The sequence below is a fragment of the Podarcis melisellensis genome (genome assembly GCF_964234715.1).
Source record: "Podarcis melisellensis genome assembly, chromosome: 9".
Taxonomy (NCBI): Eukaryota; Metazoa; Chordata; class Lepidosauria; order Squamata; family Lacertidae; genus Podarcis; species Podarcis melisellensis.
In genome coordinates, this window is record NC_138541.1 from 2,687,086 (window position 1) to 2,757,889 (window position 70,804).

The following is a 70,804-nucleotide window of genomic DNA, read 5'->3' on the forward strand; positions in this document are numbered from 1 at the left end:
TTCGCCTAAATTTGTGCACATAGGTATAGGCATTGATGGGACTGGAAAAGATCCTTATGGATATCTCATCATACAAATACACACAACTAAGGTAACGAGACAACCCATATCAGTATTCGAAGATTTTGAGGAAGAAGTACAGCATTTAAATACCCTTCCCCTACCCCCTAAAGCCCATAATATGTTCCTAAGTTTAGCTGAGACTATAGCCAAGGAATTAACGGTGAAAAATTGTTTTGTATGTGGAGGAACAAATATGGGGGATCAGTGGCCATGGGTGGCTCATGAAGTAAACTATACGGAGGTATATAAAACACAAAACAATTACACTTATAAGCATTTGGGTAACGAGGTATGGCAAATCTCTAATCACCTAGTTGGGACAGAATGCTTCACCAGGAACACCAGCCGAATAAATGGAACGCATGTGGGGACACTCCCTTGTATAGGACAATGGGAGGACAAACAGTGGTGGAGTCAAGGGAATAATAATAAAACTTGGCCCTCTCCCCTCGGAAATATTACCAATATGAGCTTTCTCCTAGATCCGGAGAACAGAATGCTAGAATGGACAACCCCCGATGGGTTTTACTGGGCTTGTGAGAGCTATGCTTACAATAGGTTACCTTTAAATTGGGTCGGCTCATGTGTATTGGCAACCTTAAGGATATGTTTGGTTCATGGTTCCCTAAATTACCTGGTCTGCAGGCCATAGTGGCCCTAATTGGGTTAATTGCGGCAGGATGCGTACTACTTCCATGCGTTCTGCCAATCTTTGTTAGAACTATCAATAATTCTTTGTCCCTCCTAGCAGAACGGAAGGTATCCACATATTTTATGAAGATGCAATATGCCTCAGTACCCACATCCGATGAGGAAGCAGAAATAGCAGCCCAAGAATTATTATGTGAGTTCGAGACAAGATACAAAAAGAGGGGGGATTGTGAGAAGGAGTAAAAAGGTGTGCCTCGAACTCAGTCGTAAATTCCAGCGTTGGGCTGTTGTAAATTCCAGCGGTGGGGGAGCCAGGTCAACAAGATAAGGAAGTAGAAAGAGTCTCTAAATAAGGTTAGGTTTAGAGAGCGTAGAATGGATGATGTATTAGTACCATGTCTTTGATGATTAGACAGATTGTAAGCCAAGCTTCGAATGAAGGGCGGCAGCAATAGGGATAAATACACTTGCCCGTCCATTGTTCGGGGCTCTTCGTACCACCCTGGGACGGGGAGCCCGCCTTTGCAAACGCGTTATAATAAAAGGGAAGTAATAGACCTTATCTCGGTGTCTCCTTGTCTCATTGTAAGTCCACGTAAGTAACTTCTCACATATAATAATTTTTATTAAGGCTTTTACATTACAAAAAATGAAAAAAAGAAAAAAGAAAAAAAAGAAAAAATATCAAATAAAAATTATTAAAAACAATCATTCTTTCCATCACATTATTTTTCATTTACTTGCTTCTGGGACCTCCTCATACCACCCTTTGTTGTATTCCAAATCAAATTATTAATTTCTTTCCCTCTTTTTGCTACCCAAATCTTATTCTTAAATTATTACAATCTTCAATTTTTAGTTACAACCCATGCTCAAAGTGGCTTACAAAAAAGTCCACATAATTACAAACACAACAACATTAGTCATAAACAATAAAAAATACATTAACAGAACACAACCAAATCAAGCAATTTCCACAGAAAAAGTAATAAGGTCTAAAATGAAGACAGAAAAATTAAGTGCTGCCTGTCTCAGAGGACAATGGAGGAGTGTGCCTTGGGGGGTGAAGTCAAACCTTTGGAGCATTACAGCTGTGGCCATAGAGACCGATATAGGAGAGACATGTTTTGTTGCAGCTGGGGCAGAGGAAGGCCTCCGGTTGTGCTGCTGCAGATGTACCATGGTGTTTCTTCTCCCTGTGCTCCTCCCAGCAGTCATTTGTTCTCTGGTCACTGCACAGCTGACCATTGAGACACAATGATCTCTCCTACTGGTGGAGGCAAACCATGGTGCTCATATCTTTATGCCGATCAGGTTGAGCTTATAACTTGTAACTGCTACCTCTCGTGTTGTTTTTGCTGTGTTTGCAGCACCAAGGTGACCTCTTTGGGGCCCAAGCCTGGGCAGTTTGTCTGGAGGTCCTGGGCTGCCAAGATGACAAGGTCTCCCTCTTGGCCTCGCTGATGGGGTCCAAAGGAAAGCAGAGCAATTAATCTGGCTACAGCTCAGCTGCAGGAATTGCTGGAAGGAGGCGTTCAAAGCGCCGTCCAATTGCCGTAGAGACTCCACTCCAGGTTTGTGTTGGGTTTACTCCTTTGTCTTTTCTTCTCATGACGATGTCCTGCAAGGCACGTATTAATATTGATATTAATATCAATAATACCAACAGCTCCCTCCCCCAACAGAACCTGCTAAATGGTTCCCTAACCCAAGAGGTGCATTTGATAGAGCTTTAAAAGAATATGTGGCTCTCCAGCTGTTGCTGAATTGCAGCTTCCACCAACCCTGATTTTTGGCCATGATGGCTGGGGCTGATGGGATTGATAGCCCTCCAATATCTGGAAAGGCACAGCCCCCATCCGTGTCCCAAAGGAAGGAAACTGGCCTGATGAGGTAACTGTTAGGTAGATTTGTAGCTGGTTGACTGACCGAACCAAAAGAGTACTCATTAATGGCTCCTTGTCATCCTGGAAAAAAAGTGACAAATCCGCTCCACTTCCCCGTGGGGGGGGGGAGTTGTGGTGGACTGCATGACCACCCACTCCCCTCTGGGGGCAGGGGACCCCGGCCACGTCAGAGCCTGGCCAGCCAATCCACTGGCCAGGGGTGTGTGGCCGGGATCATTTAACCAGAGGTGTGACCTGGAGGGTTTCCTCTTTGGCTCGCTTCCTCAATCACCCGACCTCCCTCCCTATTTTGCAGGTTTTAGGCACTGGCCTTGCTATGGACCTCGGTTGGTCGCCGTTAAAGGGCCTGGTGGGAATTTTTCCACTTGGCAAATTGGCACTGGCCACTTGGTTTTCGCCTACCTCGTAGCAATCGTCACAACTTTGTTAGGGTTGTGGTTAGGCATTGTTTGACCTTGCGATGGGGGAGGGGAGCTGAAGGGTATTCCATTAAAGGAATCCGTGTGTGTGGATCTTGTCTGAAGCCTGGGGCAGGGCTAGGGCCATGACACGACCCCAACGGGAACACCAGGGGGAGCTCGAGTTGGCCTGCATCGATGGGGCTCCCCCTTCTGGTGGTTTACCCTTACTGGACTTCTGGACCCTTACTGGACTTCTGGACTACTGGAGTCAGATATAGTCAGGTCCATTCAATGCCTAAGCCAATACTACTCACATTCTGTAATAAATAAAGTTGTGGCCAAATTTGCCCAATAACATTAATCTAACATCCGTGTCCTTGTGTGTGTTATTTCTCAACGAGAGGGTGGCTTTGGGGTCTTGACACGCAAGTGGGGTTCCGCAGGGTTTTGTCCTGGGCCCGTTGTTCTTCAACATCTTTATAAATGAATTGCATGAAGGAGTTTAGGCGATGCTCATCAGATTAGCAGATGACACCAAACTGGGAGGGGCAGCTAGTGCCACAGAAGACAGAATCAGAATTCAAGATGACCTTAACATATTGGAGAACTGGATGCAAGCTAACAAAATAAATTTTAATAGGGACAGGTGTAAGGTTCTGCACTTAGGCAGGAAGAACCTTCTTCACAAATATAAGATGGTGGACACCTGGCTTGCTAGTAGTACACGTGAAAGGGATCTAGGTGTCTTAGTAGACTATAAGCTTATCGTAAGTCAACAGTGTGATGCTGCAGCAAAAAAGCTAGTGCTGTTCTAGGCAGCATCAACAGAAGTCTAGTATCCCAATCAAGAGAAGTAATTATTATTGAGGGGAAGTGCGTGGAACAGGTCTCGGTGTTTCGATTTCTGGGAATGGAGTTGAGAGACGACCTAACCTGGGGAGAAAACAGCAAAGACCTGATGAAAAGAGCACAGTAGAGGTTATATTTTCTGAGAATCCTCCGGAAAAACAATCTCTCAAAGGATCTGTTGATGGCATTTTACCATTGTACTGTGGAGAGTGTATTAACTTATGGTCTGTGTGTGGTTTAGGAGCTGCACAGCCAGGGAAAAAGCAGGGTTGTAAAGGGGGGTATAAAGACTGCGGAGAGAATAATTGGGTGCACTCTTCCCACCTTGGATCAAATCTATGCTTCCAGGTGCCATAAGAAAGCTGCAGAGATAGCGCAGGATAGTGCGCACCCCGGAAATGATCTCTTTCAGCTTCTGCCTTCTGGAAGAAAGTACAGGGTTATAAAGACTAGGACTAGCCGCCTGAGAAACAGTTTCTATCCAAATGCGATTTTGGTTTTAAACGCAGCGTAAGGTAGTCTCTATGGGAGTATATTGTATTTAAAAATGGGGCATCAGAGTATTTTTTTAGGGGGCTAACCAGGTTGGGATAGCTGGGATAGCAGGCTTGTTGGTTTTGAATGTCTTATTTGGATATTTTCGATTTCGTTGTTTTGTATGGGACAATGACAATAAAGATTATCATATCGTATCGTATCGTATCATATTGTATCGTAATAGTCCCACTCTATTTTGCCTTGGTCAGACCACACTTGGAATACTGTGTCCAGTTCTGGGTGCCACAATTTTAGAAGGACGTTGGCAAGCTGGAACATGTGCAGAGGAGGGCAACCAAAATGACAAAGGGTCTGGAAACCAAGCCTGGTGAGGAACAGTTGAAGAAGCTGGGTATGTTTAGGCTGGAAGAGACTGAGAAGAGAAACTTGCTGGTATCTACACCCACAATGGGTGAGGATCCTCTTGCCCTGCTTTGTTTGACACGGGATGCCAAGGTCTGCAGCCTCACCCCCCTCAGTGACATCACAATGCATTTTACCTTTCAGCTACAGGTGTGCTTGTGATTGTGTATGGTGGAAGAGGAGAGCAGGCAGCCAATCAGCAAGCAGCTGGACTCACACAGCTGCTGCTTGCACTATGTTGGGAAGATAGGGAAGTGAGAAAGGTAGGTGGAGAAAGGAGAAATAGGCCTCGCCAAAGACTTCTGAGTAAGCTTAGAAGTCATGGAATGAGAGGAGAGGCCCTCTTGTGGACCAGGAATTGGTTAAGTAGCATAAAGTAGAGAGGAGGAAGAAATGGCCAGCTCCCCGAATGGAGAAATGGAGAAAGTGGAGGCCCCAAAGGATCAGTGTTGGGATCTATGCTTTTAAATGATCTAGAGTAAGCAGTGAGGTGTATGAGGTATGCTGATGTCAACAAATTGTTCGGGGCCATTACAACAAAAAAAAATTGTGACGTGCTCCAAATTGTTGCTGTTGTTTAGTCGTTTAGTCGTGTCCGACTCTTCGTGACCCCATGGACTAAAGCATGCCAGCCACTCCTGTCTTCCACTGCCTCCCGCAGTTTGGTCAAACTCATGTTCGTAGCTTCCAGAACACTGTCCCACCATCTCATCCTCTGTCGTCCCTTTCTCCTTGTGCCCTCCATCTTTCCCAACATCTTTTCCAGGGAGTCTTCTCTTCTCATGAGGTGGCCAAAGTACTGGAGCCTCAGCTTCAGGATCTGTCCTTCCAGTGAGCACTCAGGGCTGATTTCCTTCAGAATGGAGAGGTTTCATCTTCTTGCAGTCCATGGGACTCTCAAGAGTCTCCTCCAGCACCATAATTCAATTCAATTCAATTCTTCGGTGATCAGCCTTCTTTATGGTCCAGCTCTCACTTCCATACATCACTACTGGGAAAACCATAGCTTTTACTATACGGACCTTTGTTGGCAAGGTGATGTCTCTACTTTTTAAGATGCTGTGCTCCAAATGGACCTCTCCCAATGGACTGAATGGATGGTAAAATGGCAAATGTAATTCAGTGAAAACAAGTTGATAGACACTGGGGTCAAAACCCCTTAGTTTCACATATGTGTTCATGGGATCTGAACGGGCAGTGGCTGACCGAGAATGAAACCTTGGGGTTGTAGTGGATAGATGGATAAAGATGTCAACTCAGTGTGCGGTAGCTGTGAAAAAGACAAATTCCATGCTAGGGATCGTTAGGAAAGGAACTGAAAACAAAACTGCCAGGACTCAGGAGGATCATAATGTCATTATACAAATATATGGTGTGAAAGGACTTAGAGTACTGGGCACAGTTCTGGCTGCCACACCTCAAAAAAGATGTTGTAGGGTTGGAAAAGGCTCAGAAAAGGCCATCCCAAAACGAGCAATGAGTGAAGGTTGCAGCATTTGGGACTTTCTAATTTAGAGGAAAGGTGATTGAGTTGTGACGTGATAGAAGTTCATAAAATTTTGCATGGCATGGAGAAAGTGGATAGAAAAAAGTTTTCCAACTCCCTTTCTCATAATGCTACAACTCATGGGCATTTTATTTTTAAAAAATTATGTACTGCCCTTCATTGAAAGATCTCAGAGTGGTTCATGGAATAAAATACAAGATAAAACACAATAAAGAATTAAAGCAAAACAACAACACAACAATCGCCCCTTCTCACAGATACATTTTTAAAAGGCTGCAGGATATTATTATTATTATTATTATTAGCATTTCTGATACATTACAATGCAAGGAAAAAAACCAAAAACCTGAAAATAATTACATATTATTATATGTATTATTACATATTCTATTACATTAAAAAAAATACAGTCATTGTCAGACTTCCCTTCCTCTCAATACATGGTTCCTTTTAACTTCCACTTCCTCTCACGTCTTCTTCGTTTCCCCAGTCTTTCTCTGCTCTTCCCGTTAACTCTAGTTCTAACTTACACTGCTGAAAATATTACCATCCTGCTAGGCTAATTGTCTGCTGATAATATTTTTTCATATAATCAGTAGATAGTGCCCAGAACTTGTGGGTATTCAGTGAAGCTAAATGTTTGAAGATTAAAAGGAAGTCCTTCTTCACACAGTGCATCATTAAACTATGGAACTCCCTGCCACAACAGGCAGTGATGCCCACCAATTTGGATGACTTTAAAAGAGGATCAGAGAAATTCATGGAAGAGAGGGCTATTGATGGCCAGGGACGTCACAAGGGAGGTGCAGGGGGTGCGGTCGGCCCCGGGTGTCATGCTGGGGTGTGTGTGTGACAAAATCCCCTGGGCGGATTGGCGTGGCGGTGCTCACACCCCCGGCAGGGGGATTTTCATGATCATCACAAAAATCTGCCCACTGATTGGAGAAATACACCTGGCGTATGGGGCTGGACGCTGGGGATGCACCCAGCCAGTGGGCAGCGTTTGTACCCCCCGGGGGGTGGCGCTCGCACCCCTGGTGTAACGATTCTCCTGGGGGTGCTAGGGCCACCCACTGACTGCACAAATACGCCCAGCGTGTGGTGCTGGCTGCCAGAGATGCACCTCCTGGAGGCCGCGTAAGTGCGCTGGGATGTAGAACTTTGCGGGTGCCTGGGCGCCCATAGTGCTGCATAGATGGTGCCTATGTGTTCGAGGCTTGATGGTGAGCTTGTCTCTTGATCTAGTCTCTTTCTGCTTGTCTCTCTAGCCATGGCCCCAAAGAAACCTGCAGCGCCGGAAAAGCCAGAGGAGCCACCAAAACCACCTCCCGGGAAGCTCAAATGGACATTCTATTCCACCTTTGGAACCATCTGTGTTATCAGCTTCTTCACTATGCTCATTCTCTGTAAGTCCAGCTCAAGCTGCTGTTGTGCAACCTCTGTTGAATAAGTTGCGCTGCCTGCTTTCTCTTGCCACGCACTAGAGTTGCCGCAGGAGGATTAAACAAACCAGCCTGTGTTTGGCATGCACAAAAACCGTGGACCAGTTTGCCTGAGGCATTGCTTCACTCTGTACGTGCCAACACCAGTTTACTTCCATCTTCGGAACTTGCACGTTTCCAAATGCCACACGGTGCCCCTTCTGCACTTGTAAGAAGCCACTCGTTTAGCGTGGTGGCACCTGAACTTTGGAACTCCTTGCCTATTAATATTAGGCATGTTCTTTGAGGGATGCAGGTGGCGCTGTGGGTTATACCACAGAGCCTAGGACTTGCTGATCAGAAGGTCGGCGGTTTGAATCCCCACGACGGAGTGAGCTCCCGTTGCTTGGTTCCTGCTCCTGCCAACCTAGCAGTTCAAAAGCACGTCACAGTGCAAGTAGATAAATAGGTACCACTCTGGCGGGAAGGTGAACGGCATTTCCATGCGCTGCTCTGGTTCGCCAGAAGTAGCTTAGTCATGCTGGCCACATGACCCGGAAGCTGTACACCGGCTCCCTCAGCCAATAAAGCGAGATGAGCGCCACAACCCCAGAGTCGTCCACAACTGAACCTAATGGTCAGGGGTCCCTTTACCATTACCATCTTCTTTGAGACACCTGGCAAAAACACAGTGGCATAGTGTGGGGTGGAGAGAGGTGACATGGCCCCAGGTGCAGAATTCTGAGGGGGGGAACCTGGCTCCCTCACCAAGGCTGTGTGACTGCTGCCTTCTGGAGCCATGGGGAGGTGAGCTGCACCTAGGCCAGGTCTTTGGGGCTGTGACAGTGACTCCTTCTCCTCATGGCTGGTGAATGGACACCTGTTCCTGGGTGGAACTTCCACTGGCCGGAGCCCAGACTTTTCCCAGCTTGTGCTAGTCTTTCCGTAGGTCCTCCATCTCAGCATGTGTCCTTGGGGAGGCAAGTACCTTGCAGTGGGAGAATAGTGATGAGGGAACCGTGTGTATATTGCTTTTGATCGTTGCTTTATTCATCAAACCTTTTATTGGCATCACATACAACATCCAAAACAAATCAGTACAGAATTCCCACTTCCCCAGTGGCACAAAATATTTGCTAAAAGAAAGAAGGCAGAACAGTCTATTGTCACATCTCTTGGTCTCCAGGGAGATCAGACGTCTGCAGTGTATTTCAACAACAAAAAACCAAATAGAGATATTTCTCCACTAACTTGGTGAGTTCCTGATCATTCCCCAGTAATAGAAAATGTATGACCTCTGACTCCGGTTTCCATTTGGGGATACAGAGTTGATCTAGAAATTGCCGGCAGAGATCAGCATATAGTTTACAACTGAAAACCATATTTGTAAGGGTTTCCACTAGGTGGTCTTCACCTGGGCAAGTTCTTTCTCCTTCCACCCTGCCTGAGAACCTTCCCCAAAGGAGGTTTGATGGATTTGAATTAAACCTGGCCAGCGAAAATGCCCTCCTTTCTTGAGGGTTAAGCAGAGGTTCAAGGTAATTGTGGTTAGTTTCATGTGCCCAAGAAAGTTGGAAATAAAGAGGGGAACATGTTTTCTCTGCTGCTACTGTTAGTTTTTGGCGTTCAATATCCCACAACCTAGTTTTTATTATAGCCTTGGCAGATGGTAGGGACATCGATCGCAAAAGTTCCACTGACAGCCCGAGTTGCTGCACCTTCTTGTTAAACTGTTGTAGCCCTGGGGAAAGAAAGGGGTCTGACAAAACTTAAAGAGGATCTTTATCTGATGTAAGGCAGATGTTTAACCAGCATAGAAGAAATCTCAACCAGGCGACAGTTTCTACCTTGTGTTGACCTCCCTCTAGACACAAGGCTGCAAAGGGTACACAGCGTGAGACAGTAAAAATCTGGAAGAGGAAAGCTGCCTGCACTTGTTCTACCAACTGGGTAAACACTGGCAGCCAGACTGGAATACCATAGAGCTTTATTGAGATTGCTTCATTATTATTTTTTATAAGCCACCCTGAGAATTTGGTCATGGGAATTTTGTCATAATAATGTACAGACATTATTAATAAGTAAGCAGATATTAGGCAGCTGGAAATCTAAGCACCCTCCCTTGTTTCAACAACTTTAGATATCAGGTTGATCACAGATTCCGAAAACCCGCTTCTATTACCGATGAAAAAACTGAGGATCAATATGGCAGACGGGCTCAGGAATCCGAAGATCACTCACACGTCTCGTAAGTGGAACAGAAAGACTGGTTCATTTCTCATTGGTTTAAAAACATCTGCCCATTTTTAAAATCTCAGAAGAAAGAAAAGAAAATGGAAGAGTCTTCTGAAGATGGAGAGGATGTAATCTTAAAGGCACAATCCTCCACATGTCCGCTGCTTAAAGGTTTCTGGAACCAAATTTTGTTGCTGTCATCCTTAAGGGGCAACATCTTGTACCCAGCGGCGTAGCGTGGGGGGTGCAGGGGGGCCGTCCGCACCGGGCGCAACATCTGGGGGTTAGGGGGCTCAAGTCCACGGGTTAGGGGGCGCAAATCCACGGGTTAGGGGGTGCAAATTACTTGCCTTGCCCCGGGTGCTGACAACCCACGCTACGCCACTGCTTGTACCCGATCCCATGTTAGCCCTGCTGTCAAAAGAAAACAATACCAAAGCAAGTGTCAAACATAAAGAGTTAGTCTTCTTTCTTATGACAGCAGTGAGACAAGTAGTTGCTTCCAGCTAAGGGGAAAAGCACCCTCTCCCACCACAGAAATTTGCAACCAGTATGTGTGAAATATAACGGTTATGGAATGCCAAACTCACCATCAAAGGGTGATAAAAGGAATAACATAGAAAGATAGCTTTGGCTCCCTATGGTCTCAATTTATATTGTTTAGCAACAATAATACAGTACTCTCCCATCTCAGTCACAGAAGCCACGAGGGAGAAATTATCCTAGTGCTTTAAATTGAAGTGCACGATGTGAATTTAATAGAATAGAATAGGATAGAATAGAATTTATTATTTATACCCTGCCCATCTGGCTGGGTTTCTCCAGTCACTCTGGGCGGCTTCCAACAAATTATTAAAATACAGTGGTCTAATAACAAGTAACAAGAAGCCGAAAGCACCAACCTGAAGATGACGAGTGAGACCTCGTCGAAACGTCGCCTAGACACCCCAACTTTTACACGGGAAGACACCCGAGGACACCAAAACCTGCATTCCTGTACCCGTGAAAATCTACGAAAGCATATATATTATATATATATATATATATATATATATATATATATATATATATATATATATATATATATTACAGTGGTCTGTTAAACATTAAAAGCTTCCCTAAAGAGGGCTGCCTTCAGATGTCTTCTAAAAGTCTGGTAGTTGTTCTTCTCTTTGACATCTGGTGGGAGGGTGTTCCACAGGGCGGGTGCCACTACTGAGAAGGCCCTCTGCCTTGTTCCCTGTAACCTCACAGTGAGAGAACTGCCAGAAGGCCCTCGGTGCTGGACCTCAGCATCTGGGCAGAACGATGGGGGTGGAGACGTTCCTTCAGGTATAATCCGTAATATAAAAGATTTCCCATGGTGACATGTGGGTCAAGGCTTAACACCTGCATTCATCCTGGAAGGCAGCACTTTATGCTTGGTAATTGTTTAAATATTGTTTATAAAACATTCTATAAAGTTTGTAATTTAAAGACGAAAAGAACAGCTTGCTTGCTCCCCTTATCTAATATTCATTCTGGCTTCTAGGATATTTTTCTTGCTGTTTTCTTGCTGTTGCAGACATTGCTTTCAGCACTTAATGGTTCAGGTAGGTAGCCGTGTTGGTCTGATGCAGTCGAAATAAATTAAAAAATTGTCCAATAGCACCTTAGGGACCAACTAAGTTTGTTCTGGGTGTAAGCTTTCATGTGCATGCACTGAAGTGTATCTGAAGAAGTGTGCATGCACACGAAAGCTTATACCTAGAACAAACTTAGTTGGTCTCTAAGGTGCTACTGGATTTTTTTTTAATTTTAGTGCTTAATGGTTTTAGTTTCATGAGGAGGGGGGAGGGTTGTGCATTGTTGTTGTTTTTCCGGGGAAAATATGGTGTTTTGTTTTATACCTGACTTGTTGACTTCCTTGGCCACCCTACATTGTGAGATAGGAAGGCAGGTTATTTAAATAAACTAGTAAATGCATCAGTGTATATAGGTTGGTGATAGCAAAAAAACCAAACTCCTAACTCTAAGAATGTTTTTAGCCATAGCTTTAGCAGAAGAAGTGGCAAAGTTGCCAGCAAAAATAGAACAATCGGAAAAGACCTTCCAAGCCCGGAAAGGAAAGTACAGTAAGTATCTAAATGTCTAAATACGAATGAATTGAAAAAGATGTTTAAGATAACTTTTATTAAGAACCCAGAGGCCTTGCTTTTGGGAATTATGGGACTAGTGTTACCTAAATAATATAAAAATGTATTTATGTATGTGACCACGGCCACTTGAATGATATGTGCCCAAAGATGGAGAGAAGAAAATATTCTCACTAAAGAGGAATGGAAACAGAAACTACTGGACTATGCAGAAATGGAAAAACATACTGGAAGAATAAGAAACCAAGATGATGAAGTTTTTTTTAAAATAAAGAATGGAAATAGTTTTTTTGAATATTTTACAAGATTATTGTAAACAGATCAAGACATTAGCAGGATTAATGTAAAAACGTGCAGTGATATAAAACATACATTGGATATATTGGGTAAATAATAAATAGGTTTAATTCGGAAATGCAGTAAAAATATCATAAACATAAGGAACCGCAGAAAGAGGGGGAGGGGTGTCAAAATAAGACACATGTAATAAGTTGCTTTTTAAGGGATTTTGCTTTTCTTTGTTGTAAAATGAAAATTATAATTTAACAAATAAATGTCTAAATCTGACCCATCTTGAAAATACAAGGGCAAGCAAATAGACATGAGCTGAAGTCTGTCTGTCACACGCTCTGATTACAGCATGGGAGAATGGCAGCCTGTTAATTGTCACCAAAATCAAAGAATACCTTACATGAAAGTTAAATGCTGATAATCAGAGTTTACGGTGAACTCGGGAACTGAACTCTATTGGGGATTAATAACTAGAAGATTTGAAACAGCCCTGTATAGTCTTAAGTCCAGTTGACAGTGATATTTTCTCCCCCATGGGCCTTCTAAGATGCTCAGGAAAGGAACGGTTCCAAGTTCCAAGACTCATGTTTGTAGCTTTGAGAACACTGTCCCACCATCTCGTCCTCTGTCGTCCCCTTCTCCTTGTGCCCTCCATCTTTCCCAACATCAGGGTCTTTTCCAGGGAGTCTTCTCTTCTCCTGAGGTGGCCAAAGTCTTGGCGCCTCAGCTTCAGGATCTGTCCTTCCAGTGAGCACTCAGGGCTGATTTCCTTCAGAATGGAGAGGTTTGATCTTCTTGCAGTCCATGGGACTCTCAAGAGTCTCCTCCATCACCAGAATTCAAAAGCATCAATTCTTCGGTGATCAGCCTTCTTTGTGGTCCAGCTCTCACTTCCATACATCACTACTGGGAAAACCAGAGCTTTAACTATATGGACCTTTGTTGTATAAATCTCTCTCGTGGTACCTTGGTTTACAAACAGTCTGGTTTGCATATGTTTTGGATTACAAACACGTCAAACCCGGAAGTGCGTGTTAGTTTCTGTGTGTTGCTACTGTGCAGTGCTCTCGGAGTCACAAGACTCTGTTTTGCATTCCAGAGATTCCAGGTTGTTGGAATTCTCACGGAAGACAGGAGACGGATGTGATGTTACAGGTTTCCTGTTCCTTTGTTGTTTGGTTGCTCTCTGCTGTCACAGAGAGAGGATGTATTTTCTTTTCTGTCTGCGTAGTTAGGAATAAAACGCTCTTTAGCCGTGTAGCTCATACTACCTCGGCTCCTTCCCTGTGCTGGATACTCTGCGTAATGGGGAAATGTGCTTGGAGCCTCATCAAAGGCTCAAGTCATTAATCACGTCGGAGGAGCTCGTTCAAACGCAAGTCCGACAGTGCGTGTCCCAGTTTGCAAACTTTTTTTGGATTACAACCCATTTTTGGGGGGATTACAACCCATTTTTGGGGGGATGCCCATTAGCGAAAGCATGCCTTGGGTTACAACCTGTTTTGGTTTACAAACGGACCTCCGGAAAGGATTATGGTTGTAAACCAAGGTACCATTGTATTAATACCACCAGACCTACTTTCAGCTCCTTCAACACTTCCTCTGGCCTTTTCCCCTCCGATGAGGTAGACCTTCTTTCCATCCTTGAACGTCTCTGTCTCCCAGCCACCTTCACAGTGAGATAGGGAGCTGTTGGTGCTGGCTTGGTCCAGACAATGAGTGGAGCAGGTGAGTGAGGAGGCACTGGGCAGACTGTGGCAGAGAGGTCCACCTAAGAGTGGTCCAAGTTCTACTGGTGGGCCCTGGCCCATGGTTTGAGAAGCCTTGTCCTGAGAGCACCAGGGAGACATTCTTCACCAATCTCAGAACAGAATAGAAGAATAGAATTTATTATTTATACCCTGCCCATCTGGCTGGGCTTCCCCAGCCACTCTGGGCAGCTTCCAATAGAGTATTAAAATATAGTGGTCTGTTAAACATTAAAAGCTTCTCTAAACAGGGCTGCCTTCAGATGTCTTCTAAAAGTTTGGTAGTTATTTTTCTCTTTGACATCTGGTGGGAGGGTGTTCCACAGGGCGGGTGCCACCACCAAGAAGGCCCTCTGCCTGGTTCCCTGTAACTTGGCTTCTCGCAGCAAGGGAACCACCCGAAGGCCCTCAGCGCTGGACGATGGGGGTGGAGACGCTCCTTTACGTATACTGGGCCTTTGAGGCTGTTTAGGGCTTTAAAGGTCAGCACCAGCACTTTGAATTGTACTCGGAAACGTACTGGGAGCCAGTGTAGTTCTTTAAAGACCGGTGTTATGTGGTCTCGGCAGCTGCTCCCAGTCACCAGTCTAACTGCCGCATTCTGGATTAGTTGTAGTTTCTGAGTCACCTTCAAAGGTAGCCCCACTTAGAGAGCATTGCAGTAGTCCAAGCAGGAGATAACTAGAGCATGCACCACTCTGGTAAGACAGTCCACGGGCAGGTAGGGTTTCATCCTGCGTACCAGGTGGAGCTGGGAGACAGCTGCCCTGGACACAGAATTGACCTGCGACTCCATGGACAGCTGTGAGTCCAGAATGACTCCCAGGCTGTGCACCTGGTCCTTCAGGGGCACAGTTACTCCATTCAGGACCAGGGAGTCCTCCACACCAGCCTGCCTCCTTTCCCCCAAAAACAGTACTTCTGTCTTGTCAGGATTCAACCTCAATCTCAGGATTCAACTTCTATCTCAGCACCCTTCCTGGCCTACAGAACCTCTTCCAATGCAGAGGGTTCCATTATCCACCCTAACCTCAAATATGGTGATGATAAACAGCCCTGAAGTGCTTCTCAAAATCTACTCACTTGATCCTTTGGAATGGAAACACTATTGATATAACGTTTATTCTCAATGGGGTTCTTTCTTTCCTCCAAGAAGCTCAGAACAGCATGCATTAGATTCTCCATTTTATCCCTACAACAATCCCGCGAAGTACAGAAAGGAATATGAGAATAACCTCAGGTAACCCAGAATGCCTAAGGCCTGAGCAGGGATGTCAACCCCTTGCTCAAATATTTTTTTTTGTTTTGTTTTTAAACCCAAACAAAAATACAATAACCACGAAACACTTATCCAGTAGCCTATCTCAGTGTTTCCCAACCTTGGGCCTCCAGATGTTTTTGGCCTACAACTCCCATCATCCCTAGCTAGCAAGACCAGTGGTCAGGGATGATGGGAATTGTAGTTCAAAAACAGCTGGAGGCACAAGGTTGGGAAACACTGGCCTATCTCATTGTGTCTGTCACATGGAAGAGGGAGCATGCTCTGTAGGGTAGGACTCGAACCAATGGCTTCAAGTTACAAGAAAGGAGATTCTGACTAAACATGAGGAAGAACCTTCTGACAGTAAGAGCTGTTTGACAGTGGAACGGTCTCCCTTGGGCAGTTGTGGACTCTCCTTCCTTGGAGGTTTTAAAGCAGAGGTTGACTGGCCATCGGTCATGGATTATTTAGCTGAGATTCCTGCATTGCAGGGGGTTGGACTAGATGACCCTTGGGGTTCCTTCCAACTCTACAATTCTATGATTCTATGAATGAATAAACCAATATTTCATTTTTTTTATATTATATTTTTATTAGTTTTCAAATACAAAAGCAAATGTATACATTCCATACATCTTAATTACATCTTACTTCTCTTTTTTGACTTCCCTCAATTTGTCTGCCATTCCTTCCTATTGTTACTTTTTACACATTTCTGCCCTTTTAACCATTTCCCCTCACAGAGCTTCCTTAAAGCTTACAAACGTAATTTTATTATCACTCAGTTTTTGCATATATTGGATAAACTTTTCCCAATCTTCTGTAAATTTTTGATCTCGTCAATTCCGGATCCTTCCTGTCATTCTGTCCAGTTCTGCATAATCCATCATTTTAGTTCTCCATTCTTCTATCGTAGGTAATTCCTCCTGTTTCCATTTCTGGGCCATCAATATTCTTGCTGCTGTCACTGCATATAAAAATAACTTCTTTTCTTTCTTATTTATCTCATTACCTGTAATGCCTAGTAAAAATGCTTCTGGTTTCTTAACAAATGTATATTTCAACATTTTCTTCAATTCATTATAAATCATTTCCCAAAAGCATTTTACCTTCTTACATTCCCACCACATATGAAAAAAGGTACCTTCTTTTTCTTTACATTTCCAACATTTGTTGCTTATCTTATACATTTTTGCTAACTTCACAGGTGTTACATACCATCGGTACATCATTTTCATAACATTTTCTTTTATAACTGTGCATGCAGTGAATCTTAAGCCATCTTTCCAAAGTCTTTCCCAATCCTCCATTTGAATATTATGCCCTATATCTTTGGCCCAGTCGATCATAACTGATTTTACCTCCTCATCCTTCGTATACCATTCCAGTAATATTTTATACATTTTTGCTAAATTCTTATAATCATTATTCAATATTTCTGTCTGAAATTTTGATTCTTTGTCAGCAAAACCTCTCTGATTTAAATCTTTTCTGAACATCTCATTAATTTGAAAATAATGCAGCCAGTCATTCACATAGTCCTTAACTTCTTCAAATGATCTCATTTTCCATTTTCCTACACTTTTACACACTAACTTCTCATATGTCACCCAACCCCCTGTCATATTGACTTTCTTCACACTTATCGCCTCCAACGGCGACAACCAATATGGAGTTTTTTGTTCCAACAAGTTTTTATATCTTTTCCACACTTCAATCAGAGACCTTCTTATAATGTGATTTTCAAAACCTTTATGTACTCGGCTCTTGTCATACCACAAATACGCGTGCCACCCAAATCTATTATCAAAACCTTCAAGATCTAACACATCCGTGTCTTCTAATTTCATCCATTCCTTCAACCAACAGAGGCAAGATGCTTCGTAATACAATTTCAAGTCTGGCAGGGCGAAGCCTCCTCTTTCTTTTGCGTCTGTCAATATCTTAAATTTTATCCTCGGCTTCTTACCCTGCCAGATATACCTTGAAATTTCTCGCTGCCAATTTTAAAAAATCGCTGCCCCCTTTGATTACTGGAACTGTTTGAAACAAGAATAACATCTTTGGTAACACATTCATTTTTATAGTTGCAATTCTTCCCCAAAATGACAATTTCATTCTTCCCATTTTCTCTTAATTTATTCTTAATTGAATTCTGTTGAATAAAAAGTCCTCTCATTACAGGTTTACTAGTGTCCCAAACTGTAGTTATTTTTGTTCCTTGATTCATATTATTTTAAAAATAGTCCTTCAAGCACTTTTGTGCCTCCTCTACAACTTTTTGATCATCAAAGAGAGTCTCGTTTAGTCTCCATCGGAAAGATTTTTCTTCATATCCTTTCAAGATACACTTTATTGGATTATGATCCAATAGTACCTTAGGTTGAATTTCGATCTTTAAAATTCTTGTTGTAAGCTCATTAGTTATCCAGATCTGATTGATTCTTGACATTGATTGATTTGCTTCAGAGTGATACGTGAATTGTTTTTCTAATGGGTGTTTCAGTCTCTACCATTGAAAAGAATGTCTTTGGTAATTTCCCTTCTTTGGATTTAACTGTAGTCTGTCCATGTCCAATGACACAACTGTGTTCATGTCACCCATTATTATAATCTTTTGGTCCATATATTCAAATAATTTTTCCTCTAATTCTTTGAAAAAGTCCATTCTGTTTTCATTTGGTGAATATACTCCGACAATTATTAATATTTCACCTTGCCACTTAACTTGTAGTGCCACGATTCTACCCTCATCATCTTTAAAAATTTGTTGAGCTTCTAATTTGTTTTTAATATATAATACCACTCCTCTCTTTTTAGTTTTGTCCAATGAGATAAATTCGTTTCCTAATTTTTTGTTTATTAAAATTTTCCTGTGTTTTCTTGTCACATGTGTTTCTTGTAGGCAAATAATGTCTAAATTTTGTTTTTTCAAATATTGATAAATTTTATTTCTCTTTTCTCTCTTGTTAATTCCATTAACATTCCAGGTCCATAATTTCGGCGCCATTTTGATTTCTGATTAATTTATGATAATAGTCTTTAAATTTTACTTCTCCTCTTCTTCTTCCCCTTCTCCTCCCTCCTCTTCCGATTCTTGTGAGGCTCTTCCTCCCTCTCCTGCTTCCGCCAGTGCTGCTCAATCTTCTTCTCTTCCCAGTTCTTTATATCTTCTCAAAAATTTATCCATTTCATCAAATCTTGTTATCCTGTGTCTTTTCCCTTTATAAGCAAATGACACTCCTTCTGGGAACTCCCATCTAAATTCAATTTTGTTTTTTCTCAAAGCTTGCACCAGCTGTTGATATTGATTCCGTTTTTTCAGAAGCCGAAGTGGGACATCTTTAAAAATAATTATATTGCTCCCGTCATTGTTCAATCTCTTCTCCCTATTCTTTTGCAGAATTAAATTTTTCATTTCTCTATCTTTAAATATCACCAAACAGTCTCCTGGAAATTTCTTAGCCTTTGTTGATCTCACTTTGATTCTGAAAGCATTTTGTATTGTTTTTGATATGTCCTCTTCCTGCATCTCAAGCCATATGGCAATTTCTTTAATTAATTTCTCCTTTATTTCTTCTCCTTGGGACTCTGGTACCATTCTAAATCTCAGATTATTCTCCTTCTGTCTCAGTTCATTCATCGAAGTAGCGTCCCACAGTTCCTCTTGTGTCTTGTTAACCTCTGCTACTTCTGCTTTAATTTTTTCTTCTTCTTTTCTAATCTCCTTGACTTGCGTTTTAACCTTCCTTGCCCCTTCTTCCAAGTTTTGTGTCCTTTTTATCATATCTTTCATCTGCCCCTTTATTTCTTTGACTGTTTCATCAATTTTTTCCACGGACACATCTATTTTTTTATCCACCAACTCCCTTTTTGTCTCTATGTTTTTCTCATTTTTTTCTATTTCTGATTTAAGATCTGCTTTGAGCTCTGTAAACATCTTTATTAATTCTCCTTTAATATCAGATTCTTGTCTAGAACCTTTCCTTTCTGCTGGTGTCCCTGCTTCACCTTTTTTCTGTGTATGAGACATCTTGTAAATTAAATCAAATTAAATTAATAATTTTTTTTGATGCACCAATAAGATTGTCCACCAGGGGGCTACGTTTCCCTAAAGTTCAATTTCTATTTTGTTAGGACTGTATTTATATGATTGTCCACTAGGAGGCGCTCCAAAATTATCAACCGAATGTTAGCCAAGGAGAATTAGAACAAAAGCCAAACTCAAATAAAATCTTCAATTTTTCTCGCCACTTGGTTGGCTAAATCCAATACAGTAGTTATGATAATTAAAAATCTGAAAATATTCTCAGAAGTATCCTTTAAATCACGGTAGCAAAGTCCTCGGAGAAAATAAATCCAAAAAGCCTCAAAACACCAACCATAAAAAGAGACCGCCACAAAAAAAAAGGAATCCCAGTCTACTCTCCAAACAAACATAAAAGGCAAATAATACTTCTTCCCTTGTTAATAAACAATGCTGCCAAGGTGAGGGTGTAAAAATAACAAAAATTAGGAACTTTCCAGTTTGTTGCGCAGTTCACTTAAAATCGAAAGTAAAGTAATCCGTTCTCAAAATCCTTCCTCGCCATCTTGGCCACTCACCAAACTAAAAAGAAAGGGATTATTCCCTCTACCCCCTCGGTCTTCTTCACCCCACCAGTTCCTTATGTAAGTCCCTTAAAAAATATCAAAAGCCAGAAAAAAATAAAACAGCAAGATAGTTCCAATTGCCAAACAGTCTCCGCTTGTTTTTTACTCACGGTTATACTCCACACTGATAATAGTCCTTGTGTGCGCTTCGGAATTCAGACAAAGTTGACCTCCTTTTTACCCTTTGTCTGCATCGAATTGGGTCCAAATCAGCAAATTTTAATCCTTTCGGAACTTCCCAAATGATTTCTTTTAATTTGGAAAGCCGATCGCTCCAGTGGGCAGGCTTGGGACTGCACTCCTACAGGCTGGTAATGGCGTCCCGCTGCAAGCCCTTCTACCCCGTCGCTCTCATCTCCTCTTTAAAGAAGATACCTGGCGGCCAGGGGAATCGCTTCTCCGCAGCACTGGGATCCTTCCCCCCTGACTATCCTTTCAGCGGGGTTTTGGGGGCTAAGGCGCCCTTTTAGCACCCCCTTTTATCTTCTAGGAGCTGGCCTCCCTCTCCCGAGAGAAAGCCCACTTGCTTCCACTTTGCGATCAGACCGGAAGCCTCTCGAATAAACCAAGATTTCAAAAGCCCTTCCAGCATATACTCAATTCAATGCCTGCTATTTCAAAAGCCTTTCTTTTCCTCCCAGAAGACCTCTTCAAGAAAGGTAAACCGAAGACTGCTGGTGGCTGGGATTTTTTTGGGAAGAGTTTCTACTACATTTCTAATGAGGAAAAGACCTGGCATGATGCCGAGAGCTTCTGCCTGACTAGAGACTCCCACTTGGCCTCCATCCTAAGTGACGAAGAGCAGGTCTCATATGTTTCTTTTCCCCCTCCTCACCCCTTGATATTTGGGATTCAAAGTGTATTGTTCTGTCCACCCCTGTTCTTCTTACTTTCACATGCAAATATTTCATGACCCACAAAGTGCAACTCCTTGCATTATCTGTGCTTTATTTATGATGCGTACTTTAACTTTTCACGGTTAGAATTGGGGGGGGGGGGAGGAAGTGCAACTTATATTCAGACCAATAGGGTACTTATGCTTCAGTAGCTGAGTTTGGGCATTTTGTCACGTGAGGTTGTTCCTTCCTCCTGCAGAACTACCTCACCTCTCAGCTCAGTGATCCTACCTGGATTGGCCTTACAGATGAAAACGAGGAAGGCAACTGGAAATGGACAGATGGCTCCAGAACTAAAGCACAGTGAGTCTTCAAAAGTTTGCTCAAGTTCAAAAGTGGTGCAGGACCCTCATTCTTCTGCTTTGGTAGACCTAGCTTCTCTCTGTCTCTCCAGTTTAATGGCCTAGGACCCTCGTACCTACGGGACCGCCTCTCCCGGTATGCCCCACGGAGGACCTTAAGGTCTATAAATAGGAACACCCTAGAGGTCCCGGGGCCTAAGGAAGTCAGATTAGCCTGAACCAGAGCCAGGGTCTTCTCAACACTGGCCCCAGCCTGGTGGAACACCCTGACTCATGAGACCAGGGCCCTGCGGGATCTGATTTCTTTCCGCAGGGCCTGCAAGACAGAGTTGTTCTGCCTGGCCTTTGGCTTGGAATCCACTTGATCCCCTCCCCCTCTTTCATTTTTCCTTTCTCCTTCTGTGATGGAACTCCTATTAGGGGACTTCCCTGGCTTTTTTCTGGCCCACGTAGGACCAGCCTTGGTGAAGACTTGATGTTTTCATCCCCAAAAAGTTTTTGATTTGAGTTTCTATTGAAATGAGGCTGCATTTTAAAGTTGTATTTTAATCTTTTTTAAAAAGTTGTATCTTAATCAATTGTTTTATATCTGGTGTTAGCCGCCCTTAGCCTGGTCTTGGCTGGGGAGGCCGGGGTATAAATGATGATGATGATGACGATGACGATGACGATGACGATGATGATAATGATGATGATGATGATGATGATAATAATAATAATAATAATAATAATAATAATAATAATAATAATAAGTCTTTCCACCTTTTGCCCCCAGATATTGGTCTCTCGGCAACCCCAGCTACTCAGAGCATGATGGAGCGCTGGAGAAAGACTGCACATCCATTGTGCCGTCATCTGGTGGATATAACTGGAATGACGACTACTGCCACAAACTACATAAATGGGTGTGTAAGGAGAACATAGACATTGAAGAACCATAAAGTTGGGGAAAACTGGGCCAGTACCTTACTGAAGGCAGAATGGTTTTCATTCCATTGTTCAACTCCAGGAGAAGTCTGCTTAGCCACAGAACGAACAGAAACATCCAATTCCACCCAAGCCTTGTTCTTTGTGCTCCGTGAAACAAAGAGAGTTTGAGAGGTTGTTTGCTATTATCAATTGGTTAGAGAGATTTGTGTCCCAGGTGATGGGTGCCTAGGAAGAGTTGCCATTTTCCTTCAGGGCAGGGTTGCTGTCTTATGAAGGCAGATCCTTAGAATGGGAATAGCTGCCCTTGGCAGAGCTCTTAAAGGAAGGAAACTCGTGTCCTGAATTAAAGATGGCAGCTCTGTTGTGGTTAGCAAACAGGCCTTTTCATTTCTTTCATCGCGCCCGCCAGTTATCTCTTCCAAGAGAGGGGAGGACGTGAAATAGCCAAATTACAGCCTTCTGACAACTGCAGGGTAGCCTGCGCCCAGAACGCATTTACCGTACCTTCTGCCACTGTTCCTGAAGAGGCATCAACAGGTTTAGAAAGGAAAGTGCTTGGGGGAGAGTCTGTTCTGATTGTGACTTCCCTGATGCATGCATTAAAAGGAAGAAAGAAAATAGATTTAAGACACTCAAAAAAGTGCCCCAGTTAATAAAACAGCAGATAGCAGGCTTGTCTTAAGAATGGTGTTCCTTTTTTAAAAACCATTGCATGCAATTTGGCACGCCTATTTTAAGATAGGCTTGCTGTGACACACATGTGTAATAAATAGTGGAAATCAGACATTTTTTTTCTGGGGGTACTCAAGGGTTCGCAGCACCAGCAACCCCCCCCAATTAAAAGTGTGGCCCTTACTGTAACAACTAAATGCTGAGTGCAGGCAGCTCCCCCCTTTTTTCTTTTTAAACTAAATGTGTAAAGGGAATTGGGGTTGCTTGTGAGTAAGTGGCCGCTGCTCTTGGCAACGTTCTCTGGCTAAACTTTTCCCTGGCTGAACAGCACTTTCTCCGTGGCTGTGTCAGTCACTGGCAGAATCCGTCAGTGGGCGTTTCCTGAACTTCTTCCAGCATAAAAGCTCTTTGACACCAAGTCGCCGCCTAGCCTCCCTGTGCGGAAGTTTTCTGCGCAGAGTGGGTGTGGCCAGCGGAGGTCCTGGGCTTTCCTTGCTGGTCTCTGTGGAAGAGTCTTGGAGCCATCTCTCCGACGTCCTTCCCGGCTCTCTTTTCTTCCTGGTGTCACGCTGATCTCCTTCCTCCGAGGAAGTGTTCCCTTTCTCCCAGCTGGGCCCTTCCCCTGCATCGCTAGGGAGCCTTGCCTCCACTCTTGGCTCCGATGGCAGTTCCCTGACAAAATGTTATTAGAGTTTACAAAGAGAAATACAAAACTTAATCTCAAATATCTTTTTGTCCAACATTAATCTAAGAAAGATTAAAACATGGCAAAAAAGGAAGAGAGAGAAGAAAAAAGAGATTGAAAAGAGTTTTTAAGAGGCAATAGAAAAAATACAGTTCAGAGATGAAAGAACTTCCAATTCTTCATCTGTCTGCTATAAATAAATACTATTCACTTCATCCACTCCGATATAACACCTAAAAAACCCCTTTCTATAAACATTATCTTCAATCCCCAGATCCAAATGTCATTATTTCATATTCTTTTCCACAAAAATAGTCTATGGGAGGTTTCCAGTATTTAGTCAATGTTACCAATGACCTTTTCCTGTCAATATTGTCATCTCAGCTGAGTCCGTTAATTTTAGCAACCATTCTTCCGTTTTTGGTGTCAGGGAACTGCCATCAGCTCAGAGGCGAGAGGTGGAAGGGCAGTTGGGTTACAGGGAGCCTCCGAAGATCGTGAGAAGCAGCTCTTCTTCCCGGGAGGAAGGAAGCCCCGCTGTTAAGTTGTGGGTGAACATATCAGACGACACAGCGATTCTTCAAACAGCTCTTGTTTATTCACAGGCCAGGACAGAACTGAACTGAAGGGTTCAGTCAGCCTGCTTATATAGAGCTGCAGTACAACGTAACTGTAACAATTTTCTAAAACTATCCAATCACTGAACGTCACTTTCGATCCCTTATTTGCATAACTATCTACAGTATCCCCCTGCTGGCCCAGGGTGAGAACTTCAGTACATAACACCCGCCTCCAGTGGGGAAAGGGTGCAGGGCTTGGAAGATGCTAGAGAGAGCCGCAACACCGAGCCTGAGTTAGCGGGGGGGGGGAGGCAGGTCCCCCTTTGCCCACGCCCTCCCTGCACAGTCGGTTTACGCACAGAGAGGGGAGGCGTAGGATGGGGGTCAAGAGACTGCTCTGCTGGGGAAAGTTTAAGGACCGCCCACTCCCAGATTCTGCTAGTGACTGAGCAAGACATGGAATTGAGACGTTCTGCACTGTGAATGTTTTTGCACCGATAATAAAGCCTTCAAAAGACCAGTGGGGGTCTTGCCTGTTCGCTCTCGAGCAACCACGCCGGCATACACCTAACAGTTGGTAATGAGGAAGCTTTCTATCTTTGTTCATATAATCGTCTCGGTCAAAGGAATGCTCTGGCAGAAATATTATTCTTGCTTCAGGAATAGCTCCACTCCACCCCAATATGTAAATATGGGAAAATCAAATTAATCTACAAAACCTCTGAAATATATATATATATATATTCCATATAACCATATATTCCATATATATATATATATATATATATATATATATATATATATATATATATATATATATATATGCTTTCGTAGATTTTCACGGGTACAGGAATGCAGGTTTTGGTGTCCTCGGGTGTCTTCCCGTGTAAAAGTTGGGGTGTCTAGGCGACGTTTCGACGAGGTCTCACTCGTCATCTTCAGGCTGGTGCTTTCGGCTTCTTGTTACTGGAACAGAGCAGGATCTCAGTGTTTGAGTTCCTATAAATACTGTTGAGGGGGTGTGGTGTATAGAACTTCCTCTCTGCCCAGAACATTGGAGGCTATACACCACACCCCCTCAACAGTATTTATAGGAACTCAAACACTGAGATCCTGCTCTGTTCCAGTAACAAGAAGCCGAAAGCACCAGCCTGAAGATGACGAGTGAGACCTCGTCGAAACGTCGCCTAGACACCCCAACTTTTACACGGGAAGACACCCGAGGACACCAAAACCTGCATATATATATATATATTCCATATAACCGAAATAACAAAACAGAGCTTCACATAACTAAGACATAAAAACTAAACCAAAACAAAGGTTGATGAGATGTTACTTTCACAAGAAGAAATGCTAAAGCTGGTTGTCTGGATATTTGCCATGAGATACAAGACAGGTAAGTGGAGAGTACCGCCATAAGAATTGAAGAGAACACAAGGTGTGGCACACATGGCTTAAAAGATATACAGAAACTGTTACCAGAAAATAAGGGCGTGCTTTTCGATGGCCCAACTCCCCAAGTTCACTACCAGATTAATGAGCTGAGGCAGAAATTCAGTGAAAGCAAGGCTGATTTTTATTATCTGTTGCAACAGAGTCGTCCCCCCCCCCCGTCCCCGCTTGGACCCAGAGCCAAGAAAATAACACTCTTTTAAAAGGTTTGCCTTTCCCTCTGGAGAAGGGCATCCCCTGTTGCAAACGTCAGAAATGCGTCACACATAAGGTGGGGTTATAGTGGCTCAGGCAGGTCAAGGTGTGATATTCCTGAGGATTTCCAGGACAAGGTACCGGACTTCCCATACCCCAACCTATATTAATAAGAGACCAATCAGACTGGGCTTTGGGTAAAAACAGGCCACAACCTTATTGAATACAGATGAAAGAAGTTTGAGAAGATATTGAATTATTTGGGTAGGTTTGAACAATTTGGAGCAATTAAAATGTTAAAAGTTAAATAAACCTTGTGGATGGAGGAGTGTTAACGTACATAAAAGTGTACATATGGTTGATTTGAATATGTTATTATTGATTATGTATACCCAATGTATCAGCCACCTGGGGGGTTTCACTGTTTGTGTTTGGGTGTTGGTAAAAAACAAAAATTTAAATAATAATAATAATAATAATAATAATATTAATAACAATAACAACAACAACAACAACAACAACAACAACAACAGATGAAAGAGATTTGGCTTGGGCATGGGGCAATCAAAATACTTCCGGTCCGCCTGCTGGAAGTGATGTGTGGTCAATCCATGTGGGAATTCCTAAAAGTTACATCAAATAGGGTGACCCCCGCAGGGACCGCTGTCTGGGGGAGTGCCTTCGGCCCTGACCCCTCTGGGTACGCAGACATGGCCAGACATCGCCCGGATCCCTTTAATGGGATACCCCAGCATTTGGAGGGGCAGGCGGGGGCTACAACCTTCCCTCCGTCCAAAACAAGGGATTGCCCCAATGCTCAACCAGTTGTGACAAATTGCTATGAGGTAGGCAAAACCCACCAGTTAGCCTGGTGGGCAAATTCCTACCCGGCCCAGTAAGAACGGCGACCACCGTAGCCACAGCAAAGTCATTGCCTATCAGCGTAAACCGTGCGTGGGTGGGATGGGGAGAAAACCCAGCGTAGGAACAGACAGGTCTTGCCCCATGTGTGGGCTGCTTAAATGGGCAGGGGCAGATCTGAGGGAAGCCCACCGTTGGCTCCATTGGCACCGCCCACATCCCAGCCTACACCCCCCTTCGCCAACACAGGGTGCAGGCTGAGATCCAGCTCCTGATAGGCGGCGGGGGCATATACCCCTCCGCGTATCAGGAAGGGCACTGCCGTTTGAATTCCAGCGTCGGGGACCCAGTGAAATCTCTTCCATCCAGCAATGCCACCTCACCAAGGGGGGTGAGCGGACTTAGCAAGTTTCACGTGTCCCCAGACAGTTTTACACAAAGCATTTGCATTTGATGGATGCCCATCTGAGCAAACAATGGCAGATTCAGGAACTTCCGCTGATGGCTACCTGCCTACATGATCTCAGGCTAGGGGAATCATGGAGGATTTCCCACAATGCAAAGAGGCAAGAATACGATGTTCCAAGGGGAAACTCAGGTCTTTCTTGTTTTCACAGGCTAGAGTGAAAGTATCTGGCATAAGTATACAGTGGTACCAAACTTAATCCGTTCCAGAAGTCTGTTCCAAAATAAAAGCGTTCCAAAATCAAGGTGTGCTTTCCCATAGAACGTAATGCAAAACGGATTAATCCGTTCCAGACTTTTAAAAACAACCCCTAAGACAGCAAATTAACATGAATTTTGATATCGTAACGAGACCATTGATCCATAAAATGAAAGCAATAATCAATGTACTGTACTATAAAATAAATAAAACAGTATTGTAAATGATAAAAAAAAATTCTTACCTGCACTGAGGATAGTCATTGTTTGGATGGGGGGCTTTTATATATTTACACAGTCAATCAATCCATCAATCAATCAATCAATCAATCAATCAATCAATCAATTAGCTGAACTGGAATCCACACAGTCACAAAAACAAATTAACTGAAAAAGCTTCAAAACAAAAAATGCAAAATAAATAGCAAAAACAAAAGCACCAAAGATAAGGTCCAAATATAGACTCAGAACACTGCAACTGGAAACGGAAGGCTTGAATTACAATGGGGAGAGCAAATGAGCAGCGCAACAGGAAACACGGGGGCGGCGAAAATGAGCATATACTTCTGGGAGTGAGACCCCTTCCTCCCACCCACCCACCCACTCGTCCCCTCCCAAGATGGGACCATGTGATGAGCAAATGGGCATCTGAGTCTCTGTGTCCCCCCCCGTCTCTCTTCTGCCCTGCAGCTGTCCCTTGGGCATCTGTGCTTCTGCCCCCTTCCCCGAGTTCTCAGTCCACCTTCTAACTGATCCTCCTCTCTCCCCTCCCTCATTTTTGGTCCCTCTCCCTCAGAGCATTTCCTATGTGAAGAAGGGTGAGTTCTACCACCACCAGACCAATGGGACACAGCACAATGCCCTCCACTGTTCTGACAAAACCCTTAATTCTGATTTTATTTTATTCTTTGGTAGATTTACAAAAAGAAACACACACACCAATAAATACATTTTAGAAAGGGGCAAGATTGGACGCTGAATTTATTTATTTATTTTTAAAAATCAAGACTCCTTGCACTCTGTCCTTTTTCCCTGCCCCCCACCCTTCGACAATATAGGCTCTTAGTCTCCTTTTCTGCTCAGAAATTCTGTCTCCCTTCTGCTCTTCAGAAATATGCTATTCATGAGTTGCAGACGCAAGGTGTGGGCTTATCTCTGCATATTTTCTGCCTAGCCTTTCCTAACAACACCCTTAGCAAGAAGCAGAGATGTCATGCAGACCCTCATAACAGCCAACTTAGATAACACTTATTTATTTTGCCAATTAAAAGACTGGCTGGAATCAGCTCGAGGGTGATGACACCTGGGTATGATAGGTGATTCCCAAGGTAAAAAAACAGTTCCGTGGTTGGAACATCCAATTGAAAGTTAACTCGAAGGGTCCATAAGCTGTTTATGAGTTCAGATAACCAATCATATTATTAGGAAGGCCTGTGCACAAGGTCATCATTCATAGAGAATGTTATGAAGGTGCCTTGAATGTTGTATTCTAAGAGGATTGGAGAAATCCTCTGGACCACCGAATAAAGTTTAATTATTTCCACGTGCTGTCTGTCTTCTTTTGGCTTGAAGAGCCGGTGAAACCAAGACCCTCCTTTGTAGGGTAACAGTGTTCCACTCCTCCTTTCTCCCCACCCGGGACGTTTTAGGATATAGTTCCATTCCACCTTAAAAGGAACAGGCATGACTGTTGTGTGTCACATGCCTGTTTACTTCCAGCACAGTTCTGCTGGGAACTTCCGTTTTGTATATTGCTTTTGCATTGCTGTTTTCTGGACACGAAGGGAAGCAGACATGTTTCTCCTTTGTTCCTGAACTATGCTGAATAAATGCTGTAAATATGCTTACACATGACTCTGTCTGCCACTTCTGTTGTGGAGATTTATTCACTCTGCTAATTAGCATGCTTGGTAGCTTTAGAAGGCTACTGAGGCTCGAGTCGCTGATTGATTGATGCTGTTCCGTGACCTGGAGATCGCCCGGCTGCCGGCCGGTGGCTGGAGCCAGCTGGGGGCCTGCCTGATGCCCCCGTCTCCCTGGCAGCATCCCAACTGGGCGCCCCTGCCCTCTGCCTGCCCTTCAGAACCAGCATGTCATGCGGTGCTGGGCCTCATTGGTGGCAGCCCCTCTCCTTCCCCGCCTGCTCTTCAGCCACCTCTATGAGCTGCCGAAAGAGGCTGGCTGCGGCAGCCATGGAGAGGTTATGGGTAATGGGATGTTGCCTTGCCTCCACCGCTTGGGACAAGTGCCAGCTCATCCTCCTCTTTGAGCTCAGTGGCGGCAGTACTGGCAGGGTGAAGTGAAGGCACAAGACTGGGGGTGATCATCAGTGAGCTGCGCACAGGTGAGCTGCATGCAAGCTGCCCACTAGCCCTGTGGAGCCTCCTTTTATTGAGACAAATATGCAAGCCAGGCAAATACATTTTGGGCTGTGACCTTTACACATCTTCCGTCCTGAGATCGAGGGGTAGTACAAAGTTATTTCGGCACCTGTTTCCACCGCGTCATTTTCCCCTTGCACAGTGTATGACGAAGGAGACAAAAGGTCTCAGAGACAAAGGTTACAGGCAGGACACCGCAGACTGCTGAGACCGCAAAAGGTCAGACAGAGGGAACGATGTACAGACAGCTGTGGCTTGTCTGGGGGGTGTGTGTGCCCTGCACCCCAGGGTCACGCGTTTAGGCAGACTGTGACTGCCTGCTGGTGGGGAGTGTGCTCCCTCCGGACCCCACTGCTCACTCCGCGATATCCCTACACAGGGAAAATAGGGACATTCCAGGATCAAACCAGATGCCAGGACAGCTTTCGTAATTCCAGGACTGTCCCTGGAAAACTGGGACACTTGGAGAGTATGAAATCTGAATCACTTTGTGTTTTTTTTTAATAAATATTTATTAAACTTTTTCAAAAGAAATACATTAAAAAACAAAAAGAAAAACAACAAAAATACAAAATACGCAAAAAATACAAAAACAGAAAAAATAAAAACACATAAAATTTCCATTTACTTATTTTCTTTTAACTTGTTTTCCAGACCTCCTCATACCTCCCTTTCTTATATTCCAGTTCCAATTATTAACTCAGCAAATTATTAATTCTCACCATTAATTTTGCTTATTTCAAAGTCTTAATTTTTCATATATCTCAAAACATTACAGCTGGAAACTACTTAATTTCAATCCAGCATCATTCTAGCATTCCTTAATTTTGCAATATTTCTGAAGATAATCTTTAAACTTCTTCCAATCTTCTTCCGCCAGCTCTTTCCCCTGATCTCGGATTCTGCCGGTCATTTCTGCCAGTCCCATATAGTCTATCACCTTCGTCTGCCATGAAATCTGAATTACTTTGAAGGTTACAAAGCTCTAATACTGCAGAGCTTAAATACCAAATGAGAAATGATGTAGCCCATGGCTTCTTGGGCTCTGCTTTCTGCCCTGGTTTGTCTTAGTCCTCACCGAAAGTGTAGGAGGTGGTTCTTCAGTGGTAAGAGAAACATGCCATGTCAATATTAATCTTGGTAGTGGCCTTCTCGGTAGTGGCACCCGCCCTGTGGAAAACTCTCCCATCATATGTCAAGGAAATAAACTATCTGACTTTTAGAAGATGCCTGAAGGCAGCCGTGTTTAAGGAAGTTTTAAATGTTTGATGCTTTATTGTATTTTTAATATTTTGTTGGAGCCGCCCAGAGTGGCTGGGGAAACGCAGCCGGATGGGCGGGGTATAAATAATAACTTGGCTCAGAGCTGTGCAGCAAAAGCCAGTGGCGGACAGGACAGATTGGTAAGTGCCTCTGTAGTCAACAAGAAGCCTAATAATAATAATAATAATAATAATAATAATAATAATAATAATAATAATATATTATTTGTACCCCGCCCATCTGGCTGGGTTTCGCCAGCCACTCTGGGTGGCTTCCATAGAAACCAAAAATACACTAAAATATCACACATTAAAAACTTCCCTGAAAAGGGCTGCCTTAAGATGTCTTCTGATTGTCAGGTAGTTGTTTATTGCTTTGACATCTGATGGGAGGGCGTTCCACAGGGTGGGCGCCACTACCGAGAAGGCCCTCTGCCTGGTTCCCTGTACCTTTGCTTCTCGCAATGAGGGAACCGCCAGAAGGCCCTTGGTGCTGGACCTCAGTGTCTGGGCAGAACGATGGGGGTGGAGACGCTCCTTCAGGGATACTGGACCAAGGCCGTTTAGGGCTTTAAAGGTCAACACCAGCACTTTGAATTGTGCTCGGAAACGTACTGGGAGCCAATGTAGGTCTTTCAAGACCGGTGTTATGTGGTCTCGGCGGCTGCCCCCAGTCACCAATCTAGCTGCCACATTCTGGATTAGTTGTAGTTTCCGAGTCACCTTCAAAGGTGGCCCCACGTAGAGTGCATTGTAGTAGTCCAAGCGGGAGATAACTAGAGCATGCACCACTCTGGCGAGACAGTCTGCAGGCAGGTAGGGTCTCATCCTGTGTACCAGGTGGAGTTGGTAGACAGCTGCCCTGGATACAGAATTGACCTGCGCCTCCATGGACAGCTGTGAGTCCAAAATGACTCCCAGGCTGTGCCTTCCCATTATTCCTAAAAGTTTTGAAAGCATTCCTCTTTCAACACACACACACACACACACACACACACACACACACACACACGTAAATAGCTTGGTGTATGAAAATAATTTGCTACATAGTTGTTCATTGTTGGTTCCCACTCTGGCATTAAAATCACCTGCTATTATCAGTGAGGCATTAGGGTATTTAACGGTCAAATTTTCTATATAAAAGGTTAGTTGTGCCCAATTTTCACTGCTGCTGTTGTTTTTGGTTGGGGGGATATAGACATTTACAAGTAGCAAAGTATCGTTTTTTTGGGTTAAAAGTAGAGCTTGTGCAAGTGGTAAGCATTTTTCTAGTTGCTTGATTTCAAACCCTAAGTTGTCTTTGATCATACAACAGAACCCTGCTTTCGGCCGACCCTTCGCGTTTGTTTTCAATGCAGGTTTCGTATAGGAGGTGAATCCATTGATTTTAATATCTCTAGTTGACCATGTTTCTTGTAGAAGTATTAATTCAAAATCTTTAAAGAAGTTCATTAGGTCTGGGTCTCCGTTTTTGTTTCCCCACCCTGCGATATTCCAGGACAGCAAGCGTAGGAACCGTTTTTGAGTTGGTGGCTGGTTGACAGCATTTAGTCATTCTAGTTCTGTCATTGAGTCCAGCGAGGGATTTTGTCTTGTGCAGATACAGCCATTTGTCGCTGCTTTCGGTGGGGGACATAATGATGGATCTTTTAGATTCTTTTTTAAAGTGCGGGGAATTAAAATTTCCTCCCTTTCTTGATTTTCTTCCTTAACTGTTCCTTGTTCCTGAGAAATTTCTGTGGTTGGTGGACTATTATGGACAGTAGGACTGTTTTCAGTCTCTACTTCCATTTCTTTGGCCTCATTTGGTGTTGAGCTCAGTGTGTCAGGTCTGTTGGAGGTCATCTTTTGTTCGGCAATGTTAGAGTCCTTTGTAGTGCTTAAATAAGGGGTACCTATTTCGTTTGGAGCTAGTATTTGATATCTCAGCCAGGAATTTGTGGTCTCATTACTGGAGTTTTTCCTTGCCATTTCATATTCTAAGGGCGGCTGGATTTGAAGCTCTGCATCTATACATTTGAAAGTTCCATTAGTAGCTCTCTTTTTGACTATGCATTTTGGGGAAAAGGCTGGTAAGTGTAAAGTTTGATTGTGTATTGTTTCTACTGCATTTTGTTGACCTTGTTGGTGAATTTCGGTCAATCTGGCCTGTAGTTTCGTCATTTTACTGAGTATGTTTATTTGTTCTTTATCTGGTAACTTGGTAAAGTTACTCAGCAGATCTTCTTCTTCTGGGACTGTCCAGTCTATTGTGTCAAGGGCGAGGTTGTTATTTGATGCTACAGTCGCATGGTTTGGGAGCTTGGTTTTTTCTTGCGTGATTTCCCGGATAGCTAGCTGCGGTTTCTCCCATCTACTGGGTTCTTCCACGGGAGTAAGGCAGATGTCGGCTTCTGGTGGAATGGCCTTGCTCATCTTGTTCTGTCTTTTAGATGCAATCAATGGTCTGGGTGATATATCTTCAAAGTGTCGACGCGGAATAATTCCTTTCTGGGCTAAATGAGTCTTTTCCCTTAAGATTTTAGTTGGAATTCTATGACTACCAAATCTTAGTAGTACTTTTTTGGAATATCCATCGTTAGTGAGCCTCTTGACTGCTTTTAGGTCAATGCTTCCACCCTCAAGGCCTAGGAGCAGATTTAGATGATGTCTGGCCCAGAAAGATGACTCCCAGTAAGGTAGGGGCCCTCTATATGGAAAAATGTGGAGAACAATCTCACATGGTCTCAGTATCAGGTTGATTGAGTGAGGGGGGCTTCCTCTGGTTTTTGGCTGGTTTAGAGGTATAAATTTGTATTTGTTCTGTTTATCTCCAGGGCTTATTAAGGATGGCAAGAAGGGAGTGAGTTGCCTCCTTTCGTCTGGGTTATCCAGCTTCTTGGAGATGTTTTGTAATTGTTCAAAGATTTTTTGAACTGTTTGAGCAGTCAATAGGCAGCATTCCTCCAGCAGCTCCACCTTTCTATCAATTAGTGCTTGTACCTCGGTTATGGGAGTAGTAGCCTTGTCCTCATTTATTCCTAGGGATATCTCTTCAGTTGTCTTTCCATGTAAAGAGTTGAGGAAGGTTTTAGGAGGAGATGCGTGCTGTTTTTGAGGTAGCAGGTAATTATCTAGATTACTCTGTTTGAAACCAGAGGGCTCTGTGTCAGTTTCTGTATCAAGACACCTGAGTCTTTTGGCTCTTCTCATTGCTAGATTCTTCTTGAATCAATGAGATCAGACTTCTAAATAGAGTGATAAAGCGCTAAAGTTCTCAGGTCGCAATCTCGTTTAATTCTCATTCAGTCCTGGCTGGGCTGCTGCGAGGAGTTTAAAACTGAGTCCAATTATAGCACTCCTTTGGAGTACCCCCCCCTTCTTCTCTGTTTGTTAAAACAACTGAGATGTTTGAGGGCCCACGAGGTTAGAGGTGGTGGGAGAAATTTGTGGTTTTGTGAATTTGTAGTTAAAAGCCCATTGGAAGTCCTTAAAGATCCTTGGAATAAGTTTGTCACGAGGAGTCAGCGAGAAACTAGGAGGGAGTGCCTTAATGCCCGGGAGGGAATGTCTGAGAGCCTTCGTTAAGACTTCATTAACTTCATTAAGTCCCGGCACCGAGGAGGATAAGATAAGATGTTCAAAAGCACAGCGAAATAGTGAAAGGAAATAAAAACCAAAGGAAGGAGGAGAGCCAGCAACATTTAGTTAAAAGATCTCTTTGAGCTCCGATAAGAGCGTCTTACCTCGGCGCCATCTTGAGCAGAGCAAAAACTTACAGCCAACCTGAGAAAACAAGTACTATCCAACTTAAAGGCCACTAATTTCTACAGTGATATACCGAAAATTTATAATGAAATCTTTCAAATGTTCGTAGAGCTCAGTACTCCACCTAAAGTTTGGGTACTTAAACATAGCGCTAGCCCTTGGTTTGATGATGAATGTTTCCAGCTAAAAAGAAAACTGCGCCAAACATTTAAAAATAATCGCACTAAACTAGAGCCCTCTTATCTTGATGAAAAAAGAAAATATCATTACATTCTGGCCGAAAAGAAACAGAAATACGCAACCCAAAAATGGCTGCAATTATTCGACTCAATTCAGAGTAAAAACAACAAAGCGTTCTGGAACAAAAACAACAAAGCGTTCTGGAACTTAGTGTACGGAGGATTGAAAGCCGAAAATCAACTAACTCTACCACCAATTGAAGAATCCAAATGGTCCCAATACTTTACATCTGTATTTAACAATCTACACAGTGAACTTAAAGGAAATGAAACCACTAAAAATAAAATTAATAAACTCCAGGAGTGGCCAAGGGTAGAGGAAGAGGAAATTAGAGAGATAGTTAAAAATTTCAAATCGGGGAAATCTCCTGGGCCAGACGGTCTACCAATAGAACTATTTAAGACCTATATAGATTGGTGGGCAGAACCCTTAGCTCAACTGTTTACTCTCATAGATAAATATGGGATCATACCTGAGATATGGTTAAGATCAATAATTATTCCAATCTTTAAAAATGGCGACCCAAAAGAACCAAGGAATTATAGACCGATAAGCCTATTATCAGTGATAGGGAAAATCTACGCCAAGCACCTCTTATCTAAACTCCTTACCTGGATGAAAAATCTAAATTTACCAGGGAAAGAACAAATAGGTTTCTCCAAAGGTTGCTCTACACTAGACCACTGTCTTGTACTTATGCACTTGGTTGAAAAATACAGATTCCAAAGGCAATCTAAGATATATGCTGCTTTTGTAGATTTTCGTGGTGCATTCGACTCAATTAACCGCCCAAAGTTGTGGAGGAAACTCGCAGAATTAAAAATTGATCAGCGCCTATTGATTCTAATGCAAAATCTACACTCTTCCAATACCTGCCAAGTCAAACTTAACACCAAAGGTCACCTTTCATCAGACATCCCTAACTCGAAAGGGGTAAAACAAGGGTGTATCCTTGCCCCCTTTCTATTTAATTTATTTCTATCAGACTTGCCAGATAACCTTCAAAAAATAGAATCACATGCCCCTAAACTTAATCAGAAACCAGTTCCTCTTTTATTATACGCAGACGATGCTGTCCTACTATCATTAACGAGCTTGGGTCTGAAACGTCTTATATCTTCACTGATCCTTTACTGCGAATGCAACAAACTCTCTATAAATTATGAGAAGACAAAAATTTTGGTCTTCTCGAATGGTTGGAAATTAGAGAAATGGAAAATAAGAGGGCAAGAAATCCAACAAGTGAAAATCTATAGGTATCTGGGAATCTTATTCCAGAGCAATTTAGGGTGGGCAACCCATCGCACAAACGCCATAAAACAGGCAAAGTGCACCTCATCAGCAGTTGCCCGTTTTTACTATCAGAAAGGTAATCAATTTATTCCTGCGGCCAATCAGATATTCCAAACAAAAGTGCAATCCCAGATATTCTATGGAATCCCGCTATGGGTCCAAGCATATAACAGTGATTTAAAAAAGATTCACTCCAGCTTTCTGAGACGTATTCTTGGACTCCCAGCTATGATCAAATATGAAACAATGTGTGCAGAAATAGGCATACACACAATGGAATATTGGGCATGGTCCACCTCAATAAAGTACTGGTTACGCTGCCATTTTCGCTGCCCTCCATCAAGTCTGCTCGCCGATTTGCTCAATGACTCCTATAAATCAAGATGGTATCAGCACCTCGAAAAAAAGATTGAATCTTTAGGCATCGAGCTGGAGCCCCTGTACAATTCTAATGAGCAATACATTTTCCATAATATCCTAACTAGACTAAAGGATGTCGAGAGACAAAATATTATGGCAGCTGTAAACAAAATTTGCTCCCCCATATTCTATGATTTAAATATCTTAGATAGCAGAGTCAATTACGTCACTAAATTAATAATCCCAGCCCAACGTAGGGCTTTTATGCTGGCCCGTTTGAATGTTTTTCCCTCAGCATTTGTCAGGGGAAGATATCAAAATATTCCTAGAAACAAGAGATTCTGCAGATGTTCTATGAATGTCCCGGACACTGTAGAGCATATTCTCTTTCATTGCCCATTGTACAGTACGCTCCGTCAACGCGTGCTGTCCCCTCTCTCGGGTGGTCTGGAACCCCAGCAAGGTGAATGTGTGGGACTCTACCTATCCGACGTTGACCAAAGGGTAACGGCGAGGGTAGCCGAGTTTTTGGTAGCAGTCCTCCAAGGAGCAGGTTAACAAAGAAAACCATTGACTCTATATGTATATATATATATATGTATGTAGCCAACTGCTGCCCTTTTATATATATTTCAAGGCCTTTATATGTTATTTTCTCTTTTATGGTTTTATTCACATAATGCCTAATAAAGGTTTGATAAGTAAGTAAGTATGAAAATAAAACCACATAGTGGCTGATAGTAATAGTGGCATTCTAGGAATAGTGCTGGGTCAAATTTCATCTGAGTCGCAAACTCCCTCTAGGAGATTCTGAAGGTGGGAGACAGCTAGGCTCACAGAGCCAGTGAAGGACCTTCCTTTAGCCACAAGGGTCTTGCCCCACTTGGATTGACCTGGGATGTCAAAGACTGCTGCCTCACAGGCGCAGCGCCATCACAATCTGCCTTACCTTTCAGCCACAGGTGTGCTTGTGATGGTGAATGGTGGCAGGGCAGGGCAGGCAGCCAATCAGCAAGCGGCTTGTGTCACAGGGCTGCTGCTTGCACCATCCTGGGAGGACAAAGGAAGCGAGTATAAGGCCGTGGGAGGGAGGCAAAAGAATCCATGGGAAATATAGAGCAGAAATAGCGTAGGGTTCAAGAGAATCAGACTCGAAGAAGAGCAAGGGAAATCCTTGACAGATAATCTGGAAGGGAATCCTAAAGTGAACCAGAATCAGGAGGTACAGTAGTTGCCTCGACACTCCAGCAGATTATCCAATGTTGGGAAGATCTACTTAGGTAATCCTTGAATTTTTAACCTCAACCTCCCATTAATGGAGCTTAAACTGCTCCCTTTTCACAGTGAATATTTTTATTTGAAAATTTAAGATACCGTATTTTTTGCACCATAGGGCGCACCGGACCATAGGGCGCACCCAGTTTTTAGGGGGGGAAATCAAGAAAAAAAATTCTCCCCCCAGCCCCAAAGAGCAGCGTACAGGCTGCACACAACCTCTCCCTGCCGGAGGGGTTGCACGTGGCTATGGCACAAGCCAAGGCAGCGAGCAGGATGGACCCCGCTCGCTGTTTTGGGTTCCCCTTTAGCCCCGTGCAGCCTTTCCCTCCTGGGAGAGGCTGCGTGGGGCTAAAGACTCCATAGCCCCATGCAGCCTCTCCTTGCCGGGAGACGCTGCACAGGGCTTTCCTGGCTTTTCTGGGAGGTGGGGGGATTCACCCACCTCCCGCAAAACCGGCAGAAGCCGCGCAACACCTTTAAAGAGATCGCGGCTTCTCCTGGCTTTTCTGGGAGGTGGGAGAAGGGACTGCTGCGGCCAGTCAGTCCCTTCTCCCTCCTGTGGAAAAGCCCGCAAGAGCGCACGGAGCTTGTGTGCAGCTCTTGGGGGCTTTTCCCGCCTGCCTCCCCCCTGCATTCGCTCCATAGGACGCTCACACATTTCCCCTTGCTTTTTAGGAGGGGAAAAGTGCGTCCTATGGTGCGAAAAATACGGTAGTTTAAATCTGTTAGGTGACCGTTCCTTCTTTCCCACCTCCTCCAGATATTTCTGAGTTTCCTCCTAACCTTTGCCTCCTTTGCATCACAACAGACTTGCCTTAATTTGATGCAGCGCCAGCCACCAATCGCAGGTGAAACTGCCTGTTGCTTGGTGGCGGCCAAATGCTGGTTGTTCCCGCTGCTTATTGGGCCTTGAACACAGCACCCGAATCCCTGAAGAGGCAAAGCTCTTCACACAGTGTCTAGTTAAGCTATGGAACTCATTCCTAAAGGTGCCAGTGATAGCCAGCAACCTTGAAGGTCTCAAAAGAGAATTAGCAAAATTCACGGAGGAGGAGGGCTATCGATGGCTCCTAGCCAGGATGACTATGCTAGTCAGAGACAGCAATGCTTCTGAAGGACAGTGGCTGGAAGCCGCAGGAGGGGAGTGCTGCTCTTGAGTTCGAATCCTGCTTGCAGGTTTCCCAGGGCATCTGGTGGGCCCCTGTGAGAACAGGATGCTGTACTAGATGGGTCATTGGTCTGATCCAGCAGCCACTTCTTAGGTCCTTGTGCTGCAGGAGGGTTTTCAGTGTTGACTAGATTCACACAGGTCATTCCTGAATAGTTAACCTTAGCCACCAATTCAAAGTGTTGGCGCTGTCCTTTAAAGCCCTAAATGGCCTCAGTCCAGTATAGCTGAAGGAGCATCTCCACCCCCATAATTCTGCCCGGACACTGAGGTCCAGTGCCAAGGTCCTTCTGGCGGTTCCCTCACTGCGAGAAGCCAAGTTACAGGGAACCAGGCAGAGGGCCTTCTCGGTGGTGGCGCCCGCCCTGTGGAACGCCCTCCCATCAGATGTCAAAGAGAAAAACAACTACCAGACTTTTAGAAGACACCTGTTTTGTTGTTGTTTAGTCGTGTCCGACTCTTCGTGGCCCCCTGGACCAGAGGGTCTGTGTACTGGTCCAGTAAACGCTTCCGCTGCGCAACCAGCAACAGTTCTCTTTGCAGAGCATTAATTAAGTCCAGTGCAGAGATTCTTGTTGCAGTACAAGCTTCAGAGTCTCAGCAGCAAAGAAATAACGACACAGGGAAGCCTGTCTTTCCAAAGACAGGTTTATTGCAGAACGATAACAGAAACACCTCCAGAGCTTTCAGACATTTTTGCTTCACGCCCCACAGGCAGAGAAAACAAACACTCTTTATATACTGAGCAACTTAACAACTTAACGAGCTTGACTACTTAAAGTCACATGACATTGCTAACTTGCCAGCGTCTTAGGTTTCACACCCTAACACCCCCTCTCGCTGGCAATACAAAAACAATATTACTTCAGACCCATTTCCATTGGTGTTCTAACACCTGCACACTCCATCATGCCAAACTTTTTCAACATTTGCAATATCTTGCCTTTTTGATTCAGTAGAAAACTGCCATTTTTGGTCCTATCTATCTGAACACCAAGATAGACCTTCACATCACCAAGATTCTTAACTTTGAAGTGTTTATTTAACTCTTTGGCTAGTTTTTTTATTTGTTCTTGTGTCTTTGAAGTATAAATCAGGTCATCTACATAAACAAGCAAAGATTCTTGAGCATCTCCTGAGCTTCTGAAATATAAGCAATTGTCAGCCTTGCTCCTGCTAAAACCAATGCCTACCAAAACGTCATTCAAACACTCATTCCAATTATGAACAGATTGCTTGAGTCCATAAATAGATTTATGTAGTTTCCATACCTGATTTGATTTACCAACTTTCAGTCCTGGCGGTAGCTCCATATAGAGCTCTTCAGCCAAGTCTGAATGAAGATAAGCTGTAGAGACATCAAATTGATTCACTTTGAACCCTTTCTGAGCAGCAACTGCTAATAGTGCCCGTAGGGTTTCACTCCTTGAAGTGGGCGCATAGACTTCGGAATAATGTAACCCCTTTCTTTGCGTAAAACCTCGAGCTACAAGTCTTGCTTTGTACTCTGGTTTCCCCATCGCTGTTGTCTTTATCCTGTACACCCACCTACAACTTACTGCCTTGGTACCTTCTGGCAGTTTGGTAATGGAAAACACACCCAGTTCTTTCATAGAATTCAACTCTTTTTGCATGGCCTCGCGCCACCTACTGGCCTCCTCCTGGGGTAATTGCTCAACCTCTTCAAAACTTTCAGGTTCGCAATTTGCCAAACCAGCCCAAACACTAATAGCTTGGTACCTTTCAGGAGGTATACCTTTGTTGGTACGCTTGGAACGCCTTAACAGTTCCTGTGATGTTCCTTCAGTTTCCCCCTCTGACCCAGAATCACTAGTCGTCACCTGTTTGTCACTAGTAGTTGAAGAACTTTCTGATTCTGACTTTGCACGTCTCTCTTGCTGTACAGGTGAACTTTTAGACCTAGAAGATTCTGACTTTACAGACTTGGGTGAACTAGACGATTTCTCACCCTCTTCCTCAGACTCAAATTCCTCAGCCTGTTCTGGAACTAATACCTGCCCTGGGGCCTGAGTTTCATTGTTACTGTCCACCACATCAAATAGTATGTCAGGATTTCCATGAATTTTATTCCAACCATCCTGTTCACAAAATTCCGCACTTCTGCTGATTGTGATTTTCGTTTGATTGCCTTCTACATTCACAAATCTCCAACCTTTTGTGTTTGCTTGATAACCACAGAAAAACATTTCTTTAGATCTAGGATCGCCTTTCCTACGTTGTGCCCTAGGCACCAGCACATAAGCACGACATCCAAAAACTCTTAGATGATCAATTTTTGGTTTTTCCCCAAATAGCATGAAGTAAGGAGTGTTGCCTACTGTGCTATTGTACACTCTGTTAAAAGTATAATTCGCATACAGTGCAGCCTCAGCCCAAAAATGCTGTGGAAGTCCAGAATCAAACAGCAAAGCAGCAATGGCTTCCTGTAATGTTCGAAATTTTCTTTCGGCAACTGCATTCTCCTGTGGTGAATAGGGATTGGTAAGTCTATGAACTATACCTTTCCTTTTTAACCACGTCTCCAGCGTGTGGTTCACATATTCCCCACCACGATCTGATTGTATTTTACGCACCCTGGTGTCAAATTTACATTCGACTTCTTCAATCCAATCCATCAGGATGGAAGCTGCTTGTGATTTTTCTTTCAGAAAGAAAACCCAACTAGCCCTTGAAAAATCATCCACCAAAATTTGCATAAATCTCGCACCTCCAAGCGATTTGACTGGCATAGGGCCACACACGTCTGTGTGCACAAGTTCAAAGGGTTTCTTGCTTACTCTATCAGATCTAGGATAGTTACATGTCTTAACTTTAGCATGTTTACAAGCACAACAATCCAGAAAATTTGGACAGGGTTTAATGTTACACTCCTCAGCTAAATCTGGCATCTTGCTTACATACTTAAAGCATATATGAGCTAACCTTCTGTGTAGTAGATGTGCACAACCTGTATGAGGAGCCTTATTTACACACTTAGCTTGCGCTTCACCTGTTGAACATCTACCTGCTGCTAACTGCTCTTCATCCAAAACAAAAAGCCCATCCTCACAGGGAATTTTAACTAGCTCCTTCCCCTGTTTCGAAATGGTGCACACATCATTTTCAAACTCAACCTTAAAACCACTTTTTACCAGGCATGACACACTCAAAAGTCCATTCTTCATTCCTGGAAGAACAAAAACAGGAAGGTTAGTTTGCAAACAGTTAACATAAATTGTGCCTTTAAGGTTCATTTCTTGTTTACTATTGTCTGCTATAGTCACAGTTTTTGCAACTGGCAATGTCTTGCAGTTCATCAAGCTGCCACTAGATGTCGCTGGAACTAAACTGTGACTTGCTCCACTGTCAATTATCCACTTCAAGGTTTGTTGGCTCCTTTTAGGACTCTGTTGTGCTGCCATTGCAGATAGTCCCTTATCAGCACCTGCTCCCCCTCTGGATCGTTGATTCTTGTAGTTCTCACGTTGTCTTCCCCTGTAGCTCCGGAAACTGGCCTTGGACTGTTGAAATTCCTGTTGCTTTTCTGGACACTTTGCTATCAAATGAAACCTGCTGCCACATCGAAAACATGACTTGCTGGCCATAGCAAACACTTGTGAGGCTTCCTTACAGCTCTGCCTGCTAGTTCCCCCACGCTGGGAATTATCTGAACAACCAACCCTTGGGGTATTTGAATTATCAATACGTTTTCGATGATGTTGATATTCTTGCTCACACAATCTACCAGTCACATAATTTATATTCAGCTGGTCCTCTGGCAAAACTTGTAAAGTTAGTACTAAGTTTTCAAACCCTGCATGCATGCTGCTAAGCAGAGTATAAACTTTAATATTTTCAGGAAAATTCACACCTAGAGATGACAGTTGGTTGAAATACTCAGTCATCTGTGACGTGTGTTCAACCACACTATCCCCTGGCTTCAGTTTCAACTCATACAAAGCACGTATAATGTTCACCTTCTCTCCGGGCGTGGCTCTATGGTGAATTCGCCCAAGAGCTTCCCAAATTTCAAATGCAGACCTTAAATTTTCCACATGAGGTAATTGGGAATCGTCTATCGATACCATCAACATGCATCTAGCTTTAGTGTCCATTTTATCATGTTCCCTGTTCTGAGCATGTGCAGCAGCCTGTTGCTCTGCTGTGGCATCTGCTGCAACAGCCACAAACGGCTTTCACCTCTGGACATAGTCAGCCCACACTTCTTTGGCTTCCAACCAGACTTGAGCCCTCTTAGACCACTGCACGTAATTAGCAGAGTTCAACTTTGTAAAGGGAACCTGGAAATTTTCCACTGCCATTCTTGGGGTCTGCTGCTACTCCCTCTGTGTCCCCTTGCTTCTCTTTCCCCTTGGGATTTGTTTTACTCACTTTTCAGACGCCTCCAGCCTCCTCTGAAGCCTTTTAAACTTTTTTCCCTCCATCTCTTCACTAGCAACCTACCACCGTCCTCTGTTTTTATTAACAAAACAAAAACACAACGGGAGGTCAAGCTAGCCTTTTGCAGCTAATGAAGCTGTAAATCTTCACTTACGCAGCTCTCTCAACTTTCTGCAGCCTCTCAGTTCCTTTAAGAGCTGGATTTACAACCAAGCCGGTCTTCTCTCATCCGAAAGCTGCTTTCACTTTCTCTGCACACAATACAGCTGTAGAAACGTAGAAGGAGCCATAACCTAAGAGGGTCTGTGTACTGGTCCAGTAAACGCTTCCGCTGCGCAACCAGCAACAGTTCTCTTTGCAGAGCATTTATTAAGTCCAGTGCAGAGATTCTTGTTGCAGTACAAGCTTCAGAGTCTCAGCAGCAAAGAAATAACGACACAGGGAAGCCTGTCTTTCCAAAGACAGGTTTATTGCAGAACGATAACAGAAACACCTCCAGAGCTTTCAGACATTTTTGCTTCACGCCCCACAGGCAGAGAAAACAAACACTCTTTATATACTGAGCAACTTAACAACTTAACGAGCTTGACTACTTAAAGTCACATGACATTGCTAACTTGCCAGCGTCTTAGGTTTCACACCCTAACACGCCAGGCACTCCTGTCTTCCACTGCCTCCTGCAGTTTGGTCAAACTCATGTTGGTCACTTTGAGAACACTGTCCAACCATCTCGTCCTCTGCCATCCCCTTCTCCTTGCGCCCTCCATCTTTCCCAACATCAGGGTCCTTTCCAGGGAGTCTTCTCATGAGGTGGCCAAAGCATTGGAGCCTCAGCTTGAGGATCTGTCCTTCCAGTGAGCACTCAGGGCTGATTTCCTTCAGAATGATAGGTTTGATCTTCTTGCAGTCCATGGGACTCTCAAGAGTCTCTTCCAGCACCATAATTCAAAAGCATCCATTCTTCAGCCATCAGCCTTCTTTATGGTCCAGCTCTCACTTCCATACATCACTACTGGGAAAACCATAGCTTTAACTATACGGACCTTTGTTGGCAAGGTGATGTCTCTGCCCTGTTTAGGAAAGCTTTAATGTTTAATATATTATTCTATTTTAATATTCTGTTGGAAGCCACCCAGAGTGGCTGGGGAAACCCAGCCGGATGGGCTTGGTACAAATAAATTATTATTATTATTATTATTATTATTATTATTATTATTATTATTATTAGCCTCCTGTTGATGGAGCTTAAATTACTTCCTTCTTTTCTTTCCATAATGAACAATTTTATCTGAGAGCTTTAAAAAAATGGTTAAAAGCTATTAGCAGCTGCTCTTTCTCAGCTTTGAAGATGTTTCTGATCATCTGCATGTAATAGAACCATAGAATTGTAGAGCTGGAAGGGACCCCGAGGGTCATCTAGTCCAACCCCCTGCACTGCAGGAATCTCATATAAAGCATCTGTGACGGACACCCAACCTCTGCTTAAAAACCTCCAAGGAAGGAGAGTCCACCACCTTCTGAGGGTGTCTGCTGATCAGACCATAAGAAGGGCCTGCAGGATCAGGCCAAGAGCCCATCTAGCCCAGCGTCCTGTTGTCACAGGGGCCAACCAGGTGCCCTGGGAAACCAAGGAGCAGAACATGAGCGCAAGAGCCCTTTCCCCTCCCATGGATTCCAGCAGCTGGTATTCAGAAACATGGCTGCCTCAAACTGTGGAGGTGGAGCGTAGCTATTGTGGCACCAGTAGCTGTCAGTAGACCTCTCCTCCGTGAATTGGATTAACCCTTCTTTTAAAGTCATCCAAGTTGGTGGCCATTGCTGCCTCCTGTGGCAGGGAGTTCCACAGTCCTGCATGAATGAGGACTTCTTTTCGTTTCTCCCGAATCTTCCAACATTCAGCTTCATTGGATGCCCATGGGTTCTAGTGCTAGGAGAGAGGAAGAACATTTCTCTGCCTACTATCTACATGCCATGTGTAATTTTTACAAACTTCTGAGTTTCCTCCTAAGATTCCCACACCCCTTTGAATCTCCCTCTTTGCTGGCTGAATCCCCAGAATTAGACGCTAATCCCCAGAATTAGATTTAGCCATGGATAACAGTGCAATGGGCTGATGCTTAGCAATCAACAACCATAGTGCTTCTTGCTACCTGTTGGGTCTTTGGTACCATGACAAAATTGGCAAATGGGGAGATCTTAGAGGCCTTGGAATGAGTCTGCCCCTGCGGCTTGATGGAGGTAGAAACTGTCTCTCATGTCTTGTTGTGCTGCCGTTTCTATGGGGATATACGCTCAGTCTTTATTACCCCTGCTTTGCAAAAATCTCCAGATGAATCCGAACTTCAATCTCTAAAATCCCTGGTAGAGGACAAGGATCCTGAGATCACGTTAAAAGGTAAAGGTAAAGGGACCCCTGACCATTAGGTCCAGTCGTGGCCGACTCTGGGGTTGCGGTGCTCATCTCGCTTTATTGGCCGAGAGAACCAGCGTACAGCTTCCAGGTCATGTGGCCAGCATGACTAAGCTGCTTCTGGCGAATCAGAGCAGCGCCCGAAAACACCGTTTACCTTCCCGCCGGAGCGGTACTTATTTATCTACTTGCACTTTGATGTGCTTTCGAACTGCTAGGCGGGCAGGAGCAGGGACCGAGCAACAGGAACTCACCTCGTCGTGGGGATTCGAACCGCCGAGCTTCTGTTCAGCAAGTCCTAGGCTCTGTGGTTTAACCCACAGCACCACCCGCATCATCACGTTAAGATCAAGTTAAGGGTAGCCAAATTCTGTGTGTTTGCCATAAAACTTAGGGAACAAGCTGTGCTATCATAATGATTAAGGCCTTAAATGATAATTTTAGGTGATATATTAGTGACTAAGTTTTAATTTATATATTTTTTAACTGTTGCTACATCTGTAGCGTGCCTGTTATACCTAATTGCAAATTCAAATGTATCCCTATTCTGTTTTATGACTTCCTTGATATTGTATGTGGGCTGGAACTGGTCTGTGACCGACATAATAAATTCAGTTCAATGTTAGAGGCCTGATGGTGAACTTGTCCTTTGAGCCATTGTCTTCACGGGTGTTTCTTCTTGTCATTTGAGCCATGGCCCCCAAGCCGGCGGCGGCGGCACCAACACCACCAGCACCAGCAGGAGCAGCGCCACCAGCAGGAGCAGCGGCGGCAGCGGCGGCCAAAGGGAAACCCGGTGCTGCTGCTCCTCCGACCAAACCGAAACCACGCTGGCGAATTCCTCTCAAGGTTGGATGGATATTTCTCGGGATTTTCGCCTTCATCTGCTTTTGTGTCTTGGTCACCACGGCTTTCCTCTGTAAGTTCACTCAAATCACCTCTTGACCAATCTGCACTGCCTGTGTTGCGTGTCGAGGTCCCCAAGCCACCCCCCAAATAACTCACAACGCACACTTAATTTTTGTTTAAGGTTTTTGGCATAATTTTGGCCACAACTTTATTTAAATACAAAACCGTGAGTGGTTGTTTAGGCATTGGTTAAGACTATCTGTCCCCCCGCCTGGGGACAGAACTGACTTCCGGGCACCACCGAAAGATAGTGCGGGGGAAAGCAAGTCGGGGAGAAATGGAGCTGAGTCACAGACCCTCAGTTCTCATCCGCATGCTCCCCGAAGGCTTGCCGGCCCTAGTCCCATTCCAGGGATTGGACGAAAAGATAGCAAGCCCCAGGATTCCTTTAACGGAATTCCCTTTCCGCAGCAACCATGGAGGGGCAGGCCCAGCCTATCCTAACCCCTCCTCCACCAATTTATAACCAATGCCTAACCGCAACCTTACAAGTTGTGACGATTTGCTACGCAGTAGGCAAAAACCAAATGGCCCAGCCAATCAGCCAGATGGACAAAATTCCTACCAAGCCCCTGCCCCAACGGCAGACGACCCCATGACAGGCATAGCAAGGTCAATGCAACAACCCCTTACTCAAGGGCGGGTGGGCGGGTGATCCGTTGCACACAGTAAAGAGAAAGCTCGAGGCTGCGTGCAGAGTATTTAAACATTTTACCCCTCCCACCAAAATTGCAACATAACTTTTACCCCAGCAACCCAGTGAACCAATCACTGCCCCAGGCCATCTTTAGAGACCCTGCCTGGTAACAGAGGGGTGGCTCAGCAGACCCCACCGCAACACGTGCTCTCCATGAAGGAGAACACGCTTTCTTGTTGACTTTACCTTGTGCTGTATATTGGTGTGTGTGCTGGTCCCGGGGGGGTTACCGTGCGGCGTGGTCTTAGTCTGGTCCTAAGTCGAGGGTAAGGAGGCTGTCTGTCAGGGGCGAAACAAGGTCCAAAATGAGGAGTTGGGCATGGTCAGGAACTCAGGAGAGCAGGTCAGGGTGCTGGCAGGAACAGGTTACCAACGATGTTGCTCCCGCAACCTGGGACTGGGCTGACTGGCCTTTATCTCCTCTGAGGCATAGGGCGGCCCTGGTCCACAGGTGACTCACCTCTCCTGACCTGGAGGCGAGCACTCCTCCTGTGAGAACTTAGTTCCCTCCGCCTCTCTGCCCTGAGCCTCTGCAGCTCAGGAGAGGCTGGAGGGTTACTGGACCCAGAGGCAACCTCAGCTTCCCTGACGGGGCTGAGAGTGGAGCACCTGCAGGCAGTGGGTCCTCCATCACCTCAGGGGCCAGAGCAGATTCAGCTGGTGTCTGCGCCTGAGGATCCGGCCCTTCAGGTTCAAACCCCTGCCCCGGCTCAGCCGGCCCTGGAGGCGGGGACTCCTGTGCAGGCTGGGATTCCTCAGGTTCAGCCTCTGAATCCGATTCCTAGGCCATAACAGTGTGTTAGCAAGTGGGCGCCGCACTTTCTCCCTGGCTGATGTTGCGCGCGTCAGCGATGCCCTCCGTAAACCGTGCAGCTGATCAAGCACATATTGATCCCTCCTCGTGTGGAGGAGCTGTGTGTGACCAGGAGAGTCTGAGCACAACAGTTCAGGCATTGGTGACCAAGGTTGGATTGCTACAATGCAATCTATCTGGGGCTTCCCTTGTGCTTGATCCGGAAACTGCAGTGAGTTTGGAAAACTGTAGTGGCACTTGCTGATAGGAGTGAGTCCTGTTGGCATGCAACACCTCTGCTCAGAGATTTGCACTGTTTGCTGTGTTGTTACCATGCCAGGTGCAGAGATGTAGCTATAGGGGCGAGGCGCTAGGCAGGTTTTTTGCCCTGGGTGAAGCCTTCAGATGGTTGCCATTGAGGTTCCCAGACTCTGTGTGTTTAATAAACTGGGTCTTTGATCCAGGTGAAAGAAGCCTAGTTTCACCCGCCAAGTGCAAAGTTTTCCTTATGGTATGCAAAGCCCTTAACAGCTTGGGATGGGTTTACTGGTGGGATATGTGGCCTAGGACCCACGTACCTACGGGACCGCCTCTCCTGGTATGTCCTGCGGAGGACCTTAAGGTCCACAAATGACAACACTTTGAAGGTCCCAAGTTGCAAGGTGGTTAGATTGGTCTCAACTAGGGCCAGGGTCTTTTCAGCACTGGCCCCGATGTGGTGGAACGCTCTGGCACAAGAGACTACGGCCCTGCGGGACTTGACATATTTCCGCAGGACAGGGCTGTTCCGCCTGGCCTTTGGTTTGGACTCAGTCTGACCCTTATGCTTCCCTCCCCTTATGGTTTTGAACTATGGGCTACTATTAAAATGAGGCTGCATTTTAAATTGTATTTTAACCCGTATTTTAAATTGTTTCTTTCCCCCTTCCCTATTATGTTTTTATTGTGATTTTACTGGTGTTAGCTGCCCTGAGCCTGGCTCTGGCCAGGGAGGGTAGGGTATAAATATTATTATTATTATTATTATTATTATTATTATTATTATTATTATTATTATTATTATTATTATCTTACCCAATATATGCCAACTCTGCTGCTTTGAATGGCAGAACTCACACTTCACAGGTGCTAAACTAGGGTTATGAGACATTTCCGTTTCCTGTGGACAGTCCCCAGATTTGTGAATAAGTCCCTGGACAAATTCCATCCCCGGAATGTCCCCAGATTTCTTCTAATGTCCCCGGGAAACACAGCAGCAGCCCGGAGCAGTTGGCTCTGGCTGGCTTCAGGAGCTGCTAGGATAGGAAGTCCCCATATGATGGTGTTGCAGGGGCTCTCAGACACAGCTTCCGGGCTGCCTCCACCTTCCCTGACCCCAGCAACTAAGCTGTGAAGGGAGGCTTCATGCTGCCTATCGGAGCAGCCTCCCAACTCCTACTTGCGTGCAAGCAGGAATGGGATGGGGATCTCTCAGCTGTGAAGGGAGGCTTCACACTGCCTATCAGAGCTTGTGTGCAAACAGGAGGGGCAGGGATCTCTCAGTCAGGCAACGGGAAGCCTCCCTTCCCAGCTGAGGGATCACCACCCCCTCCTGCTTGCACGCAAGTAGGAATGGGATTGGAGCTGCTCTGATGGGAAGGGAGGTATCGCGCTGCCTGAGAGATCCCTGCCCGCTCCTGCTTGCAGGCAAGTAGGAGTTGGGATAGGGATGCTCTGAAAGGCAGTGTGAAGCCTCCCTTCTCTCTGCCACCGCCATCGCTGCAGCATCAACACCCCGAACATGTAACATGTATAAACAAAAAAAATTCCTTCCAGTAGCATCTTAAAGACCAACTAAGTTAGTTCTTGGTATGAGCTTTCGTGTGCATGCACACTTCTTCAGATACACTGAAACAGAAGTTTCCAGACCCTTCTATATAGTGAGAAGGTGGGGAGGGGTATACTCAGAAGGGTGGTGGGAATGGGTGATTGGCAGATAGCTGTGATGAGCCTGTTGAGGACTCTTAATGACTGCAATAGGTCTTACAGGAAAAAGCAAGGGGTGAGAAGGTGAAAAATGGCTTTGTCATCATGTATAATGTATAATATATAAGTCGTCAACAGGCTCATCACAGCTATCTGCCCATCACCCATTCCCACCACCCTTCTGAGTAATACCCCTCCCCACCTTCTCACTATATAGAAGGGTCTGGAAACTTCTGTTTCAGTGTATCTGAAGAAGTGTGCATGCACACGAAAGCTCATACCAAGAACTAACTTAGTTGGTCTTTAAGGTGCTACTGGAAGGAATTTTTTTTTGTTTTGACTATGGCAGACCAACACGGCTACCTATCTGTAAATGTAACATGTATGTTTGTATTTGTTTGTTTATTTATTTATTTAAAAAGTCCCCAGATTCATTGAAAAAAAAAATCTGGTAATCTTATGCTAAACAATACTCTTTCCACACTTGTAAGAAATCATTATTTTAGTGTGGCAGGACCTGCACTTTGGAATTCCCTGCCCATTGCTATCAGGCAAGCTCCTTTGCTGTATTCTTTTTGCTGCCCACTTACAACATTTTTTGTTTAGGCAAACGTAGATGCTGATGTGTCTTGATTTCTTTTTGGCTTGTGGCTGATTTTAATCTTTTTAAAAAAAATTAATTTACTTGTTTTGAACTGTTTTCATTGATAGTCTTGACATTTCTTGCAAACCGCTAAAGTGTTTTGTTACAATCACGTCATATATAAATTCTGTCTATTTATTTATTTAATTGAAAAGGTCTGTTTAAAAGAATATTGGGTAAAGATCCCTGTTTGAGACCTTTCTCCCTATGTAACAACAACAACAACAACAACAACAACAACAACAATAATAATAATAATAATAATGTATTATTTATATCCCGCCCATCCGACTGGGTTTCCCCAGCCACTCTGGGCAGCTCCCAGCAGAATATTAAAAACACAATAAACATCAAACATTTAAAACTTCCCTAAACAGGGCTGCTCTCAGATGTCTTCTAAAAGTCAGATAGTTGTTTATTTCCTCGACGGTAGGGCATTCCACAGGGCGGGCGCCACCACCGAGAAGGCCCTCTGCCTGGTTCCCTGTAACCTCACTTAGGCAGTCCTGGGCATAGTGAAGCTAACTCTGAAGAAGGTATCTTCACACGTTTATGGGGACGTGTGCATGCAGGGAGATGGGGAAAGGTTATTTAGGTGTAAGCTTTTAACAGCTTCACATTAAAATTACCTGTATTTGTTTCAATCTTTAGTTTATAAGATGAATAAAGAAAAGGAGAGCCCACTTGATCAGCCAATGGACAAACTGAGGACCGCAATGGCAACCGGGCTAAGAAATAACGAACTCATGACTGAAAATCGTAAGTGGAAGGACAATAATCATTTGTTTCTGGTTGTTTTAGAACACCCCCTCCCCCCCCTCAAAGCCCCAACAGAAGGTAGAGAACAAGAGAGAACCTAGAAAGAACATTGAACATCTTGACCTGGCTGTGTGGGAACTATGCCACAAGACATCCAGTACAAACTCAGTAGGAAATATGGAAGCCATATTTTGAATGAGTACTGAAGAAATGAACCTATGCTGCCAATTCTCGTATTAAGACCAGTATGAAGTAAGCAGCACATAAGCACACAAAACACTACCAAACCATTCTACGGTCTAAATCTGATATTAATAATCCAAAAATTGAGAGAACGAAATTGGTGGAAGAAGATTGGAGGAAATTTAAAATTTATCTACAGAAACATTGTAAAATTTCTGAATGTTGATGACATTGAAATGAAATGAAGGGGTTCTAGCAACAAGGTAAAATGTAAGATTGGATTGATAATAGATGAAAATTTGAAGCTATAATATGTGAGGAAAAACAATTAAGGATAAACTAATAGGATATGAATTTGCTGAACCAATTTTTAAAAGGGATACAAAAAAGGGAGGCGTGAGGAAGTCAGGAAAATAAGTTAATCCAAGATGAAAAATTTAAAAAGAGGGATTTTTGTTTTTTTTGGCGTTTTTTCTTTTTCCTTTTTATGTTAAATGTTTGTATTTTTGTATTTTGTAACTTTGTATTTTTGTGTTTTTGTATTTTTCTTGTGTTTTTTTCTATTTGTTGCTCTATAATTTCTTTATTGTTAAAACTTAATAAAATATTATTAAAAACAAAAATTGAGAGAACGAAGTACAAGATCTACTACAGAAGCCACAAACAGAAAACTCATTCAAATTGTGTCCAAAAGGAAAATTCAGTCTTTAAATTCCGGCGTTTGTCACCTGTTTCGCCCATGAAGAGTCTTGGGCTTCGTCAGTAAATTCTCTCTCACGGTTTTGATATATTTATAGATTATAGATTATACATTTACATACATTGGCTTAGCAAATGAATAAATGCTTAAGTCAAGAAAGAACTTAGCATATGAAGTTGAATGTATGTAAATACACCAAAATCTTGAGGGAGAATTTCCTGAAGAAAGAAACTAAATTTTGCAGCTTAAGCCAAGAAGGAATGTAATGTATGGACTTGAATGTTTATAAATATACCAAAACCGTGAGAATTTACTGAAGAAGCCCAAGACTCTTCATGGGCGATACAGATGACAAACACTGGCACCCTGTCTAACTCTCATGCGTAACATCGCTGGCGCTTCGTTTGATCAAACGTACCTTTGTTGATATCTCCAGGAGCGTGGCTAAAGGAACTTTAAAGACTGAATCTTCCTTTTGGACACAATTTGAATGAGTTTTCTATTTGTGGCTTCCGTAGCAGATCTTGTAACCTTGTTCTCTCAATTTTTGGATTGTTAATTTAAGATTTAGAATGTGGAATGGCTTGGTGGTGTTTTGTGTGTCACTTATGTGCTGCTTACTTCATACTGATCTTTTGAATGAGGGCTCACCCACAATTCCACTTGCCTTGCCATTTCCCCCCAAGGGAAACTGGCTGTTTGCCACTGAATCAGAGCAAACATCAATCTGGTTCTCCAGATTGCACCAGTTGCACAGTTTGTACCGATTTAGCACTAGAGAGGGTTTCTTTGGGGGAAAGTGGTGGGCCAAAGACAAAATTTCTTGGACCCAAGAGGAAAAAAACACTCAGAGCAGTGTTTTCTAGGCACGACTCACATGGATGAGCTCTACATCTGTATACCGGCTCCTTCCTTCTTGTGCTTTGGCTCTGCTTCAGGATTGTAGTCCTTAGCGCTTATTATTGGTGGATGCAGTGAACTATCTTCTTTAGGATAACCATCTTTTCCTTCAGCTTTCGGTATGTTGTGGATGGAAACAGGGCAGATGCAGATATAGTCTAGGTAGAGAAATTGTATCTGTAATATTTAGACAGCAATGTGAAAACAGTGCAAACTCTGTTCATATTTGGGGGGTAGGAATCACACGATCATATTTTCTAGTCTTTGTCTAATGATCTTAATAAGGAGTAAGGTGACTATCTAAAGTATCATCCTCTGATTGGTCTATGACTTCAGAACTGCTGAAGAACTTATTTGTTCACCACCACCACCAATTTTATTATTTGTACCTCGCCCATCTGGCTAGGTTGACCCATCCACTCTGGGGATCCTTATTTTGATTTCGGAGGCTATTTTGGGTTTTTGCTAATGTTCTTTAAGGTATCAACTGTTTTAGCTTTGGGGGAGTTTTTACACTTGATTTGTTTGTTTCCTTGGGTGAGATAGGAAGGTGGGAGACAGTTATTTAAATAAATGGAAGTGTTGGGTGGGAGAAAAGAAACCCTCATCTAAGTTTGGGGATGCTTTCAGCCATGAAGGTAGCTGAAGAAGTCACGAACCTGCCACAGCACATAGCAGATGCCGAAAACCTCTACAATGAGCGGAAAGTAAAGTACCGTAAGTGCCTTCAACCCTCAATATGGTGCCGTGGCACATTTTGGGAATATAAAGGCGAGCAAACTTAGATGAGCTGAAATGTGATACTGTGGGTTATATTGCAGATATTAACAGTGTGCAGTTTGAAGTGACGGTGCATAAAAACTGACTCTTTTTTGCCTAGACCCATTAGATATTATTCAAAAACTTTACTTGAATAACTTTCTTCAAAACAGATCAAAAGCATCAAAGATACACCCACATAATTCAATACAATATCTTGTGCTGTGCAGCACAGACCAAGCATCTTAGAAATAAAATATAATTCCAAACAGAACTATTTTTAAAAAGGTCTCTCTCCTTGCGGCCTCCATTTTGCCTGGAGTTGTTTTCCTGCAGAGACATTTAAACATCCCTACTTCCTCAGAGATCTGGAAATGAAGACTAAAGGCAACTCCCTTTCAAAATGGAGATTTTCAGCCAAATACCTTTGTCACCTGATCTAAGGTTAAACACTCACGTGTTAGCTAGCAGAAAACAACAGTGCTTAACATCTTGAGGCTGTTGGGCGAGGTCTTTAGGGGGTTAGAGTCATGGTGTTACCAGTGTGCCGATGATACCCATCTCTATTTATCCTTGTCATCTGATTTAGGTGGAGCAGCGCATGCGCTTGATTAGTGTTTGAAGACAGTGATGGGCTAGATGGATAGCGACCAGTAAATGGAGGTTGAATTTTGGCAAGATGAAGGTGCTATGGAATGATAGTTCCTCAGTCTTGGAATAGAGTAGGCAGCCTGTTCTGAATTGTTGCCCCTCCAGCCCTGGGAAGGATTAGGTCTGTAGTCTTGAGATACTATTAGAATCCAGCTTGTTACCAGAAGCTCAGATATCTTCAGTGGTTGTGGAGTCTGGTTGTTCCAGGATGGGGATTGTTCACCCTCTAGTAACCTCCAGGACAGACTTTTTCAATGTGTTCAATGTGGGGCTGTCCCATAGCTGTCAACCGTCCCTTATTTGGTGGGAAACTCCCTTATCCCAGGGCCGTGTCCCTTATTGATGATGTCCCTTAAATTTCCCGGGTTTCAAAGGAAGCAGCTCCTCTCCCACCCTCCCTGCTGGCCAGGTAGGAGGAAGTCTCCAACTGTGTTGCTTGGCTGCGTTGCTCACCCAATAAGGAGTCTAAGAATGACTGGGGGGTGGAGCTTGCATGCCTTGTGCTGATCAAATCGGCCACGTTGCCTGGGGACTCGCCTTTGCTCAGCGCTTCCCAGCAGAGAAGTGACGGTGGTTTTCCTTGCTGCATCCACTTTGCTGGGTTGCTGCGCTGTGGGAACCACCGCTTGAGGCTTCGTTTGGCTGCTGGCTGGGCTTTCTGCCTTTAGCTCGGAGGGGCTCAGAAGTTGAACGTACCTGTGCCCGAAAAATCCCTTATTTTGGCTGCTGATCCCTTATTTTCAAGGCTGCTGGTCCCTTATTTTCAAATCTGTAAGTTGACAGCTATGGACTGTCCTTCAAGATGGTTCAAAGGTTACAGCTAGTCTCACATGCAGCCACCAAAGATCATATAGCTCAAGCAGCCATGGTAACTCTTTTAGAGTCTATTTAATATAGACTCTATATATTTAATATAGATGGGCTGCATCAATAGGAGTATAGCATCTAGATCAAGGGAAGTAATAGTGCCACTGTATTCTGCTCTGGTCAGACCTCAAATGGAGTACTGTGTCCAGTTCTGGGCACCACAGTTCAAGAAGGACACTGATAAACTGGAACGTGTCCAGAGGAGGGCAACCAAAATGGTCAAAGGCCTGGAAACGATGCCTTATGAGGAATGGCTAAGGGATCTGGGCATGTTTAGCCTGGAGAAGAGGAGGTTAAGGGGTGATATGATAGCCATGTTCAAATATATAAAAGGATGTCACATAGAGGAGGGAGAAAGGTTGTCTTCTGCTGCTCCAGAGAAGCAGACACGGAGCAATGGATCCAAACTACAAGAAAGAAGATTCCACCTAAACATTAGGAAGAACTTCCTGACCGTAAGAGCTGTTCGACAGTGGAATTTGCTGCCAAGGAGTGTGGTGGAGTCTCCTTATTTGGAGGTCTTTAAGCAGAGGCTTGACAACCATATGTCAGGAGTGCTCTGATGGTGTTTCCTGCTTGGCAGGGGGTTGGACTCAATGGCCCTTGTGGTCTCTTCCAACTCTATGATTCTATGATTCTATAATATTCAAGGTTTTGGTTTGACATAAATTCTCTAAACCAGTAGCAGGGAACCTCTGACCCACAGGCCTGTTTATTTCAACAATATATATACTGCTTAGAATCATAGAACTGTAGAGTTGGAAGGGATCTCGAGGAATCTCAACTAAAGCATCCACTGTAGTCTCTAAGCAGGCCACAAAAAGGTTATAATATTGATACCATAGAGGTAAAAATAGTTAAAATTAGCTTTAAAATCAGTAAGATGCCTGCTGAAATAAAAAAGGTCTTCATTGATAAGGGCTGATATGGGTCCCAATGAGGTCATTTCCCACAAACAACTTCCACCTGCCTCACAGCTGATGTCATACACAACACCAGAAACTTAAAGTGAGCTCCCAGTTGTTCCTTTAAAGGCAAGGCTCCCGGTTAGTGCCAAGCAGCTGAAATTGGGAGTGCGCCTTCTCTGAAAACAGCGTGATGATAGACATGGGATTCTAGAAGCTTCCAGTGAGCAGGCCGTGGTGTTCAGTAATCTGAACTTGGTCAGGCTGTTGCAATCAAAGCTTGCCCTGTCTTGTTGATATACCAAATATCACATGAGTCAGTGGGTGGCGAAGGAGTCATATTTGTATTTTATTTCTGTGCAGAAAGGAGCAGCAGGGATGTTTCCCCAAATTAACTGGCCCCGGACAAAGCGTTCCAAACAGTTTTATACATTTGGCACAATTTCCACACATTCCATTAAGTTTAAATTTCCTATCCAATAGTTTCCCTCCCCACAGCTGTCTCCCTATGAGCAGTCCAAATTACAAACAGTGTGAGCATGCGTGCTGACTACCATTTTAAACAAAGGAGCTTCCCCATGGTCTGCTAGACTTTTATTGCAGGAAAAGATTTCACCTCAGTACAGTGGATGCTTGGGTTGCGAACGTGATCCGTGCGGGATGCACATTTGCAACTTGCAGCATTTGTAACCTGCAGCGCCACGTTTGCGCTCGCATGGGTTGTGATTCGGTGATTCTGCACATGTGCAAAGCAAAATTTAGTGCTTCTGCGCATGCACGACCGCCGAAACCCGGAAATAACCTGTTCTGGTACTTCTGGGTTTCGGCAGGTTTGTAACCCGAAAAAACACAACCTGAAGCTTCTGTAAACCGAGGTATGACTGTATAGTATTTCATTCCAGTTACTGAGCATAGTCTGACCACAGTCCAAGCATGCTCAGTCAACCGACTGAGTCCATTCCCTAAGCAAAATGTTTTGAGGTAAGCCAGGCTGAGAGGCTGACTCTTCCCCAAATCCCAGAACTGCCCTTAGTCTACATGCAACACACTGCCGGATATGTTAAAGTCTTTGCATTAATTCCTCCTAGAAAACCTCTTTAAGAAAGGTGCAAAGTCTTCTGGTGGCTGGAAGCTTTTTGGGAAGAATCTCTACTACGTTTCAAAAGGGAAAAAGACCTGGTATGATGCCGAGAACTTCTGCATGTCCAGAGATGCCCATTTGGCCTCCATCCTGACTGATGAAGAACAGGTTATATAATAGTAATAATAATAATAATAATAATAATAATAATAATAATAATTTATTCCCCTGCCACTCTGGGCAGCTCCCAACAGAATATTAAAAACAATGAAATACCAAACATTAAAAACTTCCCTTAACAGGGCTGCTTTCAGATGTCTTCTATAAGTCAGATAGTTGTTTATTTCCTTGACATCTGATGGGAGGGCATTCCACAGGGCGGGTGCCACTACCGAGAAGGCCCTCTGCCTGGTTCCCTGTAGCTTCACTTCTCATAGGGAGGGAACTGCCAGAAGATTCTCAGAAGAGGACCTCAGTGCCCAGACTGAATGATGGGGGTGGTGATGCGTCTTCAGGGATACTGTTATATCTCATGTATACTGAACAATATATATATTGTTCTTCTTTCTCTCTTGCTGTTCGGGGTTTATTAGCATCTTCTCCAATGCCTGTATTTTTCTGACTGTCTTTTAACTGTCACATGCAAATACTTCAGGACCTCTTGCAAATACTGCTGTACCTTCTTCCTCTCCACACACCACAAACCCTGGTCTGCCAGAGCTCCTGTCCTGAAATGTGTCACCACAAAAGAATGTGACTTTGAGCACGATCCCATTTGCACATGCAGTGGCGTAGCGTGGGTTGGTTGTCAGCACCCGGAGCAAGGCAAGTAATTTGCGCCCCCTAACCCGTGGATTTTAGCACTCGAGTGCGAGCGCCCCCCCAGATGTTGCACCCTGTGCAGCCGCCCCCCCTGCACCCCCCACGCTACGCCACTGTGCACATGAAGTGATGGTGAATTTCAGCAGGTGATGGTGGGGCTTCATTGCTTGGGCACTCTAGAACAGGGGTCAGCAAACTTTTTCAGCAGGGGGCTGATCCACTGTCCCTCAGACCTTGTGGGTGGCTGGACTCTATTTTGGAAAAAAATAATGAACAAATTCCTATGCCCCACAAATAACCCTGAGATGCATTTTAAATAAAAGCACGCATTCTACTCATGTAAAAACACCAGGCAGGCCCCACCAATATCCTAGAGATGCATTTTAAATAAAAGGACACATTCCACTCATGTAAAAACAGGCTGATTCCTGGACCGTCCATTGGCAGGATTGGCAGAAGGTGATTGGGTCGGATCCGTCCCCTGGGCCTTAGTTTGCCTACCCTACATTCTCCCTAATTTTTTTGGCAATTCTGAGATTTGGTGATGGATGTGCAAGTGGTGTGAATTGTCCATGAAGGTCATGGAGCCCATTTAAGTGCTTAGCACATAATGTGGGTTTACTTGTCAAGGATTATGAAAGACATCATGGAGCAAAGGACACATGGAAGCCCAGGAATGCTCGTATCTCTTTATTGCCATGATGCTGAATTCCACTTCCCTCTTTCTGCAGACCTACATCACTTCTCAACTCACCACTCCTGCCTGGATTGGCCTTACAGATGAAAGTGAGGAAGGCAACTGGGAGTGGACAGATGGCTCCAGATTAATAACACAGTGAGTCTGCAAAAACCATAGCCCAGGAGGTGATGTTTCTGCATGCCTGAGACAACTGCACCATTTCTTGCAAACTCTGTAGCAGAACTTAGGGTCCCCTTCATTTGGGGTGCCGGTCCTAAGTGCTCAGGCCCCAGCAAGAGAGAAGTTACCGTTAGAATTTGTAGGACCTCATTGGCACAAAAGAGAGTGTTCCTTGCTGGGGAGGGTTGTAGATGGGAGATGTGAGCATTTCCTCCCTAGGACCACCATTTTACTGTCTCCTTCAAAGTCTACATGGCTCCTCCACAGCGAGTGGACATAACACAAAGATCAGGTGTACAAGAAATGTACACTTGCCTGCCACAGCATGGGCATAGACAGGATTTATGTTGGGGGGCGGTACCCACCTGTCCTGTTCCAGATCTGAGCTACCTACAATGTGATTGGTCAGTTCGCCTAGCGCTCAGTTGGGTTGCCAGTTGCAATGCTTTGGCTGAACTTTTTTTTTTGGGGGGGGGGATGAAAACCAAAAACATGGATTTGCAAAATTTTAAAAATCCACCTGGACAAAAAGATTAACCATGAAAAAGAGGACGTGTCCAGGAAAATCTAGACATATAGCAACCCTAGCTTTGTTAGGCTCAGCCTCTTTTTCCCGATTTTATAATACAAGCCCTCCTGCACCCCCAGGTACTGGTCTGCTGGCAATCCCAACAGCTGGGAGAACTATGGAGACTCAGAGGAAGATTGTGCTTCCATTATTCCTTCATCTAGAGAAAAAAATTGGAGCGAGTGTAACTGCCACGAACTTCACAGTTGGGTTTGTAAGGAGAGCCTAGATACGGGAGAATTGTAAAATTTGACAAACCCATTGCCTGGAGCCACACTGGAGTGAAGATGGAACGTGTTTCATTTCACTTCATGGGAAGTCTGCTCAGCCACAGAATGAACAAGAGCGAACAAGAAAATTCTATCTCATTCAAGGACCATTCCTTCAGTTGCCCGACGCCAAGAGAGATCGGAGTATGTGTGCTATTGTCAGCTGATTGTGGATATCTGTGCCCTGAGTGATGGGTGTTGAGGAAGGGTTGCAATTTTCCTCCCCGGGAAGGCTGGTTGGGTCTACTCTGTTGGCAAGGCAACTCTGGAGAAGGGCAACATTCAGCAGATGTGTTGAGTTTGCTCTCTCCAGACGTAGCCTGGGTCAGGGGCATAGTGTGGTGGGGGCAGAGGGACCACAGCCCTGGGTGAATAATTTTAGGGGCTATGACCAGGTGCCCCCATGCAGGGATCCCCCGTCCTGCTCTGCCCACCGCATCCCCAGCCCTCTCACTGAATGTCTGCTTGGGCATCATCAGAGGGGGTGGGATTTGCCTGCCAAGGGCTGCGTTGGCCCGCCAGGTTCCTCTCTGCTTGGGTGGCCAGGGCTAAGCTGGTATGCCAGCTCCAGGAATCCTCCAAGCCTTGTGCATGGGCACCTGGCAGCATTGGAGGCAAGGTTCAGTGGGTTCATGCACCAGAAATTGATGCACACTCCAGACAATGGAAAACTGGGGGTACAAAGCAGGAGAATAAAGGATTCCAAGGGCCAGGTATAAAAGGCTTGAGGGCCACATGTGGTCCCTGGGCCTAAGGTCTCCCACCGCTTTAAGAAACAGAAATCTGCTCCCAAGCTTCCAGATTTGATTGCTTTTGCAACATCATGGGCTTTACCACTGAGCTATGGTCCCTTTCCCTTCTTTTTCAAACAAGAACGGAAGTGCGGACGAGCCCTCTGCCTTTGGCAGAGCTCTAATGCATGGGTAGGGAACCATGGCTTTCCAGATGTTGCTGCACTGCATAGAATTTCAGAATCATGGAATTGTAGAGTTGGAAGGGACGCTAAGAGTCATTTAGTCCAAATCCTTGCAACACAGGAATCACAGGTAAAGAATCTGTGACTGATGGCCACACAACCTCTGCTTCAAAACCTTCATGGAAGCTGCCACCATCTTTGACCGTTGCCCATGCTGGCTGGGGCTGCTGTGAGTTGTAGCCCTACAACATCTGGAGGGTCACAGGTCACTCATACATAAAGGAAGGAAACCCACATCCTGGACAGAGCATACAGGAGCTCTATTTTAGAGGATTTTATGTGGTCAGAAAAGGGGAATTTTAATTTGCTCCACCACATCTGCCAGTCATTTTCCCAGGGGGGAAAGGGACCAAGTTACAGCATCCTAGCAATTGTAGCATGAAGTTCCCAAGCACTGCCATGGGAACATTTTTAACAGCTGCTGTTGTTCATGCAGAGATGTACCAGGGAAATAAGTGTTTGCCCTTCAGGTAAGATAAAGGTAAAAGGGGCCCCGGCCGTTAGGTCCAGTCGCATATGACTCTGGGGTTGTGGCACTCATCTCGCTTTACTGGCCAAGGGAGCCGACGTTTGTCCGCAGAGAGTTTTTTCTGGGTCATGTGACCAGCATGACTAAGCCGCTTCTGGCGAACCAGAGCCGTGCACGGAAACGCCATTTACCTTCCCGCCGGAGCAGTACCTATTTATCGACTTGCACTTTGACGTGCTTTCAAACTGCTAGGTTGGCAGGAGCAGGGACCGAGCAACGGGAGCTCTCCCTGTCGCGGGGATTCAAACCACCGACCTTCTGATCGGCAAGCCCTAGGCTCAGTGGTTTAGACCACAGTGCCACTCACGTCCCTTGCCTTTCAGGTACAGAATGGTGAAAAGTGGATACTCTCTTCCGATGTTGGCTTCTCTAACTCAGGCACACGTGGTAAGAAAGGGTCAGGCATGGCTATTTGGGCTGCAAGCCACTTTGAACGCAACCGTCAGATTAGACGAGAAGGTTGTCTGAGTTAATTGAGCAGAGGATTTAAAACAATGCTAGTCCTATTCAGAGTAGATGCATTGAAGTTAATGGACATGACTGGCGGTTTCATTCATTTCCATGTATCTTCTCTGAGTAGGACTTAGTGGACTACAACCCAATATATTATTTGTAAGTGCTTATATTCAGGTAGCATAGCCCCTTCTTAAGAGAGGCCTCCCCTTTCCCACATCTTGTCTTGGATGGAATGTCTTTTCTAAAGCACCTGCGTGACATCAAAAACAGAGGAACCATAAAGCGATGGGGCCAGTTTAAAACGGTTTGAACAGCTGGCCATGAGAGCAAATGAAAACATCCTTGGAAAATGCATCTATCTAAACCTGGCCCATTTTTATGCTCAAGCCAACACTTGGCAATAAATTGGTTTCAGTAATCAGAATCAGAGTTGCAGAGTTGAGCCCTAAGGGTCATCTAGTCCAGCCCCTGAAATGCAGTAATATGCAGCCATTCCATATGGGGATCGAACCTGCAACCTTGGTGTTATTCCGCTTTTCAGAGTGTAAGGGCTCCTCCAGGTCAGTGTTTTCAGGCAAGTGCATTATGCAACATGTTATTGACACAAAGAAAGTGCAATAGTGGTGGTTTTAGTCTGCCTCATTAGCAGTGCAGGGATCCTTCCTCAAAAATATTATATTATTGCTGTCTGGAGGGACTACAGATGCACATTTTTACCCTGGTCTTTGACTGTGGGTTAAACCACAGAGCCTAGGACTTGCTGATCAGAAGGTTGGCGGTTCGAATCCCCGTGATGGGGTGAGCTCCCATTGCTCAGTCCCTGTTCCTGCCAACCTAGCAGTTCTAAAGCATACCCAAGTGCAAGTAGATAAATAGGTACCACTCTGGCGGGAAGGTAAACGGCGTTTCCGTGCACTGCTCTGGTTCGCCAGAAGCGGCTTAGTCATGCTGGCCACATGACCTGGAAGCTGTACGCCGGCTCCATCGGGCAATAAAGCGAGATGAGCGTCGCAACCCCAGAGTCGGTCACGACTGGACCTAATGGTCAGGGGTCCCTTTACCTTTACCTTTTTGACTCATGAGATGTGTGCTTCCAGGCTTCATCCTATTCTTGTGACTGCAATCTGTTTTAACTGTTTTTAATTCTCAATTTTAAGTTTTTCATAACCCACCCTGGGACCTGCTGTGGCGAAGGGCAGTTGTTGTTGTTTGCTATTTCAACAGCAATAAAGCACAGCAAACACAGGACAACACACACACACACACTGGAATGTTTGTAGTATGAAAAGTTGTAGGATATGCACTGATTGGACATGAAGCAGAGTCTGTAGGCACTGGCTGGAGATGCCACACAAAGATGGATGGAATGGGTGCTGGAATCACTTGGGTCCATATGCACTCACTTGACAGCTCCAATGAATGGGACTGGGGCATGGGGCAGTTGTGTGGGGCACAGGATGGAAGCACAGAATATATAACAACTATACACAGACACGCACACTAAATCAGGGGTCAGCAAATTTTTTCAGCAGGGGGCCGGTCCACTGTCCCTCAGATCTTGTGGGGGGCTGGACTATATTTTGAAAATAAAAATAAAAATGAATTCCTATGCCCCACAAATAACCCAGAGCTGCATTTGAAATAAAAGCACACATTCTACTCATGTAAAAACACCAGGCAGGCTCCACAAATAACCCAGCGATGCATTTTAAATAAAAGGACACATTCTACTCATGTAAACACACACTGGTTCCCGGACTGTCCGTGGGCAGGATTTAGAAGGCAATTGGGCCGGATCTGGCCCCCAGGCCTTAGTTTGCCTACCCATGCTCTAAAACTAGCTTCCCATTTTCAGCCATGGCAGCAGGTATGGAGTGTGGCCTCTCCTGCCTGTCATGGACTGGTCGGATGTAGAAAAGTGGTAGGAGGCATCAGTCAGGAAACCCGCTAGGGAACCATCAGGGGAAGAAGGCTCAGAGCCAGGGGATTGGTGTTGGGTTGACGATGAGTGGTCAGAGGGAGAAGACTGGGGAGAGGAAGCATCGGAAGCTGGAAGGGCAACAGAGTTTAGTGAGCAGGAAGAGGTGGCGGCAGACTGCAATCCAGACTCTGAGGCTGAAGCAGAGGCTGAAGAGGAGGGTGGCCAAGATGCTGCTGAAGAATCCAGGGAGTCTCTGCCTCCTGCTGCGACCAGCTACCCTCCCTCCTGGCCTATGAGAATGTGCAGAGAAATATGAAAAGAGCAGAATGGAGATTAGTTGTGCGCAGATGCAGTTTGAGACTGCGTGGGGAAAACCCAGGAGAGGAGGAGCCCTAGAGGGGTGGGAAGTTGTGGACCTTCAGTTGCTGAAACCACTGAGCCTGAGCTGTGGTTTGTTTCTTTGAATAAAGATTTAACTTCATCGGCCTTGGGTGATTTATTGCTTTTTGTTGCTGACCTACGCCAGGCCCAAGCCCTGACACTGCCTGTCCCAAACACACCCGAATGAACGAGGACAAGCGACTGGTTCTTTAATTCGTTATTGGTGAAGCACTCGGCTACATCAGATCCTAATGTGCAAGTAATACACAAGAACACTCCCTGCTAGCTAGCTCTCTAGGCAACCTATGGCCTCAGACCTATGCCCTGTCTTGGATATTTGGAAGAGCAGCCTAGCTCTGCCCTCATTCCTTCTTAAACCTCCTTGGCTGATGTAGTTCCCTTCACTTCAGTACTTGGCCCCACAATCAGGACCTATAGCAACTGTGGGATACAGTGGTACCTCGGGTTAAGTACTTAATTCGTTCCCGAGGTCCGTTCTTAACCTGAAACTATTCTTAAGATGAAGTACCACTTTAGCTAATGGGGCCTCCCGCTGCCGCCACACGATTTCTTTCTCATCCTGAAGCAAAGTTCTTAACCCGAGGTATTATTTCTGGGTTAGCGGAGTCTGTAACCTGAAGCGTATGTAACCTGAAGCGTATGTAACCTGAGGTACCACTGTATTTTGTTCAGCCCCCGTAGGGCTGGCATAATCAATGCCAACAACAAATCATTGCTTTTTCACAACTTTTAATGCATGGATTCTCCAGATCTGAAGGAAAAGCTAAAATCCAGGGAAGGGGAATGTTCATGAATACTCACTCTGCGCTGATTTGTTGCCATGGAGAGTGGGATATGACTGAAGTAATTCATGCATTATTTTTTGGTGTCCATCTCTGTGGGATTCAAAATAAGTTCTATTTTTCCGGCCTTGAGGAAGCAGGGTTAACTAGGAGTGGAGTTTTTTCACGCACCGTTTTCATAAGGTGGTAAGCTGACTTTTGCAGTGAAATGGCGCCCTGTCCATTTTTTTTTCTTTTGCCTGTAGATCAGGGAGAGCAGCACTCAAGACTTACGTCATCCACCTTTCATCTGGACTCACCCTGCAAACTGCAGCTTTTCTCTCATCACAGCTAACATTGTTCCAACAGTTTCCTGGGGTTGCACAATTCCTTCGAATTTCAACACAATCTTCCCTTAAGGGACCCCACGAGTCTGGCTGACCTGGCTCCCAAAAGCTGAAAAGAAGAGGCAATAAAAATCAATCCAGAATGGCGCTCTACTTTTGCTATGGAAAAAAAAAGCTCTGTTCAGTGTGCAGACTCTTAGCACTTAAGTAGAAGCAGACATCTCACACTAAGTAGATGGTTTGAGAATTTGAATTTGAACCAATGGAATCAAGTTACAAGAGATTGCAGCTCAGAATCAGGAAGAACTTTCTGAAAGTAAGAGCTGTTCAACAATGGAACAGTCTCCCTTGGGAGATTGTCAACTTCCTTGGAGGGCTTAAGCAGAGGCTGGATGGCCACCTGTCAGGGATGTTAGGGGGTTGGACTAGATGACCCTCAGGGTCCCTTCCATCTCTACAATTCTATGATTCTATGTTACCGCAAGCAAGCGTTATCAAACACTTTCCTTATCACAGAAGTCCATTTCGAGGAGAAACAGGTTGAATTGCACAACCTGAATTTGTCAATTGAATGCCACCCGAAAATAGTGACAGCCTGGAAGAGCTCTTATTAACATTATTTTTGAGAAAGTCTATACAATAAAAGGCTGCAGAGAAGCTTTCTCATGGACCCACCTGGTTTGGAATGGCGTCTTACCATCAATCCACTTCCAGCTTTTGCCATCTTTTATGAGTCCAATCCATACACTTTGTTTGGATGCCTTGGACAGTGATTCCACAAAAGTCTGCAAGACAGAAATAGAGTGTCTTCACCTGGAATAAGGGGGAAATTCAACTGAGTTCACATTTAAAGGCAAATCAATCTGATTCGCAGTTTCTGATACAACACATCAACCAAAACACAGCCATTCAACGGTGACCAACCTAGGTCCATAGCAAGGCCACTGAAGAAAAACCTGTAAAACTAGGGAGGGAGGGTGTTTGAAGAAACGAGCCAAGAGGAAGCCCACTGGCTTGCGCCTGGTTTTAAATGTTCCCAGCCACGCCCCCACCAGCTGCTGGATTAGCTGGTGGTCAATGACATGACCAGGATCCCCTGGGCAACGCGGGACTTCGTTCCCTGCCCCCAGAGGAGAGTGGGTGGCTGCGAGGTCCACTGCAACTCCTCCCCACAGGGAAGTGGAGCGGATTTGCTGGGGCAGAAGCACCACATTGGTTATTCTACTTCAGCATCTTTCTGAGAAACCAACCATCCATGCTGACGTGTGACAGGGAGCATTTCCCAGATTGTACCACTTCAGGTTGCAGGGAAGAGGCTGTGTGTCTTGAGTGGCGCATCTCCACATGGAAGGTGGCTTTCAAGTGAGGCAAGGGTGGCCAATTCCCAAGAGACTGCAATCTACTCACAGAGTTAAGAACTGGCAGTGATCTACCCCCTTTTTGGGGGGTTCAGGTCAAAGTTGTTGAGTTTTTTCAAGGAGGAGATTGAGCTTTTTTAAGGGGAGCCACAGTTGTTCAGCTTCTTTGGGGGGGGGGAGAGCCAATGATCTACCAGTGATCTACTGCAGACATCCAGTGATCATGATCTACCTGTTGGACATGCCTGAAGTCAGGCAATAAAGGCTTTCTGGGAAATGATATACAATGAACTGGGGAAAAAAAGTTTAAAATAACTTTTGTAAAAAACAACAACCCAGAAGCCTTCTTATTAGGAATTGTAGGTACCAACATCCCAAAAGAACAGAAAAGACTTTTCATGTATGCGACAACAGCAGCATGGATGCTACTAGCCCAGAGATGGAAGGAAGAAAGAGTCTCTATCAGAGAAGAATAGCAAACCAAGACTACGCTGAAATGGCAAAACTGACCGGAAACTAAGGAACTAAGAAGAGAAAAACTTCAAGAAAGAATGGGGAAAATTTAGAATTTATTTAGGAGACCCTGCAAGCAGATGAAAACATTAGCAGGATTTTAATCTCGCTTGCAGTGTAACAAATACTATGGACAATATGGATAGATATAAAATATAGACTAGGAAATAATATGCAGTTGAAAACGTTCACAATAAGACCCATGGAGGGGATGGGGGAAGTCTCGAGATTCAGAGAAATCTCTATATGGATATGTATTTGGTTTTGTTATAAATTTATATCTGTAAAATCAAATATGAAAGATTAAAACAAAACAAAACAAGGTGCCTTTGAAGTAAAGCACCACCACGCTAAGGCATCATAAAAGCATTCAGAATAATAATAATAATAATAATAATAATAATAATAATAATAATAATAATAAAATTTTATTTATATCCTGCCCTCCCCAGCCAAAGCCGGGCTCAGGGCGGCTAACAAAAATAAAACAGTACAAATGTACAGTACAAACAACACTCTAAAATCATTCATTGTAAAATTGATTCAAATCAAGCCACTGGCAACCATTGGGCCAGAGCTCCACGAAGATTGCCGAGGGAGGGAGTCAGGCTGTGCCTTGGCCAAAGGCCTGGTGGAACAGCTCTGTCTTGCAGGCCCTGCGGAAAGATGTCAAGTCCCGCAGGGCCCTAGTCTCTAGTGACAGAGCGTTCCACCAGATCGGAGCCACAGCCGAAAAAGCCCTGGCTCTAGTTGAGGCCAGCCTAACTTCTCTGTGGCCTGGGACCTTCAAGATGTTTTTATTTGAAGACCGTAAGTTTCTCTGTGGGGCATACCAGGAGAGGCGGTCCCGTAGGTACGAGGGTCCTAGGCCGTATAGGGCTTTAAAGGTTAAAACCAGCACCTTAAACCTGATCCTGTACTCCACCGGGAGCCAGTGCAGCTGGTATAGCACCGGGTGAATGTGGTCTAGCAGCGAAGACCCCGTAAGGAAGCACAAAACATAAATGTGCTTGGCTTCTGTCAAATAGTACCATTCAGAGGGTGCCCCTACACACTGTGCTTATCTGTTTGTCCAGTTGGTCCCCCCTCTATGGTCCTCCTCAGCGACATGGAAGGGTGTTTTGGGCCCCCCACTTCACTCAAAGGGTCAGGTTGTAAAATCAGGTTGTGTTATGAATGCATTTGCCTTCTAGCATCCCATTGTTCGGCTTACCTCCTCGCTAGCAGTGGTGATGGGAGTCAAAGTAGCATTTCTGTTTTTACATGCCCTTCGGGCATAAAAAAATGCCGTTTCAAAAGCGTCGAGGTAATAGAGGTGGCCATCATGTTGCTTCCATCCAGTGGATATCCTTTCAATGAAGGCGTCTTTGAGTCAACGTGGCCGGATCATAAAAGGAACCCACCGAGAACAAGAAGGGCGGACATTAGGAACCAGCTTTTAGATCTCTGCAGATTTTAATATGCATCTCAGAAGTACATGTATTTCATTAAGTGCCAATATGATACAAGACAGAGTTTTGACATAATCCAACCCTGCAACATTCCAGTACGTTCCCAAGAACATTTGTGATGTCTCAAAACAGGGAATCAAACCTGGTCAAAACATTATAGATTTATTGTTTACCTCTAATTAGGAAATGCTGTAACAGACACAGTTGGGAGGGGGCAAAGGGACCTTAGCCCCCGGAAGTTGGCTCCTATCCTGCACCAGTTGTTAGAGCTGGTGAGGAAGAGGAGCAACATTATCATCTTTGAATTTCACAACCAGCTTGAGGTTCTAGGGCTCTCCCAGTTTGTTTCGGGCCCCACACATCAAGCAGGCCTCAAGCTGGATTTGATCTTTGGTGCAGGCGTAGATGTGATCATGTCCCCCTCGATGGAGGTGCCACTACGCCCTGAAAGCCAGGAATGACTTCCCGCCCCCACCCTCCTTAGGTGGTGAGACTATTTGGGCTCACCCGCGGAGGCTGATGGACCCTGATGGATTCTGTCAGGGCTTGCAGGACCCTGCTCCCCCTGGCGACTCATTGACTGAGCTTGGTGGCCATTGATGAGATCGCACCTAGGCGTCCTCTGAGACCCTGCAGAAACAGGGCTCCCCGGTTTACCGAGGAGCTTTGGAAAATGAAGCGATGAGGCATCTGATCAAGGCCTGTATTTTAAAATGAGCTTAAAGATTTGCAAATGTTTTATGCCAGGCAGAAAACCAGCTGGCTAAGGACTTTGGCAGATGTTTATCCTCCTGGACAAGGGCACCCCTGATTTATAGCAGGAGCCAAAATTCTCAAAGTTGTAAAAGGGAATTATAGGCTGGGAGCAAAAAGGTTACACTGACCCCACATATTACAGAATACAATCAAGCTGCAAAAACACTAATTAAGAGTTAGTAAATAGTAGGATTTATTGTTTAACAGAAAATAATACCATGTGCCTCCCATTAGAGACTTTAGCCACATTTTCATAAGGTTAAAGGGCAAGAGCTAATGGGAAAAGCAGCTGGCCAGGAAAGGGGGTGTAAATTGAAGAAGTTTTACTTTGAAAATGTCTTTTCTTCTAAAAAGCTATCATGTTAATGTATGAGATTTGTTGGCTTAAATATAATTATGCAAAGGATTTAGAAAGTAAGAAATGTTAGATTCTTATATTAGATTCTTATTTCATTGATGGTGTGTGAGAATGTGAACCCAAGATCTCTGTTTAAGACAAAATGTAAGACAGAATGAGCATCTGTTTTAGCCATCTATTTTGGAATGGAGGGGCAACAAGGGCAAAAGGTGATCTGGTAATTAAGGTGCCTTGCTGAGGCAAATGTAAGATATATGGCTACTTGTTTGCCATTTATAGATAGAAGGAAATATAGCTCTTTGTCTCCCATAAAAGGTAATAGGAAATGGGTGTATCTTTTATGATTGGTTCTAGCAAACAGCCAATAGGAATTTCAACCAGGCTGATTGGACAGAGGCAGCCAAAGGAGGAGCAAGGGGGCTGGGCTGAGGAAATATAAGTGCTGACCATCAGGGCTGGAGGGGGCAGAGCTTTGGTAACCATATACCACTGTGCCTATCATTTTTTTGTCTGACAAATAAATTATTATTTTAATTTCTCTATTGCTGCGTTGAATATTTCATTCCAGCTAAGCGTTAACCACAAGCAGTGTGCTACAGCAGGACCTCAGATGGCTAGAGCGAGTATGGCAGGCTGCCTCCGATGGAGCCACAAGAACATCTTATAGGGTGTTTATGAAAACCTCTGAGATGGCAGTGAAGGCTGCGAAGAAGTCTTATTTCTCAGCCTCTATTGCATCCGCTAGCTCTTGCCCAGTGTAACTTTTTAGTTTGGAAGCTGTGACGGGATGGCTACGTGGGAGCCAGTTGAAGTTAAATCCTTCGAAGACAGAGGACCTTTGGCTGGGTCGAGATGATATGGGGTT

At 44.4% G+C, this 70,804-nt stretch overlaps 3 protein-coding genes and 1 long non-coding RNA gene across 8 annotated transcripts in view; 3 read left to right on the forward strand and 1 right to left on the reverse strand.

The window, feature by feature from the left end:
• Positions 1 to 4,903: 4,903 nt before the first annotated feature.
• Positions 4,904 to 22,525, forward strand: LOC309377723 (uncharacterized protein). Of its 3 annotated transcripts, none has more exons than XM_081925424.1 (7): positions 4,904 to 5,034; positions 7,547 to 7,684; positions 9,840 to 9,947; positions 11,962 to 12,048; positions 20,664 to 20,827; positions 21,118 to 21,221; positions 21,996 to 22,525. In XM_081925424.1, the coding sequence occupies exons 2-7, from the start codon at positions 7,549 to 7,551 to the stop codon at positions 22,159 to 22,161; spliced, it is 765 nt and encodes a 254-aa protein (XP_081781550.1). In that variant the 5' UTR covers positions 4,904 to 5,034; positions 7,547 to 7,548; the 3' UTR covers positions 22,162 to 22,525. The 3 variants fall into 3 exon arrangements, with proteins under 3 accessions (XP_081781550.1, XP_081781552.1, XP_081781551.1); XM_081925426.1 differs by having other exon boundaries at positions 20,667 to 20,827; XM_081925425.1 differs by lacking the exon at positions 4,904 to 5,034 and adding an exon at positions 5,041 to 5,249.
• Positions 22,526 to 37,561: 15,036 nt separating this feature from the next.
• LOC309377697 (uncharacterized protein) lies at positions 37,562 to 60,210 on the forward strand. Its single transcript, XM_081925360.1, has 7 exons — positions 37,562 to 37,804; positions 46,473 to 46,700; positions 51,440 to 51,547; positions 53,961 to 54,047; positions 57,601 to 57,761; positions 59,147 to 59,250; positions 59,923 to 60,210. The coding sequence occupies exons 2-7, from the start codon at positions 46,475 to 46,477 to the stop codon at positions 60,086 to 60,088; spliced, it is 852 nt and encodes a 283-aa protein (XP_081781486.1). The 5' UTR covers positions 37,562 to 37,804; positions 46,473 to 46,474; the 3' UTR covers positions 60,089 to 60,210.
• A 782-nt stretch (positions 60,211 to 60,992) lies between these two features.
• LOC309377860 lies at positions 60,993 to 62,490 on the forward strand. The gene is made up of 2 exons (XR_014171738.1): positions 60,993 to 61,557; positions 61,940 to 62,490. It is a non-coding gene; the product is annotated as an uncharacterized lncRNA (long non-coding RNA).
• A 2,617-nt stretch (positions 62,491 to 65,107) lies between these two features.
• Positions 65,108 to 70,804, reverse strand: part of LOC309377729 (CD209 antigen-like protein C) — a 15,862-nt gene continuing 10,165 nt past the window's right edge. For 2 of the 3 annotated variants that reach the window (XM_081925435.1, XM_081925436.1), the window contains 3 exons: positions 68,588 to 68,739; positions 66,179 to 66,288; positions 65,108 to 65,612 (listed from right to left, as the gene is read on the reverse strand). In XM_081925435.1, the coding sequence (XP_081781561.1) occupies positions 65,447 to 65,612; positions 66,179 to 66,288; positions 68,588 to 68,739 (428 nt within the window). In that variant the 3' untranslated portion in view covers positions 65,108 to 65,446. Of the gene's footprint in view, positions 65,613 to 66,178; positions 66,317 to 68,587; positions 68,740 to 70,804 lie in introns of all 3 variants that reach the window. The other variant, XM_081925437.1, reaches the window with a different exon arrangement.

What these genes read in the sequence shown, in the direction of transcription:
- LOC309377723 (XM_081925424.1), top strand. Translation starts at nt 7,549, where the DNA reads ATGGCCCCAAAGAAACCTGCAGCGCCGGAAAAGCCAGAGGAGCCACCA. An exon ending in CTTCACTATGCTCATTCTCT is followed by an intron (nt 7,685 to 9,839) that starts GTAAGTCCAGCT and finishes CAACAACTTTAG; the next exon opens with ATATCAGGTTGATCACAGAT. An exon ending in TCCTAAGTGACGAAGAGCAG is followed by an intron (nt 20,828 to 21,117) that starts GTCTCATATGTT and finishes TTCCTCCTGCAG; the next exon opens with AACTACCTCACCTCTCAGCT.
- LOC309377697 (XM_081925360.1), top strand. Translation starts at nt 46,475, where the DNA reads ATGGCCCCCAAGCCGGCGGCGGCGGCACCAACACCACCAGCACCAGCA. An exon ending in GGTCACCACGGCTTTCCTCT is followed by an intron (nt 46,701 to 51,439) that starts GTAAGTTCACTC and finishes TTCAATCTTTAG; the next exon opens with TTTATAAGATGAATAAAGAA. An exon ending in CGAACTCATGACTGAAAATC is followed by an intron (nt 51,548 to 53,960) that starts GTAAGTGGAAGG and finishes GGATGCTTTCAG; the next exon opens with CCATGAAGGTAGCTGAAGAA.